The sequence below is a fragment of the Dermacentor andersoni genome, chromosome 10 (genome assembly GCF_023375885.2).
Source record: "Dermacentor andersoni chromosome 10, qqDerAnde1_hic_scaffold, whole genome shotgun sequence".
Lineage (NCBI taxonomy): Eukaryota > Metazoa > Arthropoda > Arachnida > Ixodida > Ixodidae > Dermacentor > Dermacentor andersoni.
The window spans coordinates 91,519,105-91,591,193 of NC_092823.1; positions in this window are offsets into that span (position 1 = coordinate 91,519,105).

Below are 72,089 nucleotides of genomic sequence, written 5' to 3' on the forward strand. Positions count from 1 at the left end.
CTCTCAGAGAGTGATGTGCATATTTTTCGGTGATGTGAAATTTTCTTTAGTAAAGTATTTTCTTCATTTACCTACTTCAGTTGTTTCTGTTTTGTGCGATTTCCCAATGTAATAAAATTAGCTTTTCTAGAAGTGTTTTGTTCTTAATAACGACCAGTAGGGGCCCTTTAACAAATTTCTTGGGTCGCAAAAGAGTGTACTTTGTACTGTGTGCCTTATTTATGCTAAATAAGCTTTCAAACATTCAAATTAATTTTTGACTTGCTGGTAAGCTTAGAATGCATCTATTATGTCACATGGGCTACATGCCCGATCTAAGTAAATGTAGCACTATATAAAAAAATGAACTTGATACAAGGTGACCTAATGACACAGGAAGCTTGCGTGATGCCGTTAACCTTACAACGTCTTTCACAGAAACGCTTCACAATTATTCTGCAAGAACTGGCAGCAACGGTCGAATCAGAGATTTGCATGATTTTCAACTATCATTATTTTTATGAGCGCTTTGGCTTTCGTTTTAGCTTGGCGTACACATTGTGGAGCTTAAGTATCTTCAGCCTCTGTTATACATTCTTGTCCCACCACGCTCAGGTGAATCGACGACAGGCAGAAGCGCATCACACTTCTCATCCAGTATTTTTCAGCATACACTGCAGTTGAACAGGTGGCGCGCGACACGTCTGCTATGCACGCTATGCACGGTCGCAGTAAATTGCAGTAAAATCGCAGCAAGAAAATTGCAGCTGATTCATGTGTCCACAAATATCATTATGGTTGCAATATTCATACCACTATTAGCGATCACCTAGCGACCCAGTTCATTTTTCTGGTGCGCTAAAAATATCGTTTTATTGATTTATAGTGTGCGCTGTTATTGTTTGGGCACAACACAGGTAAGGAGAATTGAACAACAGCAGCTTCTGGTAAATGTGAAAATAACACAATTGAGTCTCCTTAAAATAGGGGTCCAGCCAGTCCTCTTTCAACGTCATTCTATTCTTAGATAAAACGGCATCATCCGTCTTTTTTTACAGTGGAGCTGTTAGAACCTCGCTGGGTTTCTCTTTCCGTCTGCAGCTTCGGTGAGCTGGGGGAAAGAGAGCTGAGAGAGAGGAAAAGCAGAGCATAAAATAACATCGCGCACCATAGCGACGCGGCAAGCTCGGGCGCTGCTAGCGGGGCATAAGGAGTGGCGCGTACGCGAGCGAGAAACGCGGCACGGATGCGTGACCTCTCCTGTGGCGCGTGAGGCAGGGGAGTCAGGCGAAGGAGGAGGCGCGTTCTTCTATAGCGGCTGCTAGGGTACTTCGATGTTCTCCTTCCCCGACACTCCGTACAGGGTGGAGACAACCGCGGCGTCTACTACGGCTTTGATCGCGCGAATCAAGAATGCTGTAGTAAACATCTTTGGCGGACGCCGTAGGGACGCGTTGCCGGTGCTCGTGTCTCCTGTGTTTGGTTTGGCACTATTTTGCTGGCCTTGCCCTAGCTCCGCTGGTCTCTGGTGTTTGCGATAGCAGAGCCACGCGTAATTTTTTACACAATGGTTGTGAAAACGAAACCAGACAGCTCTTCAAGGAATAGTCTATTTTCAACAAGATACTTGTAGCAATCAAAAATAGCAAGCACAAGCTCCTCTTCTTTCATTAGGCGTGAATTGAATTCGATACGAAAAATTAGAGCCATCGACACAAGTCAAGCACATGTATGCTACTGCAGCAGGTTTTCACGGGCAAGATCTGTACATCTCAAAAAGTGTCCTGTGCTCTGCTCATTAAAAGTGCAGCTTGTACAATGTAATCATGTTCAGCTCCGTGGGAATGGTGTACAAGCCCACTGCGCATTGAACAGGGGAACTCGGCGGCATATCACACAATAGAGCACTTGCAATATTTCAGTGTCAGGCACGCCACGCTACAATATTTCTTCGGAAAGAGCGCAGCACGAGTTATTTGAGACGCATGGCATTGTAGACTTTCATTTCCTTTGCATTCTGGCAATAATTTTCGAAGTTCCGCAATGCAGCTACCCAAAATCTTTTTTAACATGATCAAGTCTCCTCATGAGTAAAGACAGGAGGCTGCACACATCTGTTCCTATAGCAACCAGTTCGTGGAATAAGGCAGTATTTATGTTTGGTTCAATCGAGCTTCAAAAACCTTTCGTGACTTCGGTACGGTAATCCTAAGTCAACAAAACGCCTAACTACAATAACATTTTTAATGTTTGAGTCGTTGTATCCTTTAGTAGGCTCAACTACTGAAACAGAATCTGTTGTAATGCATTCTCCCTTCCATGTTTCCCCGCATTCTAGCTTGCCATTGTTGGATTTAAAAAAAGAAATTATCGTGCTACAGACTTCGCAGCAGCAAATTACGCAGGAATTCTGTTATTACAAAGTAAGATATATGTCAGCATGGAATCACTCAAGGTGCAGATTGCATAAATTTTCCCTACAACCGTAAAAAATCTTGGAAACTATTTCTACGCCTTATTGCTAATGCAGTATACTTCCAACTCGAACTTATATATATATATATATATATATATATATATATATATATATATCATTATATTATAAATGTTGTTATTATAGATTATTACCAATAAAATGAAGGGATACTTACTCTTCTCTACTTTGTTTTCTGAAGTAGTACTCTGAGCAAGCGCCAGGAGGCACAGACACGCGAAAAGTTCTCTAAAAAACATGATCGCGGGAACTTTGTATTGCTTGAGGAATATCTACAACATTCACCATGGTAGACTACTTATATACGTTCCTGCATGGCTATTCTGTACGGTGCCTTTAAATATCAGCAACTGTTATTTAGCAAAGTTCAAGCACCTTTCGCGTTCAGAATGGAAAGAGCAAATGAAAAGCAGAAAAGAACAAATGTGTGCATATCAGCAGCCAAATATAGCAAGAAATTGCAGTTTTACCGAGCGGCCGAAGCACTGAGTACAATAGCAAGGTTCTAACGTTGGGCTTGAACTTATCCTACTGTGTTCTAACTATACTCGGGTGCAACTAACTAGGACACAAAATACGCGAGAGCGCCTAAACTTCTGGCACACTGCGAAGAATTACCAGGCTGTGTAGGGTCGGTTTGACTATGCACAGGCACCGCTAAACAGCCAGTAAAGAGCCACGGCATTATAAATACATCGCTTTCTGGTTTGAGCACTGATATTGCTTTCCCATTTTAATACTCGAAAGTCTGAGAAAACTTAATATCGAACGCATACGGCTCGTGTATGTGGGCTGCCAGCCTCAAAATTTAGAGAAATATTTAGCTAAGAACGTAAGACCTTGTATGACTAGCATCAGTGATTGACTGGTGTAGCAAATAACCCACTTATATGGCATGAAACTCCATATAGCTTAAGTAAACCTACAAATTCGGAGAGCTCCACAGCGACGCTTACGCCAGCGGCCAAAATAGATGTAGAATCTCAATGAATCAAAAAAGAGAGATTCGTGACCAATAGACCATGTTGTAAGAAATCTGATGGCTTACTTCATAATTTTTGTTGTGCGGAAGGCATTAATGTCGCTTTCAGTGCATTGTTTGCTTTGGAAATACTCAGATTAGATTCCTGGGAAAAAGAATCTCGCTAAGATGGCTAAAATATGTGCTTTTCTTTAGCTGGCAAAGCTGGTTTAGCTGTTTGTGGCGTGTAGCTTCAAATGCCTTCTGCTTGTTTTAATTTGTGGTACTGTTGTCCCAACTACGTTGGCTCAGTTTTCTACCAAATCGTTCTATCAGTGCTACCGTACAACTAATAAGTTGTATTTATTTTATCAAGAACGCGCATGCTATGAGCAGCAGCTACAAGCTAGAAATTGCATCTGTTGTGTTTATTCGTTCCATCGTCATATTTTGATGTACAGCTGGACGTGACGTAATAAAAGGTTATCTCGACATATCTACTAACTTCCGTATTTCTTTTAACTAATTTCTTTTAAAGTAATCTTCGAAGTTCTCCACCAGAACCATTTTGCCGAATTGGACAAAAATTATATTGCGAAAGTTTTTTCCCCCACAAGAAAATGTGAACAATAACCAAAATAGAGCGGTCAGCAAAAGCATTTTGTGCATATTTGGGTAAATCTGGGAGCGTGTATGAGGTGCAGTCATGACTTCTGCTTTGAGTTAGAGGCACACACACATAAGCATAAATGTATTGCCATACATTAAGGATGACGAGCACTCCTAGTTTGTTCAGCTTGAGAAAATGCATCTTCTAAAGCGACATAAATATGTGGACAGAGGCATGAATAAGCACCGAGTGGAAAACAATCAACTTGTTGTTTACTCGAAGAAGCTACGGAGCTGTCATTCCTGTCCCTGTTGTGGTCTTTAAACGCTGCTTGAGACCGAAGCAAATTTTCATTGTCGTCACGTAAACTTGTCCAAGGGGTCGCCAGGTCATGTCGCTCATGTCCAGCTTCAGAAACATAATGCTAAATGGTGCAGCGCGAAGCAAGGCAGAGGGACATAGAAAAGACGAAGACGAGCGCTTTTCTGCCTCCCTCAGTCCTACTTCCCCCTGCACCTCATAACAATGAAAAAGCAACTAGCCCAAACCACAACCCTTCATAAGCATAGTGGTTCGAACAGGACTAGTCTGTTGCATGCAAGCAACGTGCTATTTTAGGCTGCGTAACACTGTCTCGGCGTTGTTGCTAAATTTTCATTCATGAGAAGCCTAAATGGAGCCTAAAGGGGCCTAATGTCTGTCAAAGCTTGCGACGGTCACGTATATCACGTTAGAGTTTTTGCACTCGCCGAGGACTCTGGCATTGGTAACTACTGCTTTTAAACAGAATACACACATCTGTATACACAGGTGGCTCAGTAAAACTCAACAGCGCTGCTGCTGCAGTCATCATCCCGGCACAATCTGAGGTAATCAAATTAAGAACTTCATGTGTGACCACATCGACGGGTGCAGAACTCGCGGCACTCCGTGCTGCACTTGATTTCATTAAGCAGAAACCACCGCAACAATGGACAGTCTTCAGTGACTCCAAGGCAGCCCTTCAGTGCATACGAAGCCCAATGCGCCACGGACCCAATGAACAACTGGCCTCAGAAATTCGGCACATATATCATCAAAGCTATGATAAGGGACACAACATAATCTTTCAGTGGCTTCCAGGACATTGTAACATCAGCGGGAATGACCAAGCCGACGAAGCCGCCCGATCTGCACATGAAAGTGGTCAACGAGTGTTCATTCCGCTTTCGCGAACAGACGCTGCGGCTGAGCTGCGATTGATGTCCCGTGAGTGTACTTTGCCCCTGTGGGACTCAAATGTTTTCACCATGTGTCGGTTGCGTTCGTTGTCTCCGGACATACGGATGCACCTCCCGCCTGGATTACCACGACGTGAACAGACCATGCTTTACCGTCTGTGGCTAGGCGTTGCCTTTACAAACGCCTATGCTTTCCTCATAGGAATGGCCAACAGCCCCACGTGCGACACATGTAACATCGACGAGACGCTCGCACACATTATCTGTGTCTGCCCGCGATACAGTGCTGAGAGACAAGTGATGTGCAGGGTACTGGACCAGCTGGACAATCGTCCACTTTCAGAACTAAAAGTTTTAGGCCAATGCTCCAAAGGAACATCCGCGTTGAAGGCCTTACTCGCGCTATTAACGTTCTTGCGGTCTACGGGGCTTCGCGACAGACTCTAAGAATGCCGCCCCCTACCGTTCTGTAGTGTACGCGTTTTGTTCGTGCCTGTCTCCCTTTCTTTCTATCTCCCCCTTCCACTCTGTTTCTCTTTTTATCCCTCTTAACCCTTCCCCCTGCGCAGGGTAGCCAACCGGAACTACCTGTGGTTAACCTCCCTGCCTTTCTCTGCATTATTTTCTCTCTCTCTCTTAAACAGAATGGGGTGGTCGCTAAAACGTGGTATATTTTTTTCACTTCGCTGCTATGAAATTTTCTCACTTGTCAAAATAAATCTTTAGGATAACTTTAATTATTTCCTGTGAACATGGGAATTCATATGCGTACATCGGCGCACTGGTATAGTTTTTCGCGCAAGAATAGCGATCGCTGCGTGCCACACTATTCTCAAGATACGCTGGGGCCCTTATTTCTATATTTTACATCTGTTATTGTGGTTCATATGCACGATATTCGGCAAGGGTGCCATGGTTCCCAACCCAGCCCATTCCCCACCCATTCCCATTACCAACCGTTCCCATTCCCAACCAGATGAGCTTGCGTATTCTCTCAGTAGGTCAGGGTAAAAGTTAGTTGCATGGTAAAATCCCGAAGAGAGTTTCCGATGCTCCAAGACATGCAGTCACCACACGATTGACTCGGAAAGTCAAGCTCATAGTATGTCGACTGAGGACAGTATAAATTATGTAATAGAGCCCGCATTCGTGGAAATTGGGTCGCGCTAGAACTTTTCGCAATAGCGGACGTCGGGCAATTGTGACGTCAGACATATACATATAAGAGATGGTAGCCGGTCTGCGGCAAAAAGCGCTTGCCAATGAAAGGTTTTTTGCATTCAACCACAGGCTGATGTAATTGAGAAAACCATCCCATTTTTTTAGTTCTTACGATAGTTCTACTAATTCGTGAAGTGATGACAGGTTTTCAGTAAGGTTTTCACCAGCCGAAATTTTTCAGGACCCTGTACAGAACAGGCAGATTTCCACAATAAGACGCATACGGCGTTCTTTTAGTGCAGCTTTTAGCATATGGACGCTGTACATCCACATATAATTTAAATCTACACAGAGCAAGCAACAGGGCAACACGTCTCTATCAAACGTGGTAATCCCGTCAATATTTAATATGAATATGCCGCAGGACAAATTGCAAATTGGGAAAATTATTACACGTTGACTTCAGAAGATGTCGGCTGAGTCGAGAGCACTGAATATGATGCAAGTTTTGCAAGGTATTGTGAGCTAGAGACAGGCACGGGAGATCTAGCAACTGGAGGCACATTTTAACTTTTGAAATTAACTAAAAGAAGTCGTTCGCAAGTGCTCAAAGGGCATAAGTGTCGTCCCCATGTGTAGCTCTGCTTAGCGCGCTATCGAAAGGTACCATCAAGGAGGAATTTAACTCTAAATCTCACTGAATTATTACGCTAACACTGATGAAACAAAATGAATGAAATACAGTGCTTTTCTTGATCTTCCTGTTTTAAGTATTCTTTTCACGGGAAGCAGACCGTGTGTGTGGTTCAAAGACGGCCGTCAGCACTTCTTGCCTTTCACGGGTAACGGGTTTGTTCTGGCCACTGTAGTTTCTCTTCTTAACTATTATGCATAATTTGAGGCAATCATTCTCAGCCAGACAAGAGCTTGAAAATAACTGAATACTTCAGTAGTGGATCACAACTCGATTCTATTCATCTTCTCGAAGGCGAGTCAATCTTGAAAAATGTGCATTCAAAGGGCATCCGCATGCTGATACTGGTAGTTTTATTGCGTTACAGTTACTCAGGAGTGCCAAGTGGACTTAGCTTCTTTGTGTGTTTTTCTGCGGTTAATCTCCCAGAACTGACGTAGGGGCACAGGTCCCACACAACTGCGTGAAGGAGATGGAAAACATCGAGGACAGCTGCGTCGTTTACGCAGGGGAGTTAGGACGCTGAGCATCAACTGGCTGACGCAAATGCTACTGAAGTCATTGCGACCAACCGAGCTCAGTGCGACCGAACGAACATTTGCCGTAGTCTAACTTGGGAAGATGCCGTTTATCATGGCTTTCAAAAAGGTGTAGATACGATAAATGTCAAGGGCTAGGTTTCCTATTTCTTGGTAAACAAATTCTTACTGCATTAGTCGCGGTTCTGACCCCCCTGTCTCATTTGTCACGTTTTGTTTTCCAAAAAAGAAACGGTTAAACGAGCTGCAATATTATTCTTAGCTACAGATAATAAGGGAAGCGTTACGAGTACATCTACCGCATGCACATTCAGCCCTTCAATGGTAGAGAGCCCTACCAAGCTATTCAGGCTTCCCAAAACTACTAAGATGGGGGTTAAAGGCCTCTTCCCCTTTTCCCATATTTTGTCAACGTCTACCTCTGCTCTGCCAACAACATGGTGGTGATGGACACAGCGCTCGATAGATAATTAAAACCTGTGGCTGTAACTTTGTCTTCTCTGCTTTGACCCATGTGTCTGCGGCGCAACCTATGACATTATAACATAGAGGTTATTCAAAAAATGTATATTCGTTGTTGTCGTTTCGCGTATGCGCTTTCTATGGTAAGAGAATGCAGTACAGTTCCCGTGTATTTTTCAGATTGATAGACATAATTACGGCATTATTCAAACTGAGCAAATAACCACATCTTAAAAACATAGTCTGGCAGTCTATGTCATCAATCTCACTTTAATGTGAAACGACAAGACCGTAACTCTTACTATGGTAAGCGCTTCCATTTTGTATCATGCATCGACCATCGAGTTCATTAGTAGGCAGTAGCGCTGTTATGAACTGTAACACGAATTGATTTATAAAGCATATATACTGCAGAAACCTACGTATTTCCAGCAACCTAACTTTGGAACGCTGCTGCAGTCAACAGCTCATCTGTTGATTTTATGGTATCTATGATGTCCGCGTGTAACATTATATTACATAGATTATATATTCGCAGTTTCGTTCGAAGGAAGAACAAGTGAAGGAAGTAGTAAGGTTTAACGTTCGGGTAGAACTCCCTGGATGGTCTCCCACCGATACGTTGCTGCGACATGCTGGCTTGAGGCAGCATGCGATACAACTGTGGCCGCGCCGCTGTTGTATCGCCTGCTGTATCGTTTCCGCCGTTGTATCGTTTCCGATAGTGGCGTGATATGGATCGCCGCCAGGGACCTTGCGGGCTTCGCACCTGGATCGTCCACGATACTAGACTGACGACCCGTACAAAAATGACTGTTGATTAACCATTGATATATTGTTGGGGAATTGTTGAAACAACGGACTTCAACAAATTTTCAAAAGCAATTGAGTTCGCTCAATACTTGCACAACAATATTACCGTTGAGTGTTCTCAATAAACAATTTATTGGGTAATTTGTGTTGATTTTTGTAGTTGTTTTTTTGTTGTGTAGCAGTTGAGTCCAGTATCAATAATTAGGACTCGCATATGAAGACATTCCAAAAATTTAATGCGAAGCGTTCCAACCTCATTGCTGTCGCTTTGCGGCAGGTAGGTTCTTCTTTCGCCTCGTTTACATAAAAAGAAAATAATTTGTGACCGATGGGGTGGCATTGAACGTCGGCCGTTGAGCCCGGTGCTCTAACCATTAGGCCACGAACGCGCGCATGCTCCTCTCGTTCGACAGCCAGTAAGTTCTGAAATGCTTGGCGCGTGCGCAGCGTGTCACTTCCTTGTGCTGTCGCTAAAGCTGGCGCTTTGAAGCGCCTATCTCCGGGACCGCCCCACTTTCGTAGCCGTTTTCTCTCTCTAAAAACTGCAGCGTTAGACTAGCTTCATGACCGCCCAAATTCATAACGATTTATTTCTTCGCCGGTGTACAAATGCCATCGTCGTTTTAACATACACTAGATGACATAGCAATTGGTACTATCCAAAATGAGCACGTTTCGGGGAGCAGAAGAATGCGAAGTTCACTCGCAAACACGGTGACTACGCGCATGTGGAGTTCCCCAATAGTAGACACGGCGGCGGCGCGGCCGGCGATAAGACAGGCGTTGACACGCGACGACGCTACCTTCGAGCATCCGACGCGCTGTGGGAACCGTAGGATGCAAGCGGCGCACATGCTGCAAACATACACGTGAGAGATCTTCGAATTCCCTGCGACGCACCCTCTGTCCGGAAAGTAAATATACCTATTTTTATCCAACGGCCGTGGTACTAGAGATAAAACAACGAACACGCTTTGAGATCGCAGCGCGCGGCCGCTGTAATTATTGACTTCAAAGAGCTTCTGATTCAGAAACAGCCACAACAGTACCGCAGCTAATCGCTGTATCTGCGGCTGCTGCCGACTTTCGCCTTGCAAGAAGCATGCGATTTATTTGAGCCTCGCCGGACTGTCGTCCTCTCCCAAGCCTGTAGGACAGGTCCCGTATGTTCAGTATAATAGAAGAACACCAAAGGGAAATGAAAGAAACACAGGTAACGGACTGTTATCACAGCTTACTTGTCGCCGCGTCATCTGCAAAGATGCTATAAACTATTTCAACAGTGTTACTTTTGCAAAAATAACAAAATTAATAGTAATTTTTATATCTAGGTGGCGCTACTAACGTCAAGGCAGCGTTCGGGTGTGTGCGTGTGCGCACGCGGTTGCAACCATTGGAGCATCGTTTTGAGCACACTTTTGCAACAGTACACATCGTTACCGCTAGTTTCGTAGCCGCATATTTTGGTCGTAGTATTTCTTGTTTACGCTACAAACTAGGTTGTTCTTAAAACTTTATAAAGGTTAATGGAAGAAAAATTATTACTAAATAATTAGTCGTGTTTCCGTGCCGGTATTTTGTGTTTGAAATGTTTTTATAACTCCATACGATAGTGAAGCTGTGAACGGCTTTCGGACTCAGTTAGTTGGTTGCCTTGTCTGGTAGTTCACGTTTCGTGCTTTTCGATGTAAGTATTTTTTTCTTTTCGGACATCCTGACGCACATTTTAGTGAAATGCTTTAACGACGATAAGTGGGACGTTTATCCGTTGAAGTTGTTGGCTCACTCAGCTACTAGTCTTCGACTGATGTGCGAGCCTGGCTGTTTTGATGAGTTGCGCGGCAGAGGTCATGATGCCTGTTGGAGAGAAGGCACCCCGAAACAGTCGCAGCCGAACTTCTGCAGATAGGTAAGTAATCTCGTTTTCTTGGGCACGTACCCTTTTTTTTATTTTGACACTGACAAGCGTGAGATGTTAAGCACACCGTTCACTTTCTTCAAGCAAACCGTATGCCCCGGAGCGAAAGCGCGCGATACGCATTTCGTAACTATGGCGGCCGCCGTGGCAATTTGGGGCTCGAGGTCGTGGATACGATCCCTGCGGCGGCCGCATGCCAAAGGAGCGGAATGCAGAAACGCTCGTGCATTGTGCATTGTATGCACGTAGAAATTTCCAGGAAGTCAAAATTATTACGGAGTCCCCAACTACGACCTGCCTCATAGTCAGAGTGTCTGTTTCGCCCGTAAGACATCATAATGATTTTTTTTAATCCGTAGTGGCTCATCCTATACCATAGGGTTAGTGTGATCACCTTTTGTGCCGTAGCGGTTAAGCGTGCCTCGATTTAGGTTGCACCTAATGGTGCGGTGCACCGTAAAATATATTTCGCCTCTTTGGGATTTGCGGAGAACGGCCAACCGATAAGTCGCAGCTTCCGCGCGGTGACTGTTCACGGATACACAGCGCAAATGAACAGAGCTGTGGTGACGATGTCGGCAAAGAACACAGCCGCCGACGGGCTCGCCTTATCGCCTATCACTGCCAAATTTACCGCAGTAAGCATCTTTATCTAGCGCGGCGCGTTTCTGTTGAAGACGTAGCGTACAATTTAAATTGGCGATAACCGGAACATGCCACCGTTCTCTGCTGCCTCTTTGAGCTGGACCGATACCAATGTGCGTTGCTTGCAGAAGCGAAAGGAGCGCCACTCAGCGCGTTGTCGCCTCGAGCACCGTTTGCGCGGTGAATGTCGCGTGCATGAAGCTAGCTCACTGCGCAGACGCTACCGCGCAAAACGCGCAAGGGCGTGTACGCGACGTTCTGCACAGAAATCACGTGGGATGATCGGAGACACGCCGGAGCGGCTAGCTTCAAAGAAGCAGTGCATGTTCTCACTCGTACAGACACGCTCACGCTCGCATCGCTCTCGGCGTATCTTTAGGTCATTCCTGCTGCTGCCAGTATACACAGTATACTTGCCAGTAAACTGTGTACTTCTATTTTGTGCGTAGTTATGTGCAGTGTGTGGCAGATTCTGAATCCGCGCGATCTCATTTTCTGTCCGCATTCCCTTTTCGCAGGTTACACATGCAGCAAATGCCCAGATGCTAGTGTTCTACGTCAAGAGCAGCTTGGCGTCGTGCAAGAGACACCCGTTGATATGTGGCTGATTCACTAGCAAACTCGCATCTCTGTTGCCACTCTCCATCAAGTGGGATTTTTAACTATTTATTGTGCTGCTCTGTGGTGTACTAGCTGCCGCATGGACGCTGTGAAGGCTTACTTTCGATTTGCTCTGGCTTTTAGTAGTGAAGGACGGGCTACCTTTTGAGGGAGGTATTTCCTTTTGCTTGCGAGGATGTTTACTAGCCTAACCAAGATATACGTGCGTACTGGAAACAGCAACGCGAACAGAGGCGGACGACGGACGACGAAATAGGTAGGAGCACACACGAGCGCAAGTTCAGCTAAGTTAATTTTGAAGACAGGGGTATTAAAGATGCTGGTCAACTTGACAAAGGTAAAGAGCCGTGCATGCGTGGCAGAAACAGCCACGAGCGACACGAAAAAAAATATGAAAAAGCCATGTCGTGTAGAATAAACGTGCGTGAAAAACGAGAAATATTGGACAAATCTTTCGAAAACGCGAAATATTTGTCCGATGAGTGATACTACCCAACGAGAAATACTCTTGAGGACTGCAAGTCTTTCCCACTAAGGGCAACAGATAACTTGGTTATGCATTTGTTTCGTTTGTGATCAATAAATATTGCTTCTGGAACTCCTCTGGTGTTGACGTATAGAGCAGAAAGAACGGTTGTTTCATCACAAAGACCAGAACACAAGAGGACTTATGGAAGAATTATTTATTGATCACGAAGAAAAATTCATAAGCAAGATTTCTGTGAGCCTTAGTGGGAAAGAGTTGCTGCAGTATTTCACGTTAATATCACTTACATCCTTTATCCTTTATGACATCCTTTATGACGATTTCTGGGGTACTAGATATTGCAAGTGCAGGTGACCATCTATTTGGCTTTTTGGAATTGTGTTAGCCGTGTGTTACTACCAATTTTCTGTGCTAAATAATTATGTTTTCTCTTATCGTTCAAGGTATTAGCCTTGCCTTATCTCTTTATTGACTGAGGTACCACTTAGTTGCTCGGTAGAGTGAAAAAGGCCCCAAAGAGTGCTTTAATTTGCTTTGTGCAAGTCCAGAAAAATTAACTGATAATGAGCTCACTAAATTGAGGAAATACCACCAACAAACTCTTCTGTACCTCAATTTAAAATATACAAATGGTGTACTGTTGCAAGCCTGGCTCGTCAGAAACATGATTTAGGTGTTCACCATGCCAGAAAACTTTCTAAATAATGTCTCATCAATTAATAGCTAAGTTGAGTGATGTTATTTTATAAAATATTTGGGCAACCTGAAAAGATATACATCTCGAAGACAAAAAACTCAGACAAGTCTACTTTGGTGCTTCATTAAATTTTAATCGCGGTGAAAGACGTGTGCTAAAGGTTGTATATATTTACGTGAAGTCACTTGTTTCAAGTCTGTTATTTTGCCTTCTCACAATCAGCCGTAACTGTTCCTGTGATGGGTTAGTGTGCGAAACATTTTAATGTAACGTATTCAGATGTCGTGTGTGTTCACACGCAAGCAGCTTCAACTGTTCATGTGTTTAAAGTTGGTTGTTAAAAGGGTATGCTTAAGCCCTGCCTTTTGAGTCGCTTTGCCTTCTAGTCATAAACTTAAGTCGCAAGGGAAGACCGCAATGATCGTTCTGATTTAATTCATATGTATAGGTTTTTTCAGATGTATTTACACTGTTAAGAGTGCTGTAGGTACTAGCCTGTGTCTCCAGGTTCGATGTAGGGGGGCCTTATGTGCTGTAATAGTGTTTCATGGGCACGCATCTTTAGTGTAAATAAATGTGCTTCAAATTGATCAGTCTCTCCTTTGCTTTTCTTTGTGAAAGTTATGAGCAGGCACTGGGGCATGCAAGTGTGACTAGCAAAGCAATTTCAATATATGAATAAAAATCCACTAGCCCAACGAAATGTCAATCATATTTCAATGGCCAATTGTGAAATCTCAATGTCATCTCAACTGGGCCACAACGTACTTTTCAGTGCTGTGACAACAATAACTCAACAACAGGTCAGCAGAACTACCACAACGTCAGTTCAATGCATTATCAACGGTAACCCAACAACCATTCAACAAAATGAACACAACGAGCCGTCTAAGCGCAACGGAATTTCAATGGTAACTTAACAATTATTCAACATTGAGACACCTAATGGTGTTCCAATTAAATTTCAGTGGCCAATATTCAAGACCACTCAACAATCAGCCCGAAAATTCTCCAACAAAATTTCCACAATTCCTCAACGAAAAACTGAACATTGACCAATAAGAATTCAATGCCTTCTCAATAATTTTTTTTGTGCGGGGAGGACCGTCGGCGTTTGTCAGAGCCCAACAAACGTGTTCGGATAATTTTGGCCTTTCGTTTACTGTCCACTCCAATTCGTTTGATGTCCAGGGGACGCATTCTGCGACAATCACTTTTGGCCGTACTGTCTCCTCGGCCACCGGACGCGCGCTGATTGGCTGGTTGAGCAAAATTGGACGAGGTGATTGGCTGTTAGGGCACAACGTCACGCGAAGGCGATAGTATCGCCGAAAGTGATCGCCTGGTAATACGTCCCCATATGTATACGGTGACGCAGGCAATGATGTAGACGAGAACGAGCTATCAGACCTCCTGGGTTTAGAGGTTGGTGACCCGCTACACGAGGCGCTGAGCGATGGCGACGACTCCGTGCTGTCAGAGCTGGTGTCCGGCGATGAGGGGATCGTGCTGCTACCCGAAGCCGTAGTCGCTGAGGCATTCCTGTCACTTTCCATCGCTGCGAAAGATGCTGCGGCGGCAGTGGTGTTGGCGGCCTCTTGCCGGTGGCGGTTGCCACGCGCATATTCGGTTGGCGTTCTTGCTGCCGCCATTCTTACGGGTTATCGGTGACAGGCGCTCTGGCATCCCTTCCGAATCTAGGGTATGGCTGGCCTCCAAAAGCCGCCAGTCCAGTGCTGGCGAGTGAGGCTGTGGCGGGCACTGGGTCCCGGGCACTGTGTCCTGGGTGTCATCCATGTCAGGGTCAAACCAAGGGCCGGAGCAGCCGGCTACAGGTACATACCTTCTGTTGACAAGGCAATTACGACCGTGGCCAAGACGAAAAGCAGGCTACCGCCAACGCTAGAAGCTCCGCAACATGGCGAACAACACCCGAGCGACCCCCACCGGCGCCATGACAGCCACCCGGCGTCACCTTCCCGAGCCCTCCACGTGGCAGCGGCTGCCGAGCATTCGCAGAATGGGCCAGCTCCCCAAGCAAGCACCGACAAGTCGAACGGGGGACAACAAAAGCCCCCACTGGCTAAGCCAACCACTCGTCCGCGCCAGACAGAGCAAGAGAGAGAGGGTCAATCTTTCTCTCCTATGACTCACACCGGGGCCACACCTGCGACAGGCTCCCAAAGTACGAGCACCGCCGGCGCCGAAGCGAACACGGGCGAAAAAGGACTGTACTCCTCAGCCAACCCAGCTAGCTCGGCACGCCCCAGCTGCGTTCTCGGGCCGCTCCAGCCGCTCGCCCCGCGCAGCAGCCCCACACCTAGCCTGAACGTCACCCAGCAATCATCTCCGGCTGGGATTCAACCGGGCAGTCTACTCAACACAGCGCTAGTCCCCCCTCACTACCCAAGAGGGCTGGGAAAAGAAGGCTGCGCTACAGGCCTCTCGAGATGATCACACATACACCCTTGGTCGACGGCCCAGCCATAGGAGAACGTGCCGACACGGTCCTGTTTCGTCCCCGAGGGAAGAAAGGCAACTTCCTGAGATTGACGCAAGAAACTATCCCAGCACAGCTCTCAGCTATTGAGGGAGAACGCCGTGTGCGGGTGAACTTTCGACGGAATGTTGTCGCCGTCGACGCGCCGCCGAGGGCCAGAACTGTCACATTTCTTACAAGTCCGCACCCTCGGCGATGTGCCAGTGAGGGAGAAAGCGCTCACAAAAGAAACCTGCGCTGGCACCATCTTCGGTGTCGACCGCTCGTTCGACGTGGACACAACAAGAGATCACCTTCAAGCCCCCGTGATCGTCCTCTCGTGCGAATGCAGGTGCCACAACATAGCCGTGCGATTCGCCGGCAACGCCGTTCCGGCCGAAGTGCTCCTCTTCAAGCAGTGTCGCACTGTTCGCCCCAAACTCCCTCGGCCACTCCAATGTGATCGATGCGGCTTGTTTGGTCACGCCGGCGCAACACGTCCGCGTGATGCCCGCTGCCTCCGTTGCAGAGAGTCGCGCACCACCACCGACTGCACCACGCAGAGGCCGTGCTGCATTAACTGCAGCTGGAATGACGCAGCCTCCGAGGCGCGCTGCCCCAACCAGCAAATGAAGAGGAAGGCTGCCGTGCTGTTGCAGTCGCTAGAGCCTCTCACGCAACAGCAGGCTATCGCTAAAGCTCGCGTCTCATGAGACGCCATCCGACGGAAGCAAGGAGCAGCCACTCGCCCTTCCGTGGTCGTACAGCCTGGGTTGTCACTCAAAGAGGCGCTCAGCAGCCACAGCGCCCAGCCGGCGCGGAGCAAGCGCAGACGCAACAGCCCACAACCCCCGCCGCCTCCGATCCAAAGGATTCAGTTATTGCGGCCCTCGCCGCAGCACTGCACGTCCTCATAGAGACAGCAGCGATGGACGACACCACTCAGCAAATGTGCGCCGTGGCCATCGCCGCTCAGCAAGCCCTGCCTGAGCATGGATAGGCGATTTTCAAACGTCGGCAGTGCATCCTCCAGTGGAATGTTCGCTCGATGCGCCACCGCCACGCTGAACCCGCCGAGCACCTCTCATTACACGAATACGACGTGCTCGCTCTAAAAGAAACTTACGCGCGTCCCGGCGAGTTTAACCTCCCCGGATTTGTCCTATCACAGCGCCACCGAATGCCAGTCACAGACCTGCAGCAAGACTCATTGCTGCGACCCGCTGCATTCGCCTGGACGGTCCCGCGCCTCTCTGTATGCTCGTGCAAGCCGACGTAAATGTCACCGACATAGTGACCAGTGGCATCGAGTGCGTGGCCGTGACTGCGCGTGTTGGGGGTGCCGACACCTGTGTCGCCAGTGTTTATGTTTGGCCCGTGCGTTGGTGGGACAGTTCGCTCGTGGTAGCGTTTGTCGCTCGCATTGAGGGTGACTGTGTGGTGTTGGGTGACTTTCGCAGTCACCACAGAATATGGGAGCGCCCCCACACCGAGCCGCGAGGTAGGGACTTGCTCAACTCCATCCTCTCTACGGGCCTCCTACTTCTCAACACCGGCAGTCACACATTCGTCCGCCGGCGCGCACGGAAGAGCACCATCGACTTGTCGTTTGTGAGCGAGGGTTGCCACTACAAGTGGCGACGCAGCCCCGACACTCAGGGCTCCGATCATTACCCGTTCTTCCTCGAGCCGCACGCTGCAGCCCATGGACCAAGGCGCTCCTATTGTGTCACCGACTGAACACAGTTTCGGAAACGCTGTGCCACGCCCGCTACTGCAAACACGGATTTCCTGACTCATGTGACACGTTGTGTCGACGCCGCCACGAAATGCTGTTCTGTGCCTGCGGGAAAGCCGGTGCCCGAAATCAAGCTGCTTAACCTTCGAGCTGTCGGGCGCCGCGCTGAACATCGAGCCATCAAGAGCGACAGGAAAGAGGATTGGACTCTCTAGAATCGCCTCGATGCGACGTGCCGCATTATGCCAGGCAGCGGTGCAACCATAGCGGGAGCAGTTTATTTGTGTCTCCTTCTACCAAAGATCCCTCGCTGTCCTGCGCTTTCCATCGCGGTCGCACAGAGCTTGAGCGCAGAGCAGCTTGCGGACGAGTTCGCCGCCACCTTTGCACCGCCGCCGCCGTTGCTTGCGCAGGATGGCCCAGTTATTGAGCTTCCCGAGCTTCTTGAGCGCAACAAAGACGCTCTCCTCGCGCCGCTGCGCTACTTCCCGACGAACGAAATTCTGCAGCAGATGAAAGCGCTGTGCACGGAGGACTTCACCTTGAGCGAGCTTCGCATCGTGCTCAACGCTCGGAGGCGACGTTCTGCGCCGAGCGCGGATGGAATCACCTACCAGACGCTGCGAAACATCAATGACGAGCAGCTCCCATCGCTGTTGGAGGTGTACAAGCACGTCTCGCGCACCGGCGTCGTCCCTCCGGAGTGGAAAGAAGCAACCGTGGTACTTCTTCTCAAGAGTGGCAAACCGCGAAGCAGCATGAGCTTCTATCGCCCGGTTTCACTCACGTCTGTCGCCGGGAAGACACTCGAAGCCATGGCACTTCGTTGTATGGAGTGGATTGCAGCGGCACTCGACGCAATCGCTCCCGAGCAGAGCGGCTTCCGCCGTCTGCGCGCAACGGCTGACGCCCTGGCCGAGGTTGTCACTACGCTGGAGCAGGCGGCGGGCCGTCGCGAGGCCGGCTACCTCGTCCTGCTTTACGTACAGGGCGCCTTCAATGGGTTGCCGCATTCCGCGATCGTCAGTGCGTTGCACGAGCTTGGCGTCTTCGACAGGCTACTCGACTACGTACGAGCCTTCCTGTCTAATCGCAAGCTTCGGGTGTGGGTTGGAGGTGCGCTCAGTTGGCCACACAGTGTGTTTTCTGGTGTTCCACAGGGCAGTGTTTGGAGCCCCTTTTTGTTTAATCTTGCCCTCGCGCGACTTCTGGACTACATCAAAAAAGTGACGCCGCACGCAGTAAGGGTGGCCATCTACGCTGACGATATCACCCTCTTTCCAACTGGCCTTACTGAAGTCGACTATCAGGTGCGTACATCCGTCCAGACTGCAATCGACGCGGTGGACCAGTACATGGGAAGCATCGGCCTCGAGCTGTCGGCGGCCGAAACAGAGGCACTGCTGGTACACTCATGAGGCACGCGAGCACGTTCCGAAGCGCCACCACTGACTCTGCGCCATTGCCCTGTTTCATGGCGCAAGAGCGTCCGTTACCTCGACCTGCAGATCGACTGCCGCGTCAACATCAATGCGGCCGTCTCCCACATCTGCAAGCAATCAAGGAAAGTCGCCAGCGCCGCGCGCTCTCTTCTCGTGCGTGGACACGGATGCACGCCGCAACTCGCACTGCGCGTATACAACTCTGTGGCCACATCGAGGGCACTCTACGCCCTCTCCACCACTAACGCTCGGGCGGCGAATTGGAATGCCATTGACATGGTGCACCGTACTGCGGTGCGAGAACTATACGGCCTCTCTCGCTCCTCCCAAGTAGGGGCGACACTCGCGGAAGTTGGCAACTGGCTGCCATCCCTTTGTGCACGAAAGCAGGCGCTCCACCACATTAAGTGCCTGCAGCGCTCACCACAGGGGAGCGGCTCCTCTGCAGACTCCACTCCCTGCCGAACTCGGGTATGGGCAAGCGCGCCACCGAGTTCTCAAAGCTCATCGGGTCGTTGCCACAAATCGTCTCCCTGCCGTACTACTCAATTCTGCTCGACGTGAACATCGCGGTGCCTGGCCTCGCATCAAAGCGCCGAATTTCGGTGTGCGCCATGAGACAGGAGACCGCATCCCTACTGCACGAGCGACTGGCAGGACGACTACTCGTCTACCCTGATTGCTTGGTGACGCCGGACGGGTCCGGTGCTGCGGCTTGCACGGCACCGGACCTCTCGGAAACACGCCAGTGCCGACTGCGCTTTGCCGCGTCGTCCACAGTGGCCGAACTCGTCGCCATCGATCTCGCTGCCGACCTCCTTTTCGAACATCAGAACATTGTGGCACCAGCCATTCTCACTGACTCTCGTGCGGCGCTTTGCATGCTGGCCAGGGACTACGCCGGAGTGCCCCTTGTTCTTCGAGTTGGCTGTGACATGCGACACATCATCAATCAAGGCTGCGACCTGGCGCTCCACGAGATACCCGCACACGTCGGATTGCCAGGCAACGAGGAGGCTGACTCCCTCGCCAAGGTGGCACACGGTGAGCGCTTCCCCATCACCCACTTGGTGACGAGCTTCGATGCAGCCAAGACAGCGGTTGTGCGCAGCCTCCCTGTGCAACACCCCGACCGGCGCGTCGCGGCGGGAACACCCCGCGCCTGCTCCCGCGTGCGGGCCTCTCTCAGGCTGACTGCACCTTCATTTTCTGCCTTCGCATCGGCGGCTACAAAACAGCGGCGCGCACACACAGGATCACGGGATCCGGTAGCCCCGCGTGTTTTAGCTGCGACGGCGTGGAAACACTGGAGCATATTCTGCTTCACTGCGCGGCCTTCGGGACCGAGACGGAAGCTGCGTGCGCCTCCTACCGCCGATGTGGCTGGCTATCCACCACCCTGCAGTGCCTACTCTTCCCCAATGCTCACAGATCCATCTCCAAGCGTGCATTTACGGCATTGATGGAATTCTGTGAAGCAACACACCTCAGAGCGCGGCTGTAGGCCCCGCAAGCGCTTAGCTACATTGTCTTTTTTTTTTACTATTCCGGTCTCTCTCTTCTTTTTACTTCCGGTCTCTACCTCCTTCATCTTTTTTTTTCCCAAACCCCTTCCCCGTGCAGTGCTGTTGAGGTGTCCTCCTGTGAGTGACAGTTATGGCACTGCACTTATCTCTTCCATTTCTCTTTAAAAAATTGCTTCACACACACACACACAGAGATGTATACGCACCGCAGCTCTGTATAAAGGTTCGTATATCTGTGCCCACTATCAAGCAGACAATGCTAACGCACTTGAACTTTAGCATAATGCTAAGCGGAAGACAGAACGCTCCCCTGGCTTCGTAGCCGAAGCGACTGGGCGTAGCGTAGAGATGCGTTTTTCTGGGTTCACCGTTCTTGTGTCCAAAATGCCGCGCATGCGCTTTTGTTATAAGGACATCGCGGTTACAGCATGGACAACGGCGTTAACGTGCCTCCAATGTTCATATAATTTATAATGCGAAAGCATTATATCCCTCATTGGTCGAAAATGTGGCTTTGCTGTCGGCGGCGTGACCGAATGATGGTACCCAAAATGACCGACAGCACCAAGAGTAAAAACACCTAAAAATGATCGGATTGGAGTCAAATTTGTCAGGGAAGATCATGTAAAGAAGGCAAATTATTGAGTTCCGGAGGAAAATTTCGGAAATTTTGGTCTGGATGGAAATCGAGCCCTGATCTCCGGGGTGCGAGATGAGCACTCTTCCGCGACGCCATGGTGGCTTTTCGTTGTTTATTGGCGGAATTTTCACGTAGAAAACACAAAGGGTATCACATTTTGCAAGAAAGAAAGTGATACATAATTATACACAAACACACTTTCAAGCTTGCGCGCATGCGTGTTGTGCGGTCGGTCAACGGTGGCTTTTTTCTTTCTTTATTTGCAGCTTGGCTACAAGCTTAAAGAGTCTTTGGGACCATAGATGACACTCGTTTCATATGTGTTAAAGTATCAAGCATTGACACCACATCTTCATCACGCACCATGGGTATGGTTGACTAAAGCTGTGCCTAGTGCGTGCGTCATTGCACAGGAGACGTCACTGCCACCGTAACTGCCTCGCCTGTGTCACTTGCTCTTGGGATTTCGTCAGTGCTGTGTTTACTGCTATGCGCTCTCGACCCCAAATCATGAGCGTATAAAATGAGGTTTGCCTACTGCGTGCGTCATTGCAGACGTCACGTCGCTGCCTTCCGCGCGTCATTTGCTCTTCGGATTTCATCGGTGCTTCGGTTACTTTATTTACTGTGATACACTCCGAAGCGGGAACCTCAACTGCAGCTGTGAAACGTGGCAGCCCATAGAAGCATGCCACAGAAGCCGAAGCAAGGGAACACAGACATAAAAAAAAGACGACACAGTCACGAAAAACCTACCACTAGGCATAAAATAAATTGTATTGTTCCGCAGCAGAATGCTCTGAATGTTTCCAGCCTGTCGCCAACGTATACGCAAACATACACACCCATTCAGGAGAAAGAACTTTAATGCATGTCTAAAACGCCAATCGAATGCGTTATCCCTAAGCGATTATAATAATTTCGCATTCCTACACATAAGCAGTCTCAAGTGTCTCGGCTGTTTTTTTTATTGATTAATTTCATCACAGTATTCTTAAAGGTGTTATGTAAGGTTTGGTGAGGGAAGGCATAATAAACATAAAATAATCGCTATGTACTACTCATAAGAACAATACGTAGAAACACAAACAAAAGTATGATAACAGAGTCCACCTGTTGAACCGACACTATAGAAAGAAATGATTTCTTCTCTATGCGTAAATCATCCTTCTATAATATCAAAAACAGCATTCTCCCCACCATAAGACGCTTGGTATGCGACAAAAAGCACTATAACAAAATGCGGTTGGCGACTTCTCGTTGAAGTTCCCGCACCAGATAACTGAAACGTCGCGGATTTTCACAGTGCCTTCAGGGAGCCATTTATATGGTTGTTAAGATTAAGGACATTGTATTCTAAAAGAGCAACGCTTGAACATGGTAAGTTTCGGGAACTTTTGATCAGCCAACGCCACCTAAATACGACAAAATCTCAGTGCCCTTCGACTCTGTGCAGAAGGATGACCAGCGAAGCTGCGCATGTGAGCCCCTTAATGGTGAACTGCGCCTCCACCGCGGATTGGCCCGGCATTGCACTATCTTCAGGACGGGCCCACGTATGGGGAGTGCTTTAAGCCTGCTTCACCTCCGTCCCTGGTCCGCCCGGCATTGCACTATCTTCGCGATCAGCCCACGTATGCGCAATTTTCTGTCTACACACGGACATGATCCATGGGGAACTAGCCCTTAACAGCTCCTTTTACAATACTTTGCAATTTGTGTCATCGCAGTGACATACTGGCGGGGGGGGGTTCGGAGCAAAATTCAAAAACTGAAACTTCGAGCTTCATTTTCTCTTCCTAAAATCAACCTATTATTTTGAAAGTATAGACAACAAAGATTTCAAGCAGCGCTTTGTTCGTCCAAACTTATCTTGGCTCTTTAGTGTCCCTTTACTAAATATTAGGTGCAAAAATTGAAAATGCACAGCACACTTTATGATGAAAAATACATGCTCACAGAATATACGGTACTCATTGAAGTATCTGATAGCAACTCACAACAAACAACCAGATAAACAAAAATAAACTCATAAGAGTGGTAGTAGCTAACAGTGTGTAGCATGTCATGATATTTTATCGAGTCAAGTTCAATGACAGTAGCAGTCGGCAAGCTGTTGCATTTAATTAGCATGCTGAGAATGGTGTAAGCTGTGGTGTAATATGCCCTTTATTTTCAAAAGGTGATCCCGCCTATCAAATACACCAGAAAGTGACTGCAAGAAATTGACAGGAAGACAAGCTTTGTGTTAACATTTGTGAAACAGCGCAAGAGGAGCTGATCTGCGGAAATAAATCTCGTAAATCGGCAGAAGTGTTCAAGAATAAACGTTAGATAAAGATAAGTAATAACAAACGTTAAAGCGAGGCACTGCCTTTTGCAGATATTCAATGTTATTTAGCATATATGCCTCACCAGATTCAATATAGCCGATGTACACTCCAGCTTCGAGTGGATTGGTATGGTATAAGCAAGCTTCCTTATGTCTAAGGAGGATGCTTTAGATTGAGTTGGGTAAGGCACGAAAACAGCAGCTGCAGGGGTGCAGAAAATGTTACCAGCGCAATGGGCTTTACCTAGGAAATAAAATTGAAAACACAAGCTGTCGCATGTTCTGTGGTACAGAAACACTTGATTATTCAGTCAGCTCTGCGTTCGAGAAGCAGCTAGTCGAAATTGTCTCGCAAGTGATCCTCGGTAACATTCTTTAGGCGCTAACAGGTAAGTGTCGTTGCTGTAAAAACCAGACTCAGCTTCTTTGTCACGTGAGCGAAAAGTGTTTACTGCAAAGAGCACACTGCGCGTTGCCTTCCGTTTATAATTGTGTTCTTTAGGTAGCTATTGTGTTCTTTAGGTAGGTAGCTTTAATAAATAAGGCAAGAGACTGTCATTTCCTTTGGTGTACCTGCCGAAAGTTCACGGTAATAAATTGCCTTTAAATGACTTCCTTTGGATTTTCGTGGTATTTCAGAAAGCGGTTCCATGTTTTCGTACAAGGTGTCAAAATGAATAGGCAGTTCAGTCATGAAAGCAAAAAAAAAAAAAAAACATTCACTCGCCGTCCCGGCTTTTCGAAAGTGAATGTCCAGCAATGTTGACCACAACCACTACAACAGATGAGAATGGTATGCATTGCTATATTGCTTTAGATTAAAGGTAGTACTAGGATTAATGATAATTTTTTCAGCACGCCGCCTCCCATAGCGGTGCTACAAGAACATAGAAATTGGCTGCCAGGCTGGTTCTCTTACATACGCTAAGGACGTCACTCCCCACGTCCCAAGCTGCCGTCACCGTGGCAGTTTGCTCAGCAGCATACTTTACCAGCAGACGTATGCGGGAAGCGCTACGTGCTTCGCATTTTAAACAGGAGCGAAGTCGTTCCTATGCTTGTTTAGTGTTGGTTCTTTATTGAAACGCATACTGTTCTGTATGTTGTATGCCTGATTTCAAAGAATGTATGCACTGCTCGCTTCACTTTTTTGAGTGATTGGTGGTGGTGTTGAAGCTTTTTTGATAGATAAAACTATGCGCCGTTTATTCCTGGTTGGTTCCTTCTGAAAAGGCTCAGGGGTACGAGCCAGTGCTCCTGGTATGCACTGCCTCCTGGATTGGCCTACATTTTTCGTAACCGACACCGACACGAGAAATTTCGACCATCGAGAGGTCAACAGCTTCGCAGTAAAACTGTTTGCCGAAGGGAATCATTTTATAACCAGAGCTGAACTACAGGAACATGCGCTCCACCGATTGAGAAAAAAAAGAAGTGGCCCACTGGCACAATTCTTTGTTAGCGTGCTTCGTGTGTAATTCCGTGAGACAACATAATTTTGCCAGTAATCATAACCCAACTAAGCTTAATTGTTGCTATGTTGCCCAACCTTGATTCTTTCATCCACTGTGTCTCTTGTTGATCGTGTAATTAGTGCGGATTGCTCAACATAACCTTTTCGCAACCTCCGAGATCTGTTTTTTATTTCTGCAATCTCTTGCAGCTAGTAACCACGCTTTATCCCACAGGTATCACAGATAATCGCTCGCAGCGCGACATCCGAATTACTTGAGGCTTAAAAATGTTCCTATTAAATCTAGTCCTTGTTAAATAGTTGCTTTTCTTGTGTGAACTTTCAGTAACATACAGGGATAAGCATATATATTCCTGCTTATCTGATTCTATATGAATAACGTAAGTTAATATATAATTAATTAGAATTAGTGTTTAAGCACTTAAGGTTCCAAGGGTACGAGCGACGCAAGTACCATTGTCAAGGCGTGCCTCTGTGCGCATAAATCTAGATAGCTCCGATGGCCTGCATCTTGGCATGACACTTCATTCTATCATGTCTTAGACTGTTCTCTTGTTTACCAAGGCTAAGATATCTGAAAATAATCGCTCAACTAGCTTCGACAGAAGCTAAAATACACTAAGGCAAATAATTGTGCCGTTTCTGCTGATTTAACAGTGTACGTTTTTACAGCGGAGCTGCATACGGCTCATGTGCTACGTATTTTTCGTTTTCGTGCATCAACAATGAAAAGCGTGAGCGTGGACCGATACCAGAAATAGTGAAATACAGGGCTGAGCCGCGGCGAAGGTGAAGCAGGCTTCAAGAACTCCTCGCGTAATAATAAAAATAGTAAATAATACTAAATGAAATAAATAGTTCCCATCCGCGAAGGACAAAACGCATGCACAGCCATAGGCCCTTGGCTTGCAAGAGGACAATGCACGCGACTGCGGGGCGGGGATATCTGCGACCTACAAAGGAAAGACCGAATTGTGATATCCGCTTTGTGTGAATACTATGCACACACACTCAAGTAGGATATCGGAGACGTCATAACCATGTACTTTGCATGGATTATCTGTGATGACACTACCCCTGTGAACTTCGTTGCAGACTTCAATATGGACATTTCAAACCAGGCAACAAATGGTTCACTTAGTTTGTGCTAGTAAATATTGGTTTTGAATTACAACACCAATCCAAATCACTGAAGTACTCAGCAAAGGTCATGTACAGATTGAACTTTGGCCAAGAAACTGTGTAAGGTTGTAGCCGAATCAATCAGTGGAAATCACAGTAATCACAAAGCTATATGTATTGCCAAAAGAATATAATGAAAAGTAATATACCTCCACTTTTTAACCCTGTTTCAGGTGCTACAGCTGCGCTGGTCATCCACCTTCACAGAGTGGAATGTCTGCTCATTTTTTTAACGAGATCAATCTTGCTCCTTTAGCGATCTCAGACAGCTGTGATGCTACACATAGTTACCTTTTGGAGGGCTGTGGCATAAATTAAGGCCGGGAATTCGCATCCTTTATTCATTTCTTGGCATATTGTGCACGGCTTATTTCACGCTTTTTCTTGCTTACTATTGTTACGTGTCTTGCCACTAACGCTGGCGTTTCATGTGAAGTCGTGTTTTAAGACTAAGACAATTAAATGCTTAAACTGTGCTACTTACTCTCGCTTTTGGAGTGTTACTGCGTCGCTGCTAGAAACTTGCAGTTCGGCGTGACAAATATAGTTTGCGTTAAGGCTTTCTGATTTCAGTTGCCTGTGTTTGAGAATGGATGTTTTTCTGACCCTGATTGCAGGTCGGCACATAAATCGAGTTCAGGGACCAGCAAGGCAAAGGCAAAGGGATAAATAATGGAGGCCCCTTGTCACCTGTAGATTCAATAACGCGACAGCTTAAAGCACGAAAACCGAACAGCAGTAGGAAGTATTTATATACACTGAAGAGTTAAATTATTGAGTTTTACGTGCCAAAACCACTTTATGATTAAGAGGCACGCCGTAGTGGACGACTCCGGAAATTTTAACTGCCTGGCGTTCTTCACCATACACCTAAATTGAAGTACGCGGGCGTTTTCGCATTTGCCCCCCATCGAAATGAGGCTGACGTGGTCGTACCGAAGAATTCGCTTGACGCAGTAGATGAATGTTGCTGTTCTTTTCAAGAAACATGTCACACGTAGGCTCAAAAATATAAGCATTTTGAATCAAGCTGAAATGTTAGACGGCGTTTTTCATGAACTTCAGCTAGGATGACGGTGGCAAACAGTAAGTGCGTAAAAAGGAACGCACGTGGAAGCGCATGGGATGGGCAACAAACGAGAGAACTAGAAATTGAAAGTAAACATCATGTGTTCTGAAGCACGACCTTTTTCCTGTTTCTACCGGAACAGTTCTTTACACCAAAGCAATATCAAATATATTTTGCACACCTCACGCACCTTGACAACCGGTCGACCTAAAGATTTTTACATATATTGGGATAACGCTACTTTTGATAGTTTAGGTGTTTCCCAATAATATATTTAGTAAGAAGCCATGTTTCCGGTATGCATATGTGGTGGCTGTTTCGTGTATGTGATGAGGTTTCTTGTGTTGAAATATTACAGTAGAAAAAATTAAAATAAATATATATATGGGGATTATACGTGCCAAAACCACTTTCTGATAATGAGGCATGCTGTAGTGGAATTCTCCGCAAATTTCTAGCACCTGGGGTTGTTTAATGTGCAACTAAATCTATGTACAAGGGTGTTTTCGCATTTCGGTCCCATCGAAATGCGGTCGCCGTTACCGGGATTCAATCCCGCGACCTCATGCTCAGCAGCCCAACACCGTAGCCACTGAGCAACCGAGGTGGCTTGCAGGAGAAAAAAAAATTAAATTGGATTTGTTATTGCTTTAAATGAGTTAATGGTCATCATTGTGCCACATTGAAACGTAGGCATAGCTGTTACAGCTACCGCCATGCTCTTAATTCTACGTAATATGTTTGGTCTCGAAGGGGAGCTGGAATTTCAGGCACGGAGCTATGTCAAGAGAAACACGAAACCTAACGCTTGAAGTGGCATTTGCTGGAACCATTTCCAATGACATTATTAACGTTCACTTGCTAGCGCAAACGCTGGTGAGCGCCCTTTGCCAAAAGTGACGATCACCTTTATTTGTGACGTACGGACCAGTTCCACTATGGAAGTGCTTCGTTTCCCAAGATACTCCACGGTAACGTCAGAGCTGCTCTTTGTGTTATACTGTCCACGCCGTAGCTGTGTTTACTACTCTCGCACCTCCCGCTTTGTCTACTTGGCAATATGCCTTCAGATAACTGGAAATGTAAAAAAAAAACCATAAAACACCTACGTCTCCACGCTACACATCAACGACTTTTGTTGCAAAAGCCTTATAAGCAACATGCCACGGAAACCTTCCTCCGAACTGATTTCCGGATTGTCCCGCGTTAAAAAGAAAAACTAACAAATTCCTTATTATGAAACATACCTTGCCCTCTTGTTGAAATCAGCCCACATTGTCACCAGCTTTCGTAACAGTCACCAGCACAGCACAGCTTGTTCGACCACACCAGAAATAGGGCACATGCACACCCCAAATTAAATGTTGCCATTTGCCTTTCAAAAATTGCATCAGCCTTTAAACAAACATTGAGCGGCATGTCCACGACATAGTTCTAATTTTCCGATGCCTGACCTCATGAACGTTCTTTATCACAGTTCTCTATCTGCTACAGTTTTTTTTTCCTTTCGGCGGGCGCTTATGGTAGCATTTGTAGGTTGGCGTCTGACATGGGTGCCCTAGAGCAATAGAAGAAAGGTGACAGCATGGTCCTGACATGATAATCACTGCTCTGATGATGGAGAGCCTCCATCGGTGAACCAAACTCCATAGAGGGGTGGCGCAGGGGCGTTATGAGACGCGTATCTTTCACCGGCTAAGAAATGTTAAGCATTATCGTTCACTGCAAGACGCGCCTGCATGTATCGGAAATTTTTCGAATGTTATCGATGTTTCTACCCGTTGTCTGATGTCACCGAACCTTCTGCAACCTTACTGTATGAGCGACGAAAATTGTGTGGTACTTTCTGGAAGACACGTGGGCACAAGCGACTACTCTGGAACCTTCGCTGACTCATCTATGAAACCCGATGCGCTTGACCCGCTGATAACATTAAGACGATCGCTGACAGTGCTCGCCGATATCGTTTTGCTTTGAGTGTAACTTGCTTTTGTGGGCATGAGTTCGCACAATAAAATAGTTAGTTTAAGTATTCACAGTTTTGCTCGTGTGTTCTTCACCGTCGCTACAACGCGGCAATAAGAATAAAAAGTAATGAATCACCTTGAAAAATTCGTGGTTGTTGCTCCGTCTCTTGACGAGCAATGTCACCGCCTCAAAAAAAGTGCCTAGGAATTCATCATACAAGTCCTCCTTTCTGTGTCGAACAACGTAACAATGTCGTGAATACATTGTATGCGCTAACAGGAAAAAAGTCTTAGGAATTCCAGAAAGGATAAGGCGTGCACTGAACTTTAACTGATTTGCCTATAATTAACAAAAGTTGTCCGCGCTTACACGCGAATTGCATGGCTTGCTTGGTAGGCAGATGTGAGCCACTACTGCGTGAGATTAAGAGAATTGATGGGAGTGGTGATAGATTAGCAAGGGAGCTTTTGGGGGCATATCACAATAAAAAGAGAGGCAAGAGTTGCATTTATTTATCATTTATGTATCAGATTACTCACCGCGCCAGTTCGGTATTCCAGTGGGGGGGGGGGGGGGGGGTTGAGTACATTTATCATTAACAAGAAAAGCAAGTGTTATAGAACACATGAAGAGAAAAATTACAGTTCAGGGGAAATTGCTGACTCTAAAAAAGATAAGCAGAGCATAATCGCACATGCGCGGAGCGAAAGAAAGTGGTTGTGGTGACGCAAGCACATAGTACATAATTGAAATGTAAATGACACGAGTGAAGCAAAGGCATCACTAGAAAATGTTTATACAAAATCGTGAAGCAGGCTGTTCCATTCAGTGACCATCCTAGGCAAAAAATGCAGGTTAAAAAGCACTGTTCTATATTTATACTCTTTATTCTTAAGTGGGTGCTCGCGCCTTGTAGAAGTGTACTCTGGTTCCCCTATGTAGCGATAACGATGGAGGCCGGTTTTAGAATAATATATATTGTGCGAAAATTTTAATCCACATATCTTACTACGACTTTCAAGTGTATTCCAGCCTAAGTGTTTGTTTGGGGTGCGCTAAAATATCGAGTATAATTTGGAACCACCAAACGGGATTCTACGCTTTGTACTCTTTCATGTTTCATTATGTCTGTCAGTTCAGGGGTCGCAGATGGTACACGCATTTTCCAGTATTGGTCTTCTGTTAGTCTTGTAAAGCAGATGCTTTGTTTTTAAAGGAAAACGTTTCCTATTTCGACGTAACATAGCAGAAAGTCTACACGCCTTAGCAATTATATAGTTAACATGACGGTACCCGCATATTTGGGGGGTCAAGTATACACCAACGTGTTTATATTCACATATGCATGCAATATTCGTCCCGTTAATGCTATACGTACATAACTGGGGTAACCTTCGTCTCGTAAAACACATCTTCAAAGTTTTATCAAAATGTATACCAATGCCCCATTTATCACACCATTCCGCGACATTGTTTAAATCCTTCTGTAGTTCATTGTAATCATCGGGGCCTTTCATAACATGATAACAAAGGCAGTCATTTAAAAACAATCGTATAAAAGAAGATATGCCAATGGCAACGTCATTCATGTATAACAAAACAATAGCGGACCCCAAACTGAACCTTGAGGCACCCCCGATGACACATCAACACCATGCCATCGTTTACCGCCAACGACTCCGCGCTCGAGGAAAAGAAAGAAACCATTGATCAGGAGTGGTTTCGTTAAGTTCGTACACAAAATGTGCTAAAATCGGCATCCACATTCCCAATAAGAAGCCTCTTCACAAGCTTCAGGATTCAGCTGCTGTATATTGAGGCGTATTTCGTAAATAGAGATTTGGGGGTTAATCCTAGACGCCACTGCATCGCACAACTCTAAGAAATAAGAGAGTAAAAAGTGGACCACGGCAACTTGACTCTCTTTTTTCGTCCGAAGACCCATTTTTTTCGCGTGAGTAGAGTCAAGAGTCAACATTTGTGCATAGGTCATTCCACTCTGAATAGCACGCTCAGAGTCGTCGTGGAAGATGGCGACTCCTCTGATCTTCGAGATGAGTCTGGCGAGAGAAAGATTATAATGCAGGGGAAGAAATACCAGATAACGTCATCTGTTTTAGGCAGGCCCTCGGGTTCCTGTCCTGGTTGCAATGCAGTGTATCATTCTTTCGTCCTTGTCATGTTCTGCAATTACTTCGAAATCTAAATATTGATTTTCCTTGACCCTATTGTTAATATCTCACACGCTTAAGCGATAGCTGATTTTCTATGCTATGGAAGACCTGGATTTGTCACAGTTGATTCTGACCATAAGAAAATGCCAAAAATGTATTGGCTACTAAAGAGAACACAGCAACGGGATAAGTTCAGTAGGCGCGCTCAACAGTGTCGATTGTAAATGTAATTCTGCGACTTAAGATTACATATTGAGGATTTAAGTTCCAAAATCAAGATCTTGTTATGGGGCGCACGGTAATGGAAAACTGCACATTTATTTTCAGCAGCTCGGGTTATTTAACATGTACGGAATGCACGGTATACGCGCGTTTTCGCATTCAGCCTCCATTGGAACGCGATTGCCGCGGTTGTGATTGGATCCGTCACCTCGAGCTCAGCAGCGCAAGAACAAAGCCGCTGGGCTGCCGCAGTGCGTTGCGTTCCGAGACCAGAAACAAACATTAGCGTACGCACTACTGCTTTTGCACCTCCCTAGAAATATACAAACAAAATGTAGCAGCTTCACCCCAATACTGCGCGAACGACTGCACGAATCAAGGTTCGTAGTTTCATCGGCTGAATAAACTGCAGTAAACATTCGCTTATTCCTAAATTTAGCAAGCACGGGGTCACGCGCGCACGTGCAAACGTGAACAGATCTCACTGAATGACCGCGAACACTTGCTATCACAGCGTTGGCGTTATGAAGGGCGCAAACAGAGCGGACCGAACGCTTCTGCTGCCTCTTCCTTCAAAGCGTCTCCGAAACTCGAAATTGTGCTATCTGAGCGCCCCCCAGATTTGCACCCATCGGAAGTTATCTCCAAGACAGAGCGAGGGTTGCGCAAGACCGGGCTAGAGCGAAGGCCAAAGGAGGAGAAGTGTGCTAACCCAGCGCCTGCCTTCCCTGGATTGCGCGTGTTTTATCACGTATTTTCGTATGGGTAAGGCGGCTGCATGCTCAGGCGAACAGACTCAACGATTTAAAAGCGCTGAAACAGAACAAATTTAATGTGCATATGGTTGCCAATTGAAAACACCTTAGCTCACAATCCAAGCCGATATATAATGTATTATTTTTTACGTAATATTTATTTTCACTGTTGTAAATACTTAAAAGCATGAATTTGCTGCAACCTTTATATAGTAAATAATACTAGGCTTACAAAAGCTGCGTGTCTTATGTGGTGAATATGTAATATTGCTACTGGATTTACTGTTTTGAGTTTGGTATTTGTGAAAAAAAGGGTCCTTTTATTTGTATTTTTATGTTAGTACGTAGATTTGGCGAAGAGAAATGAGTTGATTGCAAAGTTGTAACTCCCAGTGAGCTGCATATGAACCCAAGTTTATGCTGTCTTGGCTATTGTAATGCGCATATAACAATTTTAAGTATATACAGCTGTTGTTGCCTTAGTTGTAGCATATTTTGTAAAAGTAGAAGGCTATTTATTATATTACTGCTTTCATGGAGAACTACCTTTTTTATTGTACCAAGAAACGCTGACAGCATTGAATGAAATGAAGTGCGGTGTATTTTTCTACCAATTTATTAAAAGAAATTTCGTGTGCCGTGTATCAGCGATAAGTTTACCTTCTTGTACTGAACGATGCATTATCTCTGTTACTGCTGTTGTCCTGTGTATTTTTGAAATTTTGAAATGTAGTTTATTTTGGGTATTCAAGAAATGGCAACGGCCAGAAGAAGTCGCCATCTTATTCACCACGTTATGGGTGAGACAAATCGTAGCAGGCACATTTGCATATCTGATTAGCATATGATCATATCTGTTGTAATTTTTATGTTCACTTTCCTGCCTTTATTTATTTTAGTATTATTGTGAAAAGGCTAATACTTTTGCATCAAGACAGAGTAATTGCCCAAAGGCGAGACATGACTGCAGGAGACAACACCCACAAGCTAGCGTGGCGCTCTTTGGCCATACCTGGCCCTTACGCAAATAAAAACCACACATTCATTCATTCATTCCAAGCTTGCACTTTGTTGCATAAACGACCACTAGAATTCGTTAATTGAATTAGCTTGGTGATTTAGTTATGTTAGGATATGTTGAACTTGCATACATGCAGCTTAAAATAATGCTTGTAAAAATACGGAATTTTAAGATGGTAGGCATGCAGCTGACTAGCAGACCACTTTCTGGTATGAGCTCAGGTTTCAACCGAGCTTCCATGCACAAAGCGTTTGCAAATTATTTTTTGTCAATGCTTGGATTTTCATCGACATAATTACCATTTCTGTGTTGTCGGGGTTCTAGTTGGGTTGTAGGGCCTAATTGTTTACTTTTATTTGTATTGATAGCCATGTTACAGACAGCTGCACTTTTTTTGTAAATTGTGACATGGTAGGACTAAGAATATTTATGCAAATTTGTTGCAGGTACACTCTGGTGGCTCCTGCCCCTGCCTCCTACCATCACCGTGTCCTGACTACGTCCACTAGGGAGTTGGAAGCCTTTGGTGGCTCTTGCCACTGCATCCTGCCACCACCATGTCGCGAGAACGTCCACAAGGGAGTTGGCAGCCTTAGTCATGATGCCAAGCAGGCTGACAGCTGACAGAAAGATTCAGGTAAATATATGTAATTAAGTGGCGTCTTTTTGAGTGAAGTGACTTGTAGCCACTCAGCAATCAAAGAATTCGAACCAGTTTAGACTCCCTCCTATCGGTGCAGGAATGCTGAAGTCCATGCCTTTTGTGTTAGCCGCCAATAGGCTATGTGGATTAGACGAAACACAATGCAAACTTTCAAACTAGTGTGAGACCACTTGTAAATTTTTTTCCTTGCTTAACACAAGAACTACTTTAATGAAGCTTTACCAATTTCAAACCAATACAATGTACTCTCATATTGGTATTTACCATAAATATACTAGGACTGCCTCAGTGGTAAGTATGCCGATAAACGTACACCAAAACTGACTTTTTTTGTAAGTTCACGCGCATTTCTGTGCACTGCCGCATAATTTACCTTTCTGGGACCAGTTTTTGCACACAGCACAAGTCCTAAACACATGGATTACATAAATTTGCAGCTTTCGCTGTAAGTCAGTTCTGTGAAAATAAAGTTATTAAGCCATTTTGTCCTTTTTAATGACTCATAATAAACTGACAAGTGGCTAATAGGCAGTTTTGGCTGTTGGATTTTTAGGCTTTTATGACGCATTCTTCGGGTCTTTGCAGAGAATTTCACATAGTGCTTATGCCACTAAAATTTTTTTTGCCTTAAGTATTTCGTGAAATTCACATTGGTCCTATTGTGAAGGGCCTCCATTTCTTAAAAAAGAAATTACAAGTGCTCGTGTGCCAGGTTGGGACAGCTGGCATGGAATAGCCTACTTACACAACTAGGGAGGGCCATGTACAATTGACTTTATGTTAAGATACTATTCTTGATCCCCAAAAGACAAAATGAAGCATAACATCCTATAAGCAGCTCTTCACATTCGTTTACAATTTTGCGCATGTATATACTTTAAGTCTGCTGACTTGTGTCTTTTTCCATGATCTGCCATGCGCAGATGATAAACCTCAGATTTGCCTTATGGCGAAGAATATTTTGGTGCTTATGGATGTGGATCCGTGTTTTTCAGCTTGCCTCGAAATTTTACCCAACCCAGGCCACACACTCGCGCCAGGCCTCTTGCAAACGACGTATCATCATCATCATCATCATCATCATCACCATCATCAGCCTGGTTACGCCCACTGCAGCGTAAAGGCTTCTCCCATACTTCTCCAACTACCCCAGTCATGTACTAGTTTTGGCAATGTCGTCCCTACAAACTTCTTAATCTCATCCGGCCACCTAACCTTCTGCCGCCCGCTGCTACGCTTCCCGTCCCTTGGAATCCAGTCCGTAACCCTTATTAACCATCGGTTATCTTCCCTCCTCATTACATGTACTGCCCATGCTCATTTTTTTTTATTTCAACTAAGATGTCGTAAACTCGAGTTTGTTGCCTCACCCAATCTGATCTTTTCTTATCCCTTAACGTTACACCTATCATTCTTCTTTCCATAGCTCGCTACGTTGTCCTCAACTTAAGTAGAACCCTTTTCGTAAGCGCCCAGGTTTCTGCCCCGTACGTGAGTACTGGTAAGCCAAAGCTGTTGTACACTTTTCTCTTGAGAGATAATGGCAACCTGCTGTTCATGATCTGAGATTGCCTGCCAAACGCACCCCAGCCTATTCTTATTCTTCCGATTGTTTCAGTCTCATTATCCTGATCCGCGGTCACTACCTACCCTAAGTAGATGTATTCCCTTACCATTTCCAGTGCGTCACTACCAATCGTAAACTGCTGTTCTCTTCCGAGACTGTGAAACATTACTTTAGTTTCCTGAAGATTAACTTTTAGACCCACCCTTCTGCTTTGGCTGCTGTTACGTTTCGCCTACGACGCGCTGTATAGCCGGCGCGGATGCAACGGACGCCGGGGCTTCGTTCAAAACGGCGGGCACTTTGGCCCATTCAGCGCTGCCGCAACGCCTCGCCGCCAAGCGCGTCCAGGCATGTTTCAATGCCACGTGTCTTCATGTGTGCGTGTGTGTGTGTGTGTGCATGTTGGTGCCCACGCTTGTCAAAGCGCGGCAGCCGGGGAGAGGAGCTCCCCAAGTGTGAAGCGAGGAGGTCTGACCGGCGCCGGCCGCGCGGATGCGTCACCTTCTAGTCTCAACGTGCCTGAGCGGCACCGTTATGTGCGCCCCCTTCCAGAGCCGTTCCTTCTTGCCCTCGACTCCGAGAGTATAAAAGCAGCTGCCCCAGACGCCGAGAGAGGCTCCGATTTCTTCCGTCGAGTAACGTGCTCTCCCGTCTCTCCACTTCGGTCGACCTGACCGGCCGCTCTTTTGCAATGCTAGAATAAACAAGTTGTTCTGTTAGCAGTCGACTCGTGCTTTGCCAGGACCTTCGGATGCTTCCAGTTGTGCCCCAGACCGCCACGCCAACGCTACCCTTGGGGCTTGCGACCCATATGCAACAACTGTCTGCCGGCGGTAAGATCGCGACAATGGAGGCCAGCAGCGAAGATATGCGGTTGACTGTATGCTGAGCAGCACAACGACCATCCGGGAGCAGTGCAACGAGCCCTTTGTGATGACTGGTTGCCTGCAGCGGAACGACTGCGCTGAATTCTTGGCTGCGAGGTTTGGTGAGTGCGGGACTTTCTTCTTCTGAGTTTTGCCAGGCTTTTGTTAGTGTCAGAAACAGAGCTGGTCATTGTGGTTGTCGTTGCTGCCGGGTTAGTTTGCGGCAAGACAATAGTAGGCAGTAGAGAAAGCAGCATTCAGAGCAGCCATGGATTTGAAGTCGTTGTGCAAACCGAAATTGCTGGAGCTTGCAAGAGAGTTGGGTCTGGATGCCTCAGACAAACTCCGAAAACCAGAACTGCTAAGGGCTATTCTTGAGTTAGAAGCTGAGGATGGCGAGCTGTCGGAATGCCTTGAGACCATTGAAGAGAGGGCAAAAAGACAGGAGCGCGAACTTAAAGAGCAAAAAGAGAAACAGGAGCGCGAACTTAAAGAACAGAAAGAGCGAGAGCAACAAGAAAAAGAGCGCGACCGTCAACACGCTTTGGAAATGAAGCGTCTCGAGGTAGAGATGGAACGCGCTCGTAATGGAAGTCAGGCACACGGTGCAGGAGAACGAGTATTGTTCAAAATGACTGACCTGATGCGGCCGTTTAAGCTTGGAGAGGACATTGGTTTGTTCCTGGTTAACTTTGAGCGAACGTGCGAGAAGCAGGGGTTCTCCCGGGAAACGTGGCCAAAGTGAGCGCTTGCTCACTTTGTTACCCGGCGAGGCGGCCGACGTAGTCGCTCGCTTGAAGAGAGAGGAGGCAGAGGATTTCGACAAAGTGAAATCGAGTGTGCTAAAAAAGTACAGGCTGTCAGCGGAGGCGTTCCGTCGGAAGTTTCGGGAAAATGAGAAAGGCAGAAGTGAGTCATATACAGAGTTTGCCTACAGGCTAATGTCAAATATGCAGGAGTGGCTCAAAGAAGAGAAAGCGTTTGGTGACCACGAGAAAGTTCTGCAGTGTTTCGGGCTGGAACAGTTTTATAGTCGGTTACCTGAGAACGTGCGGTACTGGGTCTTGGATAGGCCAGACGTTGGTACGGTGGCTAAAGCCGCCGAGCTAGCCGAGGAGTTTGTGACGCGTCGGGCTCGCGGAGCTAAGGACGGTCAAAAGGGTGAATTTGGCTCCAAGTTTGAGAGGCCAAAGTTCACGCCCATGAGAGCAAGGGGGGACACACGTAGTGCGGATGCGAGTGAAAGTCCGACCGAACGTAAGGAGACGGCGGCAGCCGAAGCCGAACGCAGAAAGCGGCTCGAGACGAGGCAAGTGCGCGTGTGTTATACGTGCCAGAAGCCGGGTCACTTTTCGGCGCAGTGTCCGGAAACAAAAGCAAAAGTCGTGTTTTTGTCATTATGCAGCACTGACGAAAACATGAAGCTTCTCGAGCCTTACATGCGAGACCTCCTCGTGAACGGGAAAGAGGGCCGAGTGCTTCGCGATTCCGCAGCTACGATGAATGTAGTTCACCCCTCTTACGTAGAACCCGATATGTTCACGGGCGAGTGCGCATGGATCAAGCAAGCCATGGAAGCTCATAGCGTGTGTCTGCCCGTAGCAAAAGTGCTTATTGAAGGACCTTTCGGAGCGCTTGAGACGGAGGCCGCAGTGTCATCTATGCTGCCCCCCCCCCCCCCCCCCCCCCAGTACCCGTACCTATTTTCGAACAGGTCCGATCAACTCCTGCGCGAGAAGGGGCTTTCGTTTGGTGAGGCTAGCGTTCAGGCCTTAACCAGATCGAAAGTTCGGGAGCTCGCTGCAAAGGCGGTAGTTGCGGGGCCGACGTTGTCGAACAATGAAAAAGGGTCAGAGGCGCAGCAAGCTGATATTCAGAGCACGTCCGAACTGAACAAAATTAAGCCTGTAGCGTTGAAGGCACCAGATACTGGAGAGGAAATGCCCGACACGGGAAAGTTAGAAGAGCTATCTGCAGATTTGCTCATCGCGCCTACGTCAGACGGACTTAATAGGTTGCTAAAAGTCAGCCGGTCGGCTTTGATAGCCGAGCAAAAAAAAGGATGGCAGCCTAGAAAACATACGCTGCAATGTCCAGGAAGGTATCGCCATGAAAAATGCTCGCTTTGTGGAAGGAGGTGGGGCCCTGTACCGGAAGTATCTAGACCGCAGGGGAGTGGAGTTCGATCACCTGATCGTGCCTCAGTGCTACCGTCAGGATCTGTTGCGCTTGTCGCATGGGGGTTCGTAGTCCGGACACCTAGGAGTTAAGAAAACTAAGGACCGTCTCTTGCAAGAGTACTATTGGCCAGGGTGTTTTCGGGACGCAGACCACTTTGTGACGACATGTGACACCTGTCAGCGGGTGGGCAAACCAGGGGACAAATCGAGGGCGCAGTTGAAGTTGGTACCTATCATTACGGAGCCTTTTAGACGGCTCGTTATTGATGCAGTGGGACCTCTGCCGGTAACAACCGCGGGGTACAGACACATTATGACTGTGATCTGCCCAGCGACAAAGTTCCCTGAAGCAGTGCCGCTTAAAGAACTCAGCTCAGTTGAGATAGTCAATGCACTATTGTCCATATTTGCGCGAGTTGGTTTTCAATCAGATGAGGGCACAGTGTTTACTAGCGCTTTGACGACAACTTTTCTCGAGAGGTGTGGGGTAAAGCTGTTACACAGCTCGGTGTACCACCCACAGTCGAATTCCGTTGAGAAGCTCCACTCCGTCATGAAGCACGTGTTGACAGCATTGTGTTTTGAACAATAAACTGACTGGGAGCTGTGTCTGCCTGCGGTGATGTTTGCATTAAGGACCGCGCCGCATGCGGCTACGGAGGTTTCGCCAGCTGAGCTGGTGTACGGTCGCTCGCTGCGGTCTCCGCTTCGCATGCTTCGAGAATCGTGGGAAGGCAGGGGCGACGACCCAGTCGTTGTGGAGTACGTGCTTAGGCTCCTCGAACGCTTAAGAAGGGCACAGGAGTTGTCAGGTGAAGCAATGGGAAAGGCCCAGCAGAGGGCCAAGGTTTATTATGATCGGACAGCCAGGGCCCGTCGTTTTTAGGTGGGCGATGAGGTAATGATATTGCGCACATCGCTAAAAAACAAACTCGACGTGCAGTGGGAGGGCCCAGCACGAATTGTTCAAAAAATGTCGGACGTCAACTACGTGGTGAGTCTGCCAGGAAAACGGAAAGCACAGCAAGTTTACCACTGTAATCTGCTCAAACCCTATAAGCAACGGGAAGCAGTGGCGTGTATGATGGTAAACGTTCCCGAAGAGCTTCCGGTCGAGCTTCCGGGCCTACGCTCAGTGACGAACAGGAAAGACACCGATCAAGTCATTAATGACTTAATCAGTAAAGCATCGCTGTCGCCTGAGCAGAAAACCGAACTACATCAGCTCTTACAAGAGTTTCAAGGTCAGTTCTCTGAGAGGCCTGGTAGGACTTCTGTCCTTACTCATGATATAGAACTTACCTCCCCAGAGCCAGTACGATCCAAGGCGTACCGGTTGTCACCCCGCCAGCACGATATTATGGAGGCTGAGGTAAAGAAAATGCTACAGCTCGGTGTTATTGAGGCGGGTGAGAGTGATTATACCTCCCCTTTGATTTTAGTTGAGGTACCGGGCAAGGAACCTCGTCCTTGCGTCGACTACCGCAGGCTTAATTCCATCACTAAGGATCAAATTTATCCGATCCCTAACATCGAGGAGCGCCTTGAGAAAGTTAGTAGCGCTTAGTTTATTTCCACCCTAGATCTTGTCAGGGGTTATTGGCAGGTTCCACTTACAGAAGAGGCTAGTAGGTATGCGGCGTTCATTTCACCAATGGGAACGTTCCGTCCTAAAGTTTTGAGTTTTGGTTTGAAGAACGCGCCATACTGCTTTTCAAGCCTCATGGATAAAGTGTTGCGCGGACAGCAAGAATTCGCTTTACCGTATCTACACGACGTAGCGATATTCTCCGCATCTTGGCCTGAGCATATGGCACACTTGCGGGCAGTGCGAACCCGCCTGCGCGAAGCGGGCTTGACAGTCAAGGCTCCCAAGTGCCAGTTAGCACAGGCCGAGGTTGTCTACCTCGGTCACGTGATTGGACGGGGTCGTCGCCGCCCCTCTGAAATAAAGGTGGCCGCTGTGCGAGACTTCCCGCAACCGCGCACGAAGACCGATATTCGGTTGTTCTTAGGTGTCGCCGGCTACTATCAGAGGTACATCCCCAGGTACTCTGATATCGCGGCTCCCCTGACGGATGCTCTAAGAAAAACAGAGCCCCAAACAGTCGTCTGGGACGAGACAATAGAAAGAGCTTTTAGCGCCCTAAAGAGCGCCCTAACAAGCCAGCCTGTGCTACGATCGCCAGACTACACAAAAGAGTTCGTTGTTCAGTGCGATGCTAGTGAGCGAGGCATGGGCGTTGTACTGTGCCAACGGGAAAATGGAGAAGTGGAACACCCCGGCCTGTATGCTAGTCGTAAGCTGACCAGTCGTGAGCAGGCGTGCAGCGCCACCGAGAAAGAGTGTCCGTGTCTCGTATGGGCCGTTCAGAAATTGTCATGCTACCTCGCCGGCTCGAGGTTTATCATTGAGACGGATCACTGACCTCTCCAATGGCTGCAGACCATCTCTCCCAAAAATGGCCGCCTCCTGCGCTGGAGCCTCGCTTTGCAACAATATTCCTTTGAGGTGCGTTACAAAAAGGGGAGTCTCAACGGTAACGCCGATGGCTTAAGTCGAAGCCCCTAACGTAGGAATCAGCCTCAAAGTTGTTTGTTACTGATGTTTTTCTTCCTGAGGCAGGATTTTTAACATATTGCTTTTGTTTAGTGTTTCAAAGTGATGACGTGCTTTCTAGTGCAATTTTCCAATTTGTGCACGCGTTCTGAGTGCTGCTAGACTACTGTAAGGAACTAGGCAGTAGTATAAAAGGGGAAAGAGCCTGGCAGGGCTTAGTGAGGGTTGTGTCGTGCTTACTGACTGAGCGGTTGAGTTTCGGTGTAGTTCTAACGCTTGCTGGCAACGAGAACAAAAATGGCAACTCTCCCGAAGTCACTTTGCAGTGTCCTGTGTGAAACTGAACGTGAGAACGAGGCCTTCTTTGTGCGCTGCGCTCAAGAAAAGCCGAGGGACGACCGACTTCGGTTATGAGCATCATCGAGCGACATCCCTCCGGACAGCGGATGCAGTCCCCTGTCCATCGGGATCTCCTTCTCCCGGCGGGGTGGTCTGTTACGTTTCGCCTACGACGCGCGGTATAGCCGGCGCGGATGCAACGGACGCCGGGGCTTCGTTCAAAACGGCGGACATTTTGGCCCGTTCAGCGCTGCCGCAACGCCTCCCCGCCAAGCGCGTCCAGGCATGTTTCAATGCCACGTGTCTTCGTGTGTGCGTGTGTGTGTGCGTGCATGTTGGTGCCCACGCTTGTCAAAGCTCGGCAGCCGGGGAGAGGAGCTCCCCAAGTGTGAAGCGAGGAGGTCTGACCGGCGCCGGCCCGGCGGATGCGTCACCTTCTAGTCTCAACGTGCCCGAGCGGCGCCGTCACGTGCGCCCCCTTCCAGAGCCGTTCCTTCTTGCCCTCGACACCGAGAGTGTAAAAGCAGCTGCCCCAGACGCCGAGAGAGGCTCCGATTTCTTCCGTCGAGTAACGTGCTCTCCCGTCTCTCCACTTCGGTCAACCTGACCGGCCGCTCTTTTGCAATGCTAGAATAAACAAGTTGTTCTGTTAGCAGTCGACTCGTGCTTTGCCAGGACCTTCGGATGCTTCCAGTTGTGCCCCAGGCAGCCAGGCCAACGCTACCCTTGAGGCTTGCGACCCAGCTGCAACACTGTCCAGGTCAGTGAGCATGCATTGCAATCGGTCCCCTGAGTTACTAAGCAAGGCCATATCATCAGCGAATCGGAAGGTAATAAGGTATTCTCCATTAACTCTGATCCCCAATTCTTCCCACTAGAGGTCTCTGAATACCTCCTCTATACACGCTGTGAATAGCATTGGAGAGATCGCATCTCCCTGTCTGACGCCTTTCTTTATTGGGACTTTGTTGCTTTCTTTATGGAGGACTACGGTGGCTGTAGAGCTGATGATGATGATGATGACGGTGGCTGTAGAGCCGCTATAGATATCTTTCAGTATTTTTACATACGGCTCGTCTACACCCTGATTCCGCAATGCCTCCATGACTACTGAAGTTTCGACAAAATCAAACGCTTTCTCGTAATCAATGAAAGCTATATATGAGGGTTGGTTATATTCCGCACATTTCTCTATCACCTGATTGATAGTGTGAATATGGTCTATTGTGTAGTAGCCTTTACGGAATCCTGCTTGGTCCTTTGATTTGCAGAAGTCTAAGGTGTTCCTGATTCTATTTGTGATTACCTTAGTAAATATTTTGTAGGCAACGGACAGTAAGCTGATCGGTCTATAATTTTTCAAGTACTTGGCGTCCCTTTTCTTATGGATTATGATTATGTTACCGTTCTTCCAAGATTCCGATACGCTCGTGGTCATGAGGCATTGCGTGTAGAGGGTGACCAGTTTTTCTAGAACAATCTGCCCCCATCCTTCAACAAATCTGCTGTTACCTGATCCTCCCCAGCTGCCTTCCCCCTTTGCATAGCTTCCAAGGCTTTCTTTACTTCTTCCGGCGTTACTTCTGGGATTTCAAATTCCTCCGGGCTATTCGCTCTTCGATTGTCGTCGTGGGTGCCACTGGTACTGTAGAACTCCTCAGCCACTTGAACTATCTAATCCATATTAGTAATAATATTGTTACGTGTAGCTGAAGGGATAGTTTTCTTGGCATTGACTTGTCGACCAAACGGATTGCCAAAAAGGTCGCGGAGCTTGTCTTTGAATAGATCCCAGCTCGAGATCTCCTCTTTGTGAGTCGGAAACCACGCCAGTGGAGCTCTGTCGAGGTAGAAAAGAACGTTGGCAAGCATAATAGTCGGATCCCTCCTGTGACTGGCGCTGACACGTTCGTATAAGCGGAGCCAGTCGTCAACATCCGGAATGCCGACTCCGTTGAAAACACCAGGATCCCGAAGTGCGGAAACGGCGACGTAGGTCGGGGCTGCAGGCGGAGACGCTTGCATAGATGAAGTGCGGCCAGCAGGAGCCGAAGTTGCATTGTCGTTGTTGCGACTGGTGTGTAGCTCCATGACGGCTACAGGGAACGTCCACCTTCACCAAATTAATGTTACGTGTAGCTGAAGCTGAAGGCTATTTACAATTTATTTACAAGGAAGCTAACGGAGGCGAAAATGGCGACGCTATATCAAGCCGGCACACACGTTGTCTTCTTTCTCCTCAGTGCAGCCACACTGTGGCGGCTGTTCCTTAGCAATATTATCGGATTTGTCTCTTAACGCATACATCTGATTCTTGCCAATTCCTAGTTCCTTTTCACTGATTTTAGGCTTCCTCCGTTCCTGAGAGCATGTTCAATTCTGTCCATATTATACTTCCTTATGTCAGCTGTCTTACGCTTATTGATTAACTTCGAAAGCTGTGCCAGTTCTATTCTAGCTGTACGGTTAGAGGCTTTCATACGTTGGCGTTTCTTGATCAGATCTTTCATCGACTGCGATAGCTTACTGGCATCCTGTCTAACGGAGTTACCACCGACTTCTATTGCACACTCCTTAATGATGCCCTTGAGATTGTTGTTCATTGCTTCAACGCTAAGGTCCTCTTCCTGAGTTAAAGCCGAATACCTGTTCTGTAGCTTGATTTTCCTCTATTTTCCCTCTTACCGCTAACTCATTGATCGGCTTCTTACGTACCAGTTTCTTCCGTTTCCTCGTCAACGACGTATAACCAGGCTCAAAGCATCAGTCTCGTGTGAGTCCGAAGAACAAGGCAACCTGCTTTGCAACCAGCGTGCCACCTTTGGTGATCCCGCTACATGTTGCACCTAATTTACAGCTGTACCTCATACCCCACCTATGCAAATAGCATCACCAGCTGTGGTCACTCATTGAACCATGGATGAATGTTGGGGTTGAGTAAATTGAAAAGACATTTTATTTCTCTCTTTATATTCTTAGCAAATACTTCAGTTATAATTAATGTGTTTTCGTACCTAGTTTTTAATAGTTTCTTTCTCTGAGAACTCTCACTATCGACTTCTGCTATTGTATTGTATACCTGTGTTTATGCCCCATTTTTGGTAGTTCTTTTATACTTGTGCATGTAATTGATAGGTTCCTAAATCTTGATATACAGAAGGCTAAAATGCAAACTTACTGCGTTTTTCTCCCTTTGATAATGTACAGCACCGCAATGTGTTCGAGAAGTGTAACCTAACACGGGCTCTGGTGCAGGATAAATTTAGGAGCAATATAGAGTACCTATTTCAAGCACCCATTATTTTTGAGAGTCAAGAATATGGGAGCGCAAAAAAGAATATATTATACTAGAGAAACATAGGTTCGCCTCATAAGTCTGGTAATAATGTGACTTCCTTTCACTCCAAAGATACCAGTGGTACTCACATATAAAGTTTGAGACATGAAAGCTATGATGCCCTTGGAATTTCTCAGTGCCAATTCGCCACATTGACGAATGTCAAAGGCATCTTAGGTTTCATGCACACAATGCTTCTGGTACAACTTTTGAGTATTGAGTTTCTCAAACACAAAGGCTTACAGCAGTGCTTCAAATGGCAAATGTATTTTTTTAATTTTCAGAATTTATTAGTGGAAGGGTAACGGTATAGATCATGTAAAAATAAGTTTGCAGACTATATGTCCATGGATGCACGCTTCTGATGATATAGCAGTGACATGTGGTCGTGAGATGAATGTCTTTATTTGAGATTTAAATATTGGCGTCCAGGTATGGGTTAGTCTCCTACACTAAGTATTCTAAGTCAGAGTCCATTTACTAGAGGAAAGTGAATTAAACTAGAAATTTTAAACATCAAAATATCTTGTTAGGGACACTAATGTGACAATCAGCAAGGTTCTGTGGGCATTCATTTCGAAATTTGTGAGGATATATTTGATGACTGGTTTCATCAATGCGAGAATAAATATTTATTTATTCTCAAACTACAGTTGGCTGCCTGCATTTGCATACAACTCCTCTACAGGCTAACATTTCTGCGTATTATTAGGCTGTTTTTGGTCTTGCACACTCAATGTTAAGGGATGCAAACGGGGACCAACAAGAGAATGCAAAAGTGACTAAAGAATGCAAGCAGGGCATGGGGCTTTTTAGGCGGATGCATGCGCGTGCTATTTATAAAACTCCCTATGGTATGCCTGAAGACATTTTCTAACACTTCGGAAGAATACACTGACACCCATTTATTGGGGGGAAATGCTCCGTGAAACAACTTTCTTTAATTATTTTTACTAGAGATATGAATATACTGCAATTCATAGACTATTTTATGCAGATTTGCATTGTCATTGATTTTTGTGTAGCTGCTGCTTTTTTTTAGTTATGTCCTACACATTGGCAAAATATTTTTGTGAGCACTTTCTTCTGCATAATATTTTCACAAATACCCTCATGCTGTATCTTAATTAGCTAGTTGTATACCGCAAAGTGATGATACCTATCCAAACAGCTTGTACAATTGCTGGAACTACGCAAAAAATATTAGGCCACATTAAATAAATTTTACAGATCGCAATTTCAATTAGATATCAGCATTCTGCATATCTTTAAGAGTATGTATGCCAAATTTCGTTAGTATAGGACAGTTATAGGTGCACGAGGTTATTCTCATGCTGTTGTGAGGAAAAAGTATTGTAGTATACTCAGTAACTTTTTTCACAACAGCACGAGAAGTATGCAAGATTATAGGCAGGCCGGCCTGCCTGCTACCTGCCTGCCGGCCTGCCTACTAATCTTGCATACGTCTAGTAACTTTACATGCTGTTTGAATAGATATCGGCACCTTGCATTCTAAAAACAGCTGAGTTAGCTACAGCACACTGCTTTTTGTGAAAATTCAATACACAAGAAATTGCCCGCAAAGATCACTATGTATCTTGCCATTGTGTAGGACATACCTCAAGAAGCAGCTAATCAAAAACTAATGACATATATGAAATCTGCATGAATAATTCTGCAATTGGCTCCCTTTTCATACCTCTAGCACAAATATTAAAAATATTTCGAGTAATATTCACTCAGCAAAACGTGCCCCCTGCTATAGTGACCTACAACATAGCGACGCAAAGTTGAAGGCAAGTGCTCTTGTCGAAGCGACTCTGGGCTGTCTTCCCAGGGGCTGCTGTTAAACACTGAATTTTTCTGCACTTGCCTTAAGTGCAATACTAAAACGTTTGTGAATGTACCATTGGTACTGGCACACTAACAAACAAAACAGTTCTGGGAAATGCAGAATCGACTATAACTTCGTTCAACATTTACAGTTTGACTCCATATCTTTGTTTTGTGTTTTGTACTGAGTGCTTCAGCGATGACTGCCGCTGATTATTGAACACAACTGCTTCATGACAATGCGACAATTTTCGCTAAAAGAAATTCATAGCAGTTACAGGCAACAGAATTACAATACTCAGTAACGTCTACTTTGTAAGAACTCAGAAAAGCACCAGTTCTGAGATATACATCCCCAAAAAGCAAGGATCAAATAAATATATTTTCCCCAGAATTCTCCCACAAGGCTACAAAAGGCTTTGTGGCAAATTAATATCTGAAACAGCAAAGCATGTTCCACCAACTATGGTGACAAATATTTCAGAGTTCCAGTCTTAGGACTCCTGCGAACTATCAATACTTTTATTACTGACAAGCTTCAGTACTGGGATGTCTGGCATTTTGCTGAAAGTAATAAAACTTCAAATATTTTGATCTTGTCTACGAAGACATTTTCAATTACCATGCGGTTCTAATCTCTCTCACGTTTGCAAATATTTTCCAATTATTTTTTTCAGGCTACAATTCTTGGTAATAATAGAGGTATTCATTGCAGAAGGAGCTAGTACATGGCATTTAATAATAAAGGTACTGGTCATTCTATATTTTTTGTCTTCAGCATCAGTTCTCTTCCACAGCTGTTTCTTGAAAACTAAAATGATGTACCTGCCTCTTATGTTACCAATAAACAGGGAAATCTGTCAGTATGTTTTGTTTAAAATAGAGCTGATGAATCCGATAGTTAGACTATTAGCTAATTATAGCAATAATAGTGCGGGACCGTAAAACCCGATGGGTGCTGACTCACAAGTGGGCCTAGCTACATCCACGCTGCTGTGCCATTCAATGTGCATGTGTTCAGAAGAGCGAACTGTCCCAGAGAGAAAGCAGCAGTAACTCATTGTTTGTCTTCTTGTGCAAACAGATTATGCGCCAGATGTAATTTATGCTCGGTAAATAGATAAATCAGTCATGTGGGGGTGTCTTACTTTATGCTGCAAGTTCGGAGTTCTTGTTTTTTGCTTGTTTTTATTTTATTTCCTTTGTGAGCATGAATGACTTGGTTGCCTTGGCACATATTTCAAAATTGTATCTACATCACTAGGAGTCACAAAAGTTCATTTACACATAAAAGTCCCAGTTACTCATGTGGTAAGCTTCAAGCTCAATTTTCTTATCTTTCATATGTTTATAACCAAGTAGTCTTATCGTTCATTGAAACATATCCACGCAATGTTCAATGGGCACCCAAATAAAAAGACTTTGTTCTTGCTTTCTCCTCTACTCTGGTGTTTTCTTAACCTAGCATTGGTGCAATGGCCTGTCTGCACCTGCAGAACAGTGGCAAAGTGGCTAAAGTTAAAGGTCAACAACACAATGACGATACAAAGCAAAAATATAAATCTGCGATTGTCCCGCATAACCAGAGCTTTGCTTAGAATTTGAAAAAAAAATTGACATCCTGCTATGGTGTGAAAGTTGCTTTGGGCACCAAGTGAACTGCGTAGCGCCTGTGTTAGAGCACACAATAAAGCACAAACTCACTCCACGTTGGAGTGGCAGTGGAAAGTTAAGCAGAGAGGTTTTATTTCACACACCATTAATGTGACTTATCATCTGCTCCTGTTGTATGGCAGCGCATACATTGCGAAGACAATCCTTTGCACCAGTGTTACCTTAGCAGGACACCAGAGAAAGGTAGAAATCAAGAACAGATATTCACACTCGGTTGCACACAGTGTATTATCTGGATGTGTTTCACTGTACAAACGACTGCGGTGGTAGGTAATCATAAAGACAGACAAAAGAATTAAAATAGGTATGTGTCAGTCATCATTCCGTGACCTCCAGTGTTTATAGAAACAGTTCCTTCTATATGTGTGCGAAGGCGTAGAGAGGTTTTGCGTAACTCAGTCATGCTTGCCAAGCTAAAAATCGGAATAAGGAAAATCACAAGTACATTGTAGGAGTGATTTGTAAATGTGGCACCTAATGTAACTTATTCATGTATGTGCTGAGGGTATATTACAGCCAGTGCATAATCTGCTATTACAGGATGACTTGTGATGTGTAAAAGGGGCCTTGCTCTCATCTTTCTTTGTTTCTTTTGGATCTTAGTGCACCATGTGTATTGTTATAGTTGCGTGCATGCAGCTGGTTATAGTTTGTTTATGCGTTCTGCTTCCTCTTTTGTCCTGATCATTCATGCCCTATCTGCCGTAACAAAATACAGCTACCTGTGCTACATATTTTAACAGCGTGTTTGCATTTTGGCAAGTTTTGTATTAGTGGTTATTTCAACCTGTGAAATTGTTGTGTCAGCTATTATATTTAGTCTTGCAAAAGTATGCTTGTCAACATAAATAAACGATTGGTATAAATGTTCCTGTATTTATATTTTTAATATTTTAAGTTATGAAGTTTGTATACACTGATGCATATTGTATGACAGAATAAAATTGATGCACAACTTTTTAATGTCGTGTTTTTCAGATCAAGTTTCAACTCGCGCAACACGCACAAGTTGTGTGGGAAAAGCGCTAACAAGTGTACCATAAGCTAAGACAGCTGTTTTTACTGTTAGGTTGATTGGATTATCAATGGCCAAACCAGTTGTTTTCAGCAAGCATAGTTTAATGCATAGATTATGTAATCTAAGTTGAAATACTGTTTTATTGTACTTGATTATATGGGTCTCCTTTGTACATAAGTACAGCCTCTTTTATCTGTTATGTGTAGCTTACTTGCTTAGGATGTTAAATCGTAAGTTCTAAATAAAAGTACGTCTCTGAGAAGAGAAATAGGTTTAGCACATAAATCTTTTGACATATCACAAGAGACTTGAACATCTGCGTGAGTTTATTATTTTGCGGTCTCATTATGGTTCTGAGTGGCATTGCAGTGTCATGCAGATGCAGCTGCAGGCTACATATTGTATTTTATCTGAGACTGTTTTATTTGGTTGGCTATTGATTCCAGTTTAATAGTAATGAGAACTGTTTTGCTTTCATAGTGATTCTGTGCTGACTGATACGTGTGAATTTTCGACAAGACAAGAACAAACATTGAAGAAATATTAACTTTTTGTTGCTAACCTGCCATGTGCTTTTTGGCAAGTTTGCTATGGATTCTTTGTTATCCCATTTCGTCATTTCGTAGCAGTCATCTTGAGAACCAGCCGTAGGCGTGTAGTTGCAGCAAAAGTTGTTGACACATATTGAAAACCGGCTCGACACTGACATCCGAGAGTCAAACGACTTTAATGAATTGTTTATTTTACTATAGTTGCACGAGACCGGCACTACCCACTAAGGGTAACTTGAACACACTGCTGGAGTTATCAAGAATAGGTACACGAATCCTTCAACAGTGGTCATGTGATCCTTTTTCTTGCGTCATCTGACTCATCTAGAATAGTTAACGGACTCCCTCACTACTAGTCTTGTAACCCTTTTGAGAGGGTTAGGCGACTACTACAGCAGAGTGTGCATGACTATTGTGTGCGGAGTCACGTAACCAACTTGTATCGAGCGCAGATAGTTTTGGGACTCTCTGCCGAAAGAGAGTTCGGGTGCCTCCCACAAAGTGTGTCATATACGTGACAAGTCCAGACTCTTCGAAAAGAGTAACGGATACTCTTTTTTTTCTTAGTGTGTACCACACTATATGAAAACCAATTCATTAACAATGGGTAAATATTCGATACGTTGCGGAAGAACCCACTCGTCGTTCTGCCATCTCACCCGCACTATTTCCTTACGCTTTCTAATTACGCAAGAAAGAAGTAATTAAATCGCCCGGAACACATGAAAAATCTCCGTTTATGTACGCGAAAAGTCTTTGATTCCAGAAGGACTTAGTTGTAGCCGTAACCAAGTTTTAAAGCGCCCGCCTCAAGTTCGGGAGGCTGTGGGGCCGATTCACATTGCCGTCGAGAACCCACTAGTTCATATAGGCACAAGCATTCCCTGGCCTTGCGTTCGGATTTCTTCGGGGGTGGTAAGCTTCGTAGAGGACTCTGCGCCCTAACTTCCTTCCGAAACGCTCGTGTCCACAAAAAACGGAGATTTGGTCCGCTGCCATAGCGGCAATTTCCCCGGCAGCTCCCCAAATGCACCTATTGGAGTGGGGACGCCTTATGTTTGATATCACACACCTCTTTTCAATGACCCATAACGGCCGAGCACCAGGCCTGGAGCTCGCTTGTACCTATTTTACCAGCAGGTACCCGGCGGCAGCACATGATTCACACAGCTCCAGCGGATGCTCTTCAACAAGGCCGTCTGTGGTTCGACAAGAGGCGCCAAGAGAACACACATGAAATCTCTATTGTGCCCGCTTTCAATTAGTGAACCCTGAGAAGAAGTCGAGCATCAGGCCGTGTGACATCTCTAATGACTTGAAAAAAACCGGTGAGTTTCCAGTGGCCCCGAAAATTGAACTCAATGCCCCCCGCATACGAGGTTGATGGTGTACCGCTCGTCGGACGGGGTAATGTGGTCTGGACGGAAATTTAGGGCACAAGCTACTTTCCCAAGCCTCCGGGTCCGCGGCTGGTGTTGAAATCGAACTGATGCTTTGAATGGTACCTTGAAACACAACACATAATAAGTACGTTGTGCCGTTCTCTTTGTTTACACAGTACTCCGTGCCCATGGCTTTGGATCATTGCGTGATTTTGTGCAATACCCCTGCGTAAATGGTAACGTAACACACCTATTTTACAGCTTCCATGTTGGCGATTTTATCTGGTGAGCATGCCATCAATATTGCCGGCAGAGTTTCGGCGTAGTTATTGTTTACTCTAATACATGCCTGCAGTTGCTAAACGCAACAGCACTTTGAAGTGCCGAAAAACCCGCTGCGACAATTTCTCGGTTTTAACTCAATTGCTGCTATGCGCATATATTGACGCGAAATAAGTTTGCACGTGATGACACGGGACCCTTAAGGCGAGAACAACGAAGTTCGTGGTGGCGGGCGCGCTCCCCGAGGACCAGCCATCGCTAAAGGCAGACGTTCTTTTGCGAATCTGTCGGTGGTAAACTGTTGTAGTTGTAATAGCTGGGTTCAATATTATGAATCAAGTGAGTGAATGAAGTACTCATATAGCGAACAATCTTTAACCAAGCACAGCACTCGACTGCGGCGGATCATATATTCATTATAGTGAGGACAGTGTGTGTGATGTGTGATATGAATGTAGTGCACTCTCCGTATTTTGATAGCAGTTAGGAACGAATAGAAACAGGTAATAAACTGGGAAGGAGAGGTCAAAAAAACTTTTGTTTAGAAATGTAGTAAGTGAAACATGATCAGAAACAAATTCAGAATATTGTGTACGCCACAGCCTCACGCAAGAAATGTGTTCATAACAAAACTATTCGTATTATTTACCGCAGAAAGGCTAAGCCAGATATATACTTAACGGTTTGTTTTCCGAAGATTGACCAATTTATTTCAATAGCACCTTCCGTTCAGCATTTTTTACTGAAGACAACGGAAGTTGTGTAGCTACGCAGCTGTCAGCTCGCTTTTGTCAACACCCCAAAAAACCTGGAATGTTCGTCTTCTTGGGACACCTCCTGAAATGTTAAGCACCGAAAAACCGCATTGCATGATTTTACGCGAAAACCTGAATGAGAGCTTAACGCCGTTATAATGCCTCACAATGACAGCTATACAGGCATTACCCTCAAACCTTGAGAAAAATTTATCGTGAAAAGTGCTTAACTACTTGCTTGTTTTACAAGATATCACATATAAATGTTAAAATGCATATCTATACTAATATTCATTTTAGTTGAATGGAAATGTGTGTAGCAAATTAGGCTTCAGCTCCCTTTTGCCAGCCTTCCTGAATATCTGAATCTGTTTTCTGGTTGGAACAGCTCCTGCAATGTTAGACAGCAAGGAACTAACGCCGTATTTTACGACGTGGCCCATTAAGGCCATGACAAGGATGCCTGACGAAGATGCCTATAGAGTTATTAGCCCTTACGGCAGTCAGGTAAAATTTATTGAGCAATGCAAATAGCAAAATTTGTTTATTTTGTAGCTGTAGTAATATGCATTAAAGTTGCCACATAATATTGCTCTGATGCTTTGCTTCCAAAATATTGGCATGTGTGAACAGTCGAAACTCGAAAATTTTATATGTATAATAGTACGGTGACCCGCGTCAATATTTGACTATGAACTAATTCAGGTGCCATCATGATTTCTTGGCTGCATATGTATTGAACTTGAAATTGTTGCATGTTGCTCGAGCTTATCTTGTACCTCCTGCTTCTCTGTCAATTTATTGAAATCAACGAAAATAATTTTTTTTATTTCTTTGATACCAGGACAATACAAGGAACTAAAGCTACACTTTAAAGTATATTAGCACCTTACCCGTTTACTATGTATATATGCTAAAATTTTTGTAACGACTCTAGCTACACTACAATAATAGCACATGTAACGAGGTAGAGCCGGTTAGGAGATAGCCACGTCTTCGTATAGAATTTTTCGAGAAACATGTTTCATTCAGCCATATTTAAACTGAGCGAGAGCATACCCTCTCTACAGCCTAGTAATAACATCAACGTTTGTGCTCTCTTTAGAAAGCACGTTTTACGCGGCTACTTCGTAAAATAAGTTCTTATCAGAAGTGGCCACTTCCTGGCAGAACACTGCTATTTTGGGACAAAGCGGAGAGAGAAAACAAGGGTAGGAAAGGCAGGGAGGTCAACCAGAACAGCATCCGGTTTGCTACCCTACACTGGGGGTGGGGGAAAGGGGAATAGAAAGAGGAAGAAAGGGAGAGAGGAAGCACTGAGTACGTGTGGGAGCGACACCATACACAAGGACACTATAAACGGTCTGTTAAGCCCGTGCACTAATGGCCCACAGTAACGGCACGGTGGCGCATTTTCTTATTTTTTTTTTCACTTTGAATAATCTATTGACATTGTGCTGTTTCTTGACATTCCGGCTCTCATATATAGCTCGCCACCATCCGTGAAAGCTTTCCACTTGTACTAAACCAGTTATCGTGCTCTTAGTACACCAAACTACAATTATTTCAATTTTTTTAAATGTAATTGTCTAGGCACGCACTGTAATTGAACTAGCATAGTTCCAATAGGATTCGCAACCCAATTAAATATATATGGCAGCGCAGCAAATATGCAGACCAAGCAGATAAATTATTTTCCGCATTGCAGCCATAAGTTTGTAAAGTATCCACGTATGTTAAATAAGCAGGTTTTGCAAATTAAGAATATAATGAATTAACATATACATACAAGAACGTCTCATTCATCTTTTTCCGGTCATCGTCATGAAATTTTAGGAAGTGCTGCGACCCAAATCTGTACATGGAAAGCAATGCAGGTGACCAGGACTTAAGATACCATATTCGAAAATTTAGCGCCTAATAGATTTCATGAAGAGTCCTTCATATTCAAATAGTTAATATTATTACTTAAACTAGGCCCATATGCACTTTCCACATGTAGGAGTGCAGGATGTAATTAGTATATCATTCGCCTTTAGGTGCCTTTAAAGTCGCCTTCAAAGTGTCAGCCGCAATCTATAATCTAGAAGCATCGCTGATGGTGCCGAGATAAAATGAAAAGTCCTATTTGAGTAGGCTCACATATTTACTTTCCTATAATTAAACATTTTCTGAAAACGTTCGGGAAATATGTTTACCGCACAAAGAAAATAGCACCTGGCTGAACTGTTAAGCCAGTGTAGTGTTAGCGTTTTGTTGTGCCCGTGAAAATTGTTTTCTTTGACGATGGACACCAGTCTATCGCAATTACGTATCCTTAAAAGATCCACGCTGCGTCTATGCATCCAAACGCGAAGTGATGTTTAGATGGAACTAATTTGACCCTTCACAATATTTGTGTTCATGTTGCGACAATACAACCTATTGTCCGCAATGCTGACTCCACGTGACAAGACATGCTGTCACGCTTTCAACGTGTTGTATTAGTTGCCTTAAGGCAGATTCCACACAATGGATGTAATTAGTTTTTTTCCAGTGGAAAAGCATATACTTATCCTACGACTGTGGTGCTTAAAATACTAATTTGAAAGCCACTTTTTGAGCACCAAAACTAGGTCCTAAAGCAGTAGGCACTGGAATCAGCAGCATTACCATGTGAAGATTGACGGCAACGTAAACTAAATGTAGAAAAAAAACTGCTAAGAGCTGTAAACATGACCATGGTAATTATCTCGTTTATCAGGCCGAGTAAAGTTCATAGCGCTGTGACTGCGAATAGGGTTTTGTTATTGATTATTGTTTGTATAAAATATGGCAATGTAAATGGCATGCTATGACGGAATGTGTCAAGCATCTTGGCAAACCCTCAAATGAAAACAGGTCAAGGCGTTCACAGCGATACAGATGAAAGAAGAAGTATAGTGTTTTATTTCCCAGAGTCAACAATTGCTAATAAATAGACATTTCCTGCGCTGCAACTCAGCTTTCATGAGCCTTTAATATCTGCTGTTAAACTCTTTATGTGATGCTCAAATTCCACTACCTAGGGTCATGACTTGGATATATAGTGTGATAACGAGATTATGTAAAATAGCGGTAAATACCTAGAGTTATACTCGTACTTCTCATTCCTTGAAAAACACTTCCACACATTACTAATCATGAACTTAGTTCTAGCATTCAAATTTGTCATCCTTATGTTTAGCAATCCAGAGAAAAGACGGGGAATCCGGGAGATGGCAATTCAAGGCGATGAGCAAAACGTGAACAAGGTGAATGCAGGAGCCAACGTTTCGACAAGTGGACTTGTCTTCTTCAAGGCGACATATGCTTTCCTCGCCACAGTATATATAGGTGGGGTTATTCTAAAGGGGAGGGGGTGTGAGGCGGGAGGGCGCGGAAACGAGGGAAAGTGTGTTAGCGTGTCGAATTAGTAAAGGAACACTGTGTACAAGGTCAAAGCCAGGACCCCCCCTCCCCTCACCCTAGTCTGTCAACCCACGCGCGTTAGCCGGCGTGTCAAGGGCGTCTGACACGCCCCCCTTTTCCTTTTTCTTCCCTTCGCGTATCCCCCCCCTTTCCTTTTTCTTCCCTTCTTTTTCTTTTTCTTTCTTTCCTTCTTTTTTTTTTTTCGTCAGCTGGCGTGTCAGACGCCCTTGACACGCCGGCTAACGCGCGTGGGTTGACAGACTAGGGTGAGGGGAGGGGGGGTCCTGGCTTTGACCTTGTACACAGTGTTCCTTTACTAATTCGACACGCTAACACACTTTCCCTCGTTTCCGCGCCCTCCCGCCTCACACCCCCTCCCCTTTAGAATAACCCCACCTATATATACTGTGGCGAGGAAAGCATATGTCGCCTTGAAGAAGACAAGTCCACTTGTCGAAACGTTGGCTCCTGCATTCACCTTGTTCACGTTATGTTTAGCAAGGAATACAGAACATGATTTTATTTTGGATACATTTGGATGATAGTTGTGACTATAAATAGAAGCCACGTTCCAGATTTATTGAGAGCCTAGGCATATCGAGTTCATTTTCCTGCTGCCGTTGATGCTGCGTGTTTTGCGATGACACAAACTATGAAAAAATAATACATAGCTCTGTATCTAACTCTAGTGCCCTACAAATGTGTATCGTTTGGGTTCAGAACTATTGCACATGATATATCAGTCGCAAAGGACGACTTCTGGGAAATAACAAAAGCAAAGTAGATACAATGGGCCAATAATAAATCATTTCACGTGGCGTAAGTCTACCTAACAACATCTACCAAGAAATGCTTGACAAAGTATTTATAGGATTGTTTATTCAAACTCAAAGTACACCTGGTAAACATTTTTTTCTTGAGCATCCATAATTAAATCAATAACGCCCAACCATCGTTTGTCACTTCGTAACTGTAATAACCACTTTCAAACTCACATAGACGCGGTTGCCTTGGTTGTCGACAAATGACTCATAGTTCCGTGGCGGTGCAGTATGACTGCGGCGCTGGTATCGTTCGTGCAAAACGTTCCATTCGTCTCCACGGCTGCGCAAAGAAAGTGACATACAAATCAGAACAGCGGACTTTGCTCTCACTGTGTGTAATGTTATGTTGACGCAAAACTCCTGAAGCTGAATTGGTAGGCTGTTATCTGTACACTTAATATATATCCAAAAAAGCAAAGACTGCTTTTGAGCACGCCGTAACGACAATTTTTTTTTCAGTTCGCATGTTTGCAGGCTTTTATCACAACAAAGTACCTAGCAACACTTAGAACAAGGTGAGACAGACGCGTAATTTTTAGTTTGACATAATATTTCCTCTCACCTCAAAAGAAGTAACTTTGTCGCCCCAAGAAACACGTGTTACCAAAGAGGGAAGCGCTTGGGCTACACGTCCTCCACAAAGGTCTCTCGGATTCTCTACAACATTACGTATGATGAACAGAGTAGGCAACGCAAACCTGTTGGAAGCTCTAATTTATTATCAAGAAGGAATCTTCATCTCACTTTTATTATATAGCAGCAGCCGCTTTCGTAATGAATCTTCTTATTTGGGGGTACAATCTAGAAAGCCCCATGATCATTTAAAATAAGGAATAAAATTGTCTGTATATTTCTCACTACCCGTCTGTATTGTATATTTTATACATGTATTCACCTTGAAACAGCCCTTCATCAAATTCACAAGCAAGCGCACAACTTCCTAAGGCACCTGACAATTCTAAGCAGCAATTTTCTTCTCCGGCTAGGAACGTGTTGCTCAGGAATTTTTAATCGGCAAAGAACCGATTAATGCACTCATGCGTTTTTTTATTATGAGTATTCTAGCCGTATACATCCACGCACTGCCAACCGCTTTATTTTTCCACCATAAAATATTTGCACTTCGCGCAACAGTGACCTCAGTTGCGTGTATATAAGCCACCTAGGAGAAAGCTATTGGGCATGCACGGTCAAGGAATAACTGGAGCCGTTTGATCATCACTCTTCCGAACTGGTCAGTTGAAAACGTCGGGACGGGCCTTTCGGAATAGCCAGAGCAGAGAGGGAAATTAAATAATTCAATTGGCAATTGACGTGCATGTTTCTTAAGTCTCAGCCATGAGGCCTATATCAATGCTGTCATCTGCGTGACAGTTTATATAGAAAAGGAATAGTCGCGAACAGTGTTCAGCTGCTGCTCACCAGCCTTTCGTGTGCTTTGCGAAAATTTTTTGGCATGAGTAAACGTGACTGACAGAGGTTTTGCTTCAAAGCAAGCTTTTAAATGTGGCGCGACTCTCCATAAGCGAAGAGAAAAATCAGTGATTCTGGGCATTTTATTATTTTCACTAGCCATGTTTTTTTTTTCTTTAGAGTACTCGAAACTTTCTATGTCACAGTTGTGCCCGTACCATTTATTCTTTTCTTAAATGTTGTGTCACAGCGCTGTTGTTCTCGGCAAATACAGTAGCATAAATGTATATTTTTCTGTCCTTTTAAACTAACACATTTTGACTCTAAAATTTTCACTCGAATTCACTTTGTTGCTGGTTTTGTTCAGATAGTTTCTCACAAAGTTTAAGAAAGTGCTTTCAGATGAATTCAGCTTTTCAGATGAATTTCCAGTTTATTTCCTATATTTGCAAGGTAGTGTTTGCAAGCATACCATCCATTTAACGCGTTTGCGTCAATATCCCGCCGCAGCATAAAGCAAAGCTTTTCAATGACTTGTTAATGTCCATGCAAAGCTCCAACATGCAGACTGCATCTACATGAAAACTCCGTTTCCCATCGCATATTTCTGATTATTTGCTTTTTGGGTTCAATATCGATCCCTGCATGTATTGCGAAGAAATTCAGAGTTTTAGGGCTCGAAGACCACTCTGCGTAATATCTACGAAAACCATATTGCACAGCATTACCCAAGCCTGTTCCTCGCTTTCGGAGAATGGTCGTCAGGCTCTTCTTTAAACGTTCTGTCAGACCGACTTTCGTATACTTGAGTACAAAGAACATCTGTTGCGGTATTATATCCACAAGATCACTTTTCTAACGTTCCTTTCGCCAAGCTATCGAAACCCATGCACATCTATAAGTACCAGAACATTAACCAAAATAGCATTTTACATGTCCAAGAGCCCGACCATAGTAAAACAGATGATTGTATGGGAGACAGTAGTGTAAGGACTGTGAATATTATCAGGTGCCTAATTATGCGACATTACTGTGCTTGGCCTCAGATGATTACAGCAGTCGAAGGTGAGGAGGAGAGGAGTGCTAGTTGAAGATGTTACATTGGGTGTCTGCGGGCTTTGCTGCCACAGCGCACAACTGTCAGGACAGTTGCAGCTTGTCTGAACAGCAGCTGCCTTCTAGTTAGTGATATTCAAATAAAAAAATGTTTTTCGCATATTCAGGTATTATCTGGAGCACTCTGTTTAAAGCTATTTGTGTGCGCAATGAGCTTATCTAGAGTTCTTTTTGCAAGCTTTTAACTCTACCAAATTATGGAAAACACCCAATAAGTGCTCTGGCAGCGCGGAATATGTTGCTGTGGAGTCGAAATTATTCGTCTGACAATTTTTAAGCTACTCCAATGATGAAACATTCTTGTTTAGCATGAACGCATGCGATGCGTGTTTTTTTAAATAACAGGCCGGCATTACTGAGCTTTGTATTATCTATGTCAAGCTGTTATTAGTACGTTAACTGCTAAATTTTCTGTACCTTTAGGAAATGCTCAAGGCTATGGTAACACTTCCACCTCGCTTGGAGGTACCATCGACTCTGTGCAAGGCCGCTAGTTTTATTCCATTTACAATATAAAAAGGGAAAGCGTTTAACATCTAATAGTCTTATTTACTGAGTTACCGCTGCGGTATAAAAAGGAATAATTCAATACCAGGTCAACGGATAAGCATATCCCTAGGGGTGGGCAGCGCAACCTGGACACAAGACAAAAGGAAGTACACGATGCCAAAAATGGATAAAACAGTAGAGGATGATAGCGAATATTCTTGCCGCTTGTTCTCGGCACATGGCGACGTGCCTACTAGTGTACAAAGTGCGTCGGAGCTTTAAGGCGCTGGTGCTTGTGTACTCCGTCCGCAGCCACTAAAGCCTTACACTGTGATGAGAGTGGTAGATTAATTGATATGTATTTCTCAAGCACTATTCAAAGTTATTAAAATCATATCTAACTTGCATAAAAAACCATAGAGTGTACACTGCAAGCGGTTTTTTTTTGAGTGAGGGCAACAATAGCCTCCAATGAGCAAATGGATATTTATCTCGTGGCAAGGACACATGCCTCTTTATGTGGTATATTGGTTTTTCGTGTTAGGTGACTCATGACCTGCAGCAATAGCTGAATTTATTTTTGAGCCTACATATTGTGTTTTTCATATGCACTGTACAACCTCAATTTTAGGTAACGGTCTCTGTCTAACAGTGACGTATGTGGCAGCACAGATATAAGCTTTGAAGAGGTTACACAACCTTTCAACGTTCTTTTTTCTGTTTTAGGCACGCATGCCTTGTAAAAACCATGACAGTGTGTGTGAGAACATAGTTGACTTTTTCCGTCTGTAAACAAACGCTAGCGACTCGTAAGTGCATCATCATCGTCATGCGAATATATATTAGTGTCAATGTCGAGAGGAAGTAAGAGCTAATTCTCTTTTATAATTAAAATATCTCCGCCCTTCTACTATTGTGTATTCCTTTATGCCGATGACACTTTACTAGTGTCAAGCAACTCTGAGTTTTCATGTGCCCTGGCCAACCTTCAAGAGGACGCTATTAAAGTTAGTGATTGGTTTGCCTCAAACTTAATACAAATAAATAGCACCAAATCCAGACTTGTCTGTTTTCGTAACCCGCACAAAGATGTACCAAGCGTCGCTTCCATATATTTACACGCTTCATATTGCTCTTTGTGCTCTTGTCAACCTATAGCTAGCGTCCAGTCGGTTAAGTATCTTGGTGTGCACATAGACAGTGATCTGACGTGGAATACTCATTTTACCCACATTTGTAAGAAACTCAGAAATGTTGCATGTTTGTTGTTTAATTTAAAAACCATGATGCCTTTTTCTATCAGAAAACTAATCGCCCAGGCTCTGGGGTATAGTGTTTTAAGATTCGGTATGTGTTGTTTTTTTAACTGCTCTTTCACATGGAAATGTCGAGTTAATAGGATTTTGAAAAACATCGCTGCAAGCGTCCTCTACATGCCACAGGAGAATTTGCCCAGCAGTGTCTTTAGAACAGCCGGTTTGCCTTCTTTTGAGAATCTTTTTAAACAAATCGTAGTACATAAATATTTTTGAAGCAGTGCATACAGGCACATAAATACGAAACCGGTACCGTTGAGACATGTTCCTCGTTATCTTAAACCGAGAGTGCGCACTCACTACGGTAAAGCAACTTGACGCTATTATGTTCCTGCTATCTTCAATGAACTACCGGACGATGTATTTTCTTTGTCCACCCGCAAAACACTGAGAGTTGCTGTTCAAGCGTTAGAGAACCTTTAATATGTACTGATGTTATCAGTGCATCTTTGATAATGTGTGATGCTGGTGCCAAATGCACAACCAGCTTCTGATGGAGTTCTAGTGTGGCGCGTAGATTGCCGCGGCTGCCGGTTGTCGCTGCACAAGCCCTCTTGTGGCTTCGGCGCTTCCGTTTTGTATACTGTTTTAACTACACTGAATAAAGATTATTATTATTATTATTATTATTGTGAAGAGGGGTGAAAGCGAAGTTTTGAATGTGCGGCTCTTCGTTATCGTAAAGTCTCCGCTTCGTGCTCCCTCAATGCGAGGTCGGCACGTCGACGACGAGCCCTTTCTTGAGCGATTTCCTGGTGGCGTTATCAAACGCCGTGTATTCTTCGACCAAACGCACGACGCGAAAATGAATACGTAATTAATGCGTTCTCTACATTAAGGCGATTGTCAATAATAATTGTAAATGTATCATTTATTTTGCTAATTTAGATTTTTTATTTAATATGCGTGCAATTTATAAGTCAGCGGCCCGCTTCCGCTGCCGTTCCTACAACGCCGCCTGCTCTTCGGCAGAACGAAGGCATCGTGGCCTCCCCATCTGACAGCCGACCCTGAACTGACAGGCAATGGCGGGCGCTAGGCGAGTGCCCACGAGAGCACACGCTTTCCCTCCTCCGGAGGGAGGGGACGCCTGTGAATGGCTCGCGCCTTGCGCTGCGTCTACTTCTTCATGGTTATAAAACCCCGCTTTAAAGGGTGCGTATGATGAACCGACAGTGGCTGAATCGGCTAGCGTGGTGGTCTCGGAACCCGCAGGTAGGTGTTCGAACGCCGAGCTCGACAAGAAATAATAATTTTCGCGCGCCTTGAGTTTTCTCGTACGGCGACACCGACGCCGACACGAGTGAGGACATACAAGCATCGCTTGAGAAAAGACACAATTTAGCAAATTAGAAGTTTACTATTTTCAACTTCCATACCTGACTGACTCTCAGAACCGGGAGTTGTCTTGGTTGTGGGGAACTTATATTCGGTCCTGAAATTAAAAAAACGGTCGGTGTTTAGAGCTTCAGTTTCCATCAACGGCGTTAAACTAAGCCTTAAGTATATCATGATGCTGTGCGCATTAAGTGCATGCTGTTGAACATAGAACATTGCAAACGTCAATCTTCAGAGTAAACTTATGGCATGCTCTCCCCTTAGTGTGATGTAGCAATGGTTAACCAAAATGATGAACCCTCTCTCATGATTCGATGGCACATTTCTCCTTGAATTTGTCGTTTTGCAAGGGCTTGTAGTGTGTATAATTAAACAGCTTTTTGATTGAAAGTCTCTCTAGGCTTTAATCATTTACTAAAACTACATTAAACATCAGACCTGTAGTATTTCTCGCATGGGGATGAGAAATTTACTTCATATAAAAAAAATCACAGGGGAACAAAGCAGACCAAAGGCAACACGCAGTAAAACTTCATCAGTGAGGAATTTTCGAGCATATGGACAGATGAAGACACACCTGTACTCACCTGCATCTGCAATTTTATAATTGCCAGCGCTGGCTATTTTAATGCTTGCCGAGCATGTATGGCAGGTTCCTTGAAGTAGGAAGCTATATTTCACTAAGTGTAAATTTCATTATAATTTAAAATTACTTTATTACTTTGCGATCTCTACACTGAAAGTAAAAAATATGTAAAATTCTAGTACACATACGCTAATTTTGTAGCAACGCAAGATATCTCTTTGAGATATTTGCATCCTATTTCTCACTGCAGGTGCCTCAACCAAGGAAGCTGCGTTTAAACGGCCTATAGTGTTTATGATGTGGTTGGCGCGAAGGATTTCGCTATAACCTTGCCCTGACATAGCAATCACGCACATACTGACACAAGTTTCAGGCGAATTTATGCATTCAAACAAAGCTTCGCTATATTTAAATATCAACTGGGCCGTTAAATCAGTGGTGATTAAATATTTATTGAAAGTTTATATTCACGTGCTCGGCCATTGTTGCGATGGCCTCTTCGGTTTTTATAACAACTTCCGCTTGTAAGCAAAATAATTTTTCCTATACCAAAGGGGCATCTGATTTTCAGCATGGACTACTTTGTAACAGAGGAGCTGCTTGGGGGTGGTAAGTGAAAGTCACCTGGCAGTGCAAGGCTCTATTTGGAAAAGCACGCCTATGCTTGAAAACTGCTGTATTGTGCCGAACTGCGATATTTGTGTCCAACAGCGGTATTGTGCCCAACTGCGGTATCGTGTAAATGATGTTTGAGATACTGGTATGCATTGTGTGATGTGTAGAGCGCTTGCATTTTATTATTTATGCTTCAGTTCGTTCGTGCTTGTAGCGTGCAACGCTGCAATGAAATGTGCAGAAAAGTTCATTAGCGCCTGTTTGATGATGGAGAGGCTATTGCATGTCTCGCGCCATTATTTTCGCTGAATCGAAAAGGGACTGTTGTTTTAGAGCAGCGAGAGACAAGATATAGAAAATGCGTAATTAGAACATCAAAATTTCTTTCGTCACTTTTTATTTGTGCTGATGAGTCTTCTAAAGAAAAGACTGAGTTTCTGATATCCTTCAGTAAGCGCGAGCATTGTGCTTAAGCTAGCAAGACCGCCTGAATGTTCTATTTTTTTGTGTTTGCCTAGTTTACTTCTGACATGATTAGTGTGGGGGAATATTCCAGCATTAGGAGATGATGAGAACTTGAACAACCTTTTAAAATCTATATGGCTGACTGTCTGCATGCTTGAAATAAGCAGTACTTAGAAAAATATAAGGTAACTGTTATAGTTTTGTGGCGCAAGATATTGAGCGCTGGCCAATCGTTGAAAACACAAAGGAAAAGATGTGTTTCGGCCCCACTGTGGGAGCGGGGTTCACAATCAGATTGTAAACAAGGCTCCCGTAGCGGAGGCGAAACATATTCTTTTCCTTCTGGTTTTCAACGATTCGCGTGTCATCTTCAACTTTCGCGTGTCGTCTTTACATTCCTATTTCATAGGATGTCCGTATACTCACCAAGAAAAAAGGTAAAATATGGTGTTAGATGCTTGACCTAAAGATTTTCCATAAGCAGTAACGTTCTTCAGCGTGGCTCTTTCGTCTAAGGATTTACCTGAATAGGACGACAGGTCATCGTTCTGCGGTAACAAATTAGGAAGAAAGAAGTGAGCGATCCTCACTGGAAATATGCGAGCATTCAGGCGATCTGTCATGTCAACTTTCGCAACTGCAGTATGTTATTATTTAAAAAAAGAACATTGCTTTGATAATAGCATCATTTTCCTGGGAAATATGGCTCATCTAGGAGAGTTAAGTGTGATATAATTCCCTTCATGCCATGCTCACATTCTTCTGAAACATTCACGAATATCGCCTTCGAGCATACTGATTACGCAAATAATAACCAGGTAGTATACCATACAAACATGTTCGTGTTCCGGTCTAACATTACCTTGTGAGTGCCGACATACAAGACCCGCACAAAAGCACAAAAAACGTTGCTGCTCTTTTTATAACACCCTATTCTCCGGCTCAAAATTTTTTTAACACTCCTTCTTTCGCCTTCCCTTTATCTCGACGTAGAGAAGCTGCCACGAGGAGTCAACATCAGCCTAACCTCCCTGCCCTTTTTAAGTGAATTTTACAAACTCTCTCACAGTGAAGTTATCTAATAGTGAAACGCTGATTAGTTTATTTTCATGCATAGTTCTGCACATAGACCAGGTCATGAATGATTGGACTCGAACCAAATGGTGTCAAAAAGGATAATAATTATGAGGGAGCCTTAAAACTAATACAGCATTGGTTTAAAGGCACTCTTTCTAAAGATGCCGAGATATCGATATATCTTAGCCATCACTAAACTCTAATATTCATTTGAATCCGGCTAGTAGTAGCATATAAACACGAAGCGAACAACAGGACAAATCACCTAAGAGGGAGCCCATAACGACGCAGAATGAAATATGCATACCTTCAAATCTTAAGAAACTTAATTAGAATTTCGAAAGCTTACAAAATGCTTGTGAAGAAATGAAGAAATCATAAATAACAGGAAGGCACTAGGAAAAGGAGATAGATTTCCTTGAACATATTTCACTTCTTGCTTTCATTAAATATTGAGGATGCAGGATGGAAAGGAGGTTAGCATAATGTTAGCGGAGAGTAAACCAGGATGCAACAGCTTTGTGGTGATGTCGTTCCGCGTTGCCGCAGTGATGGACATAACTGGCATGTAGTTGTGTTCAAGGATTCATTATTACAGTGTAGACTAGTATTGTTGCAATTTTATAGATATTTGGTTAGATTATTGACCTTACGAAATAGTTTAATATTTGTTACTGCTAGCACATGATTAGTAATTTCTATTACTAGAGTTTGGCAGAGAAACACCGGCGCAAGCGAAGACACAACATGGCTTCCTGCGACTGGAGTCACCGATCTTGCAGTGTGGCCCTACACCCAAGCAAATGCATGGAGTAGCGAACTTCTATAGAAACATTTTTTGGTCGGTCAATGAGAATAGTTTGCTTTTCGGCAACCTATGAATTGGTTTCCTCCACTTAAGCAAATTGACTTTTTGGCATATGTATTCGCTGTTAAACCTGCTTAAACTGTAATGCAGTGCTGTAGTATTAAGCGCGGTACGTATAAAAAGCGCAGCAATCCACATGCAAGTGGTGAATTGGTCTACTCTTGTTTAATTGCTGTTATTCCTATGGTCATGGGATGAACTGCTCAGACTACCACAGACTGAGCGTAGAGCAGTGAACGACATTCGAAGCATCTATCAAATATTGTGCCTAGTTTTTTTTATCGGACTCAGTGTGCACTTTTCTTTGATCTCTGCGTTCGATTTGATTCAGGCTGTTCCATCACCCCTCTCACCAGTATTGATGACTTGAAGATGAAAAGTAAAATGTGATAATTAAAGATTATACCCAACAAAATACAACAATTTTCAAAGCTTTAACAGGAGAACATCAGCGCTAGTAATCGCTAATCAGCACGTGAAAGCGGTGAACGAGAACTTCAACCATCGTGATCACTGAACGTTTTGGTATGCCGGAGCTACGAACAAAGTCACAGGCTTGACTGCCTTTATCTGTGGCCAATGTCAGACATAAAATAAAGAAAACGCTGATATATTTAGACATTATTACACTTTAAAATGCTTCACATTGTTGAAATTCCATGTAATATTGTAAATGTTACTCTAGCTGTAGCTCGCTTGGTGATGACTCATTCGCCTTCAGAGTCACATGTAAACTTACCTCACTGACTTCAATTACCTTGACGATAATCATTATTGAGTTATTGTGAAAGTACGTTTCAACCTGAAACAAAAGCAATTATGTTTTTACACCAATATTGCTTATTATACTTCACAGTCTTAAATGCCTAATCTCAAAGCAGACTTATTATCTTATAGTGGGTGCTTATTTAGGCAATACTGCCAATTTTTAAAATTACTTGTTTAATAGCACAATGCGAATTTTTGAACTGGATTGCAGAGTAAATTAAGAAATTTCAATCAAGGATAATGAGAACTTTGTCGCTTGTCATGTTTTTATTTCCTTATTCCACCCCTTGTATTCCAATTATGTATTAGTTAGCCGGTGAGCTTGCAAGACATTTCCAATTTAAAAAAAGTTAAATAATTGGACAATTTTGGCTATATTTAACGCCAAACATGAGGTAAAAAGGATGTGTTCATCCAGTAGGGCAAATACGGCTTTATGCATTTAAGCACAAATACCTGAAACACCAATGTAAACATTTCGTCTCGCATTTCATATATTATCTCGAAACTCGTATCATTCAGAGAAATTGTTTCAAGCGGGTGTTATTAGATCACACTACGGGAAATTTTTCAGTTGCCCAAATATACGATTTAAAATTTTCGTGCAAGTAATATCTACCTCTTGAATAAGTACAACTCATGGATTCAGGTTTCGCTATCTGCCAAATGCAACTACAAAACATGTATTGTCTAAAAAGCATCCGTTAAAACTAATCGCGCATGAGCCGTGCTTCTGTGAGCATTTATTTGAAATTTTTGTGTTAACATTTGAGGTCTTCAAACCTATGCCGCGGCACTGACGGGGTGAATGGGGCTCATTGATAACACAACCACCAGTGAAGCTCAAGTCTTCTTGAAATTACCGTTAAAAATACCTAAAGTATTGTGATAGTGGCTTGCTGCAGGATAATGTTTAGGTAGTTCCCTAACCGTAGGTAAAAAATCACTCGATGCTCATCACACTACTTTGCGACGCGCATTTTAGATCAATAAAATTACAGCACCATTTTATTTATTTGTCTTTTATGCTTAGAATTGCGTAAGTTGAGTGCTTGGCTCGTGCTTGCTGCAATGTGGGCGTTTCGTCAATTTTGTATGGTTCGGCGGTTAATGATAAAATTTCACAAAATATTTGCCCCCTTATCCATATCCTGTATTCCAACAAAACCATGTATTCTCTCCATTTCCATCCGCTTCATATAATAGTTGCCAGGTATGAGAGAGTTCTCACGTTTGAATTTATTCGCTAGTTTGTTTGAAATAAGCTGCACTAATAACTGCACTAAGTTTACTCCAGGCATTCGAATACAACTACTCAGAAGCCTTTTATTCGAGCACATCGTGGAAGGGATGAAAAATATTATTAAAATATGGAAGTTATGCCGCTCTATGTTTTCTATTGAGAAGCGTGCGACATCTCGCCGAACGAATAAGGGGTCACATTAAATATGCCCTGAAACGTTTTCTACTAGGGCTTATCCACAGAAAGGTTGATATAAGCACAAAGAAATATCTAAACATCTTGTTTCTTCTTGCCGGTAATGACACTTCAAGCTTTTACACCATTTCTACACCGTGCACATACATTTTCACGGTCAATTAAAAAAAAACAGAGGAATGAGATCTTTTTCATTTCTATTTCATTGGCTTCACAACCATATACCTATGCCACCAGTTCTCCTAATTTCACTCCTCAAAAATGTAAACGATGCTTTCCTGCAAAATTGTACGAGCGTATTCTTAGGGAAAATGAAGATTTTTTTACCCTTCACGGGACCCTCTAAAAGTCGGTTGCTGCTGAATGCAAGTCATTGTCAATAAGAGCTAAGTCATTTTCTAGCACGGTTCCTACGAATATAAAAATTAACCTTTTGAGCAATTCAACATCTGTCTCTAGATCGGCTGCATTCTTTCTAAATGCGTAAGCGTTTGTATGCCTACCCAATGAAGAAACCTGTCCGTGACTATAAAGAGAATAGTGTTCAAAGCATTGTTTCTACGAGGTCTTTCTTGAAATATTTGGTGATGGTGGAATAAGAGTCATGTCTGGAACGACATGCAGAGCCGACTTGATGCATTGTAGTCATAAGAAAACCTTCGATTTTGCGCTAATTTAATGCAAAACATGCCACGTCCCCGTTGCATGTCGGTGATCGCGGGATGCTCCTTCCGTTGGGGCGTTCCTTCATCGAGAAAAATGCCACGGATATATGAGGATTCATGCGCTTCATGCCGCGTAACATAGACAGATAAGCACTCGATGACCTTATAAGCGTAAGAAGTGATGAGGATTTATATGGGTCTTATCGTGGTTGATAGTGGTTCGAAGGGGATGGTTAAGGTGCTAAAGTGTCAGAAGGCCGTTCATGGTTGGATCAAAGCTGGTAACGTTAATATGCACTGATTACGGGAAATAGGGGTTGGATCATGTCCGATAAGGTTGATAAAGACTGATAAAAATTGGTAAGCTGTTCACTGGTTGCAGCAAGCTTCATAACATCATTAATGACGCCGGGGTGCATAGAGATGAGGAAGTCGCACAATTCTTACGGATACGATGACAACTCCCAGAGGGGTTTCTGCGTTAACTTATATTTTGTGCCGCAAATCTGGGGCAGTTCATTCTCTCGCAGGTTATCCAGCTTGAATTTCGTTGTATTTTCAAAACAATGGAAAAGGTATTGACAAATATACAAGAATAAGCACTCAATTATTGAGAGTGAGTCTGTCAATAATCCAACGAACAAGCATGAAATGTATTTGGGACGCCGTGGATAGCTTGTCATTCCTCCCTCCACATTCTTTCTTTCCTCACGTGCACAGGGAATGAAGAAGAAAAAAACATTTTTGCGATAGAGTTGTTTTTAATCAGAGCAGCATGAAAGACTCCACAAATACATAATAATAGCTTTTTCATCTACTTCTTCACTTCGGCTGTAGGCTTCAGAATTATAATACCGAAGCTATTATTGAGTTGAACTATTAAGTCCTACTGAGGCTCTTAGCCACTTTCTTTCTTCAGTAAAAGGAGATGATTATTTCTTCAGATATGTTTCATAAAGAAACAACTACAAGTTACTCCCAAATCTATATATGCGGTGGTGCTTTATTGTATGGGATTCTTCAGCATGTACCTAAAATGGTAATTAAATATTTGAACTTGTAACATCTGCAGCAGTGCTATTCCTCCCGCCTTTCCGCTATTTTTGTTACAATAGGAAAGCGCATTTTCCATGCAATATATACTTCCAGAGGAATAGCCACAGCACAATTTGATCACCCTATAAAACTGAGCATTCAGTTGTTGTTAAGTGTTGAGTATAAAACGGCTTATTCTTCAGTAGCGTCAATATTATAAAACTCTGAGCTCTCGCACGCCAAAAGAGCGGCAAATGTATTATTCAGATATCCAGAGACTGCATATTATTTTCGAAAGAAATGTTAACGTTGCTTAAGAGATTCACCAGCTAACGCCTAAGCTAACTGCATATTTATATGAAGTGGTTTAATTTTCTATGTCACTTGTATACGTCCCTCAGAAAATGTGAAACCCGCGCCAAAATAAGCATATGTCAAAAAGCATTGTATAAAAAAGAAAACTGGACAATAAGCAGGAAAATATTAAATAAATGTGAATTAAGTATGACGCCACGGATTTCTAGCTTTGCAAGAATTTCAATACAGCGACGATTTCTACTTATACAGTAGGGCAAAAATACGTGGATGGCGAAAGAAGCAGACGGGACGTGTCCCGTTAGCTTCTTTGGTCGTCCGTGTGCTTTCTGCGCTACAGTTTAAAGTATGCCCTACCAACTAGCACACCAGTCTGTCCTGTTGAAAATATGAAACAATTTTGCTTTGTCATTGTTTGCGCCCGAGATGACACTTTGATACAATGCTGCGTTGATAGCCTGACACTATAGACAATAACGTTTACCTAGAAAAAAAATATCCCCTGGCTACAAATCATAACTCGTCTGTGGCCTCTACTTTACTCTTTCTTGTGTGCTTTCTGTTCGAACGTCGTACCGTGTACATCAGTCACAGGTTTAGTTCTTTTAGCGTCATCTCCACTCTCACAGCATGCTTGCTAACGCATAGTCTGCCGTGTGGCAGTATATTATTGTAGTGGTAGTAGAATCAACGGCTCATCGTTCCTCGAAAGTGCGCACGCGCTCAATGACACAAAAGTGTTGTAATTTTGCCTCTCTGTATGTGAGCACACGTGCGCAATGGTCCGCTCTTTGAAGAAGAATTAGCGTGGCTGGGTGCACTCCGCCGGGCACCACAGGCGGCCACTGGGGCACTGCTAGCCCAAACACGTAGAAGGCGAATGAGCACAGCCTGTGACATTTCGTCTCCTCCTCTGCCAGTTCGCGCGTAGCGGGAAGTCGTATTCACGCTGTAGCATCGCTTGCATCACAGCGACAACGCCACCTTTCCGTTGATTATTAAATATAGCGTGGAGTGTTATAGGTCAAATGAAAAAATAACTCCTTCTTTCACATATGACAACATTTATGAAGTTCTTCGGGGCATTTTTAGAGACAAAATATTTAACAGGTTGAATGTCCACTGTGTACTGCTGTCTTCTTCGGCGGCTTGTCCCGAACGCACTGATAAATCTATTTGTTTTGCACTCGAGCAAGTAAATACGATTTTTGGCATGCTGCTATAGAAGCACAAATTAGATATTTAATCAAGTAACCACAGCATGGAGAGCAAACCTGTAGTATTCACCATCTCGACGACTGTGATCTGCACTAGTTGCTCCATGCCTCGCCTACCATGATACGCAGTCAACTCGTGGATTGCGTTGTCTCCTAACGGTGGAACGTCGAAGCTCCGAAAAAGTTAGAACTGTCGTAAATTACATGACATGTCACGGATACAATGTATGCGAACGCGAATGAACACGGCTCACAAACTTGCACGATCGGCACAAAAGAACTGTGAAAGTGAGGATTCACAACATATGTTCGTGTTCGCTTGGTGGCTGTAGAAGGCAAACGCTCTCTCAATAGCCGTTATTGTCTCGAGCCCATTCCCTTTTCTATCATGCGCTCGAATAATCATTCAACATGTAGAACTTTCGACAAGCGAGAGAAGCGGATCATGCTTAAAGATCACAGCACTAAAAACCGTACTGACCATACAGGTAGCTCTGGAGACACTGGTGGGGAGAGGGTAAAGTGCGCCAATGTGCTTGCGCCTCTGTGTATGTGCGTGCGCTAAATCGTTGAATCTACGTACATATCAAGCTATTCGGACATTTTAATATATCCCAATACATTTAATAATGTTCTGGCACAATCTAAACCCACAAAAGTTAGACAATGCACACCAATTCACATGAATTAGGAACTTGAGGACCAACTAAATTTCCGTTGTCGACAATATAAAGAAATATACAAACTACGTAATTTGGTAGTTTCTAGCAGTGCTGACGAGCAT